The 60,948-nt window shown below is 47.4% G+C and overlaps 5 annotated features.

Moving 5' to 3' along the window:
* Positions 1,088-1,966: an enhancer, noted in NCBI's record as "H3K4me1 hESC enhancer chr20:49944615-49945493 (GRCh37/hg19 assembly coordinates)". NCBI's record gives its function as "activates a minimal SCP1, AML or CMV promoter by ChIP-STARR-seq in naive H9 embryonic stem cells {active_cell/tissue: H9 hESC(naive)}" and the evidence as "EXISTENCE:reporter gene assay evidence [ECO:0000049][PMID:30033119]".
* Positions 7,905-8,406: an enhancer, noted in NCBI's record as "H3K4me1 hESC enhancer chr20:49938175-49938676 (GRCh37/hg19 assembly coordinates)". NCBI's record gives its function as "activates a minimal SCP1, AML or CMV promoter by ChIP-STARR-seq in naive H9 embryonic stem cells {active_cell/tissue: H9 hESC(naive)}" and the evidence as "EXISTENCE:reporter gene assay evidence [ECO:0000049][PMID:30033119]".
* Positions 17,142-18,130: an enhancer, noted in NCBI's record as "OCT4-NANOG-H3K27ac hESC enhancer chr20:49928451-49929439 (GRCh37/hg19 assembly coordinates)". NCBI's record gives its function as "activates a minimal SCP1, AML or CMV promoter by ChIP-STARR-seq in naive and primed H9 embryonic stem cells {active_cell/tissue: H9 hESC(naive and primed)}" and the evidence as "EXISTENCE:reporter gene assay evidence [ECO:0000049][PMID:30033119]".
* Positions 18,131-19,120: an enhancer, noted in NCBI's record as "OCT4-NANOG-H3K27ac hESC enhancer chr20:49927461-49928450 (GRCh37/hg19 assembly coordinates)". NCBI's record gives its function as "activates a minimal SCP1, AML or CMV promoter by ChIP-STARR-seq in naive and primed H9 embryonic stem cells {active_cell/tissue: H9 hESC(naive and primed)}" and the evidence as "EXISTENCE:reporter gene assay evidence [ECO:0000049][PMID:30033119]".
* Positions 22,844-23,804: an enhancer, noted in NCBI's record as "NANOG-H3K27ac-H3K4me1 hESC enhancer chr20:49922777-49923737 (GRCh37/hg19 assembly coordinates)". NCBI's record gives its function as "activates a minimal SCP1, AML or CMV promoter by ChIP-STARR-seq in primed H9 embryonic stem cells {active_cell/tissue: H9 hESC(primed)}" and the evidence as "EXISTENCE:reporter gene assay evidence [ECO:0000049][PMID:30033119]".

Here is a 60,948-nt window from a genome sequence, read left to right as displayed (position 1 = left end):
ACCTATCATCTATCTACCTATCATCTGTCTATCATCTATTTATCATCTGTCTATTATCTATCTACCATCTGTCTATCATCTGTCTACCCATCTGTCATTTATTTATCTATCTATCTATCCATCCATCATCTACCTATCATTTATCTATCTACTTATCATCTGTCTATCATCTATCTATTCATCTGTCTATATATCCATCCACCCACCGACCCACCCATCCAGCCATCCAGCTATCCATATTGGGTGACACAAGTCATCCCTATTCAGTATGGTTGTGAGTACCAGGAGGCAGGGATCCCTGGGGCTCTCTTGGAAGCTCACTCCCACAGCCAACCAGAATATAAGTTTCATGGGAATAGGGCTATGTCTGTTTTGTTCACTGCTATATCCTCAGCTTCTAGAACAATGCTGAGTACCTAATAGATTCTTAATCTAGTTTGTTGAATGAATGAACCAGACAAGGTGAAACTTAACCAGTGAAAGCAGCACATGCAGGTCTCTCTGAAGACAGACAGAGCACAACCTCTTCAACAGTGGTTCTATGAAGAACTCCAAGCATTTGCTACAACATCAGGGGAAATGAAAGAAGAGGGAGCAGCTTCTGTACACAAAGCCACTTCTTCATAGTAGTCCCAGAATGTTCTGGTATGCGGGAGAGATGTGGCAGTTTGTGTTGGAAAGGACAATGGATTTGAAGGTGGGCACAGAGCACGCGGCTGCAGTGCACCCACGTGGACACCCTTCTGCGGGCTCACCTGGTTGGTGTGGGCATGAGAAGATCAGGCACCTAACCCTGGCTTGGCACTTAAATCAATAAAGTTTAGTTTGTTATACTTAAGCAGGCGTGATCACACCCACTCTGCCTAGTACCCAGGAATATAGTAAATTCATTAATTCACATCACTCATTTACTCATAACTCTTGACTTCATGGAGTTCACAAGTTAGTGAAAGACTCAAATGGATTGATACATTCTGAAAATAGTGCCACACAATGTGTTGTGCTGTTGTTATGTGCCTTGATGAATTGCTGTTTCGTTTATTGAGCACCTACTGTGTGCGGCCACTGTGCTAAATCTTATATGTATCAGCTGTATGCAGTAGGTGCTCTTAATCCTCTTTTTACAAGTGAAGCTATGCAATCTCAGAGAGGTTAAGCAACTTGTCCTAGGCCACCCAGCTAGTAATTTGGATCTAGGTTTTGTGACCTCGGAGCCTTTCCTACTATGTGGTAACTTTTTGCTTAGGGACGTTTTAAATATCTACATTTAAACTGACAGTGGGAGTAATATTTCTAATAAAAGCCCTAGTCAATTCACTTACTGCCATTTGCCTTTTAATGTAATAATTGTGGTGGATTTGGATCATGTCAACTCAGCTAAGTTGGAATTCTCAGAATTCCCTTCCCTGCATTGTTTCTGGTTAGCATAGACCAAAAGACATTTTGAGTGAGACCCGGGAGGGGGAAGCGAAGTGGCAGGTAGACTGCTGCCATGCTTGGAAGGTGGGCATGGAGCACGCGGCTGCAGTGCACCCACGTGGACACCCTTCTGTGGGCTCGCCTGGTTGGTGTGGGCAGCAGCTAAGCCTGCAGCTTCCAGTCCCTGTGGATCCTCCTTAGTGTCTCTGAATCCTGGCAGAGGCCTGTTTAGTTCCGGGATGAAGAATGCCACCTTTTCCTGCAGATCACCTGAGTGAGTAATCACAGATGGCTGCTTGGAGGTGGCAAGAGATGGACGGGGGGTTTCCAGTCTGTCATCCCGGGTTCCAGCTTGTCCTGGTGGCTCCAGTTTGTCGTCACTCCCTCCCACTTCCCATCCATCCTTCCTTCTTGGTGGCTGCCCTGCTGACTTGAGGATCCAGCGTCAAATTCAAAGAAGCAGCCCCATGTAGACTGGTGAACCAGCTCCCCAAGTTGCATAAGGTAAATCTCTACGATAAATCCCTCCAGTTGATTCTGCTGTGGTCAAACCCTGATACAACAATTTAAGCCTGAATCTCATTTCGTGTACTTTAATATATAATAACTCAAGCCTGTCTTCATTCCTCCATTGTTTTCAAATATTTAAAGCAAATACCTATGAGTATGTGAGGGATACCTATGTCTGCCACACATCATGGTTAAAACTCTGTTTGAAGATTTTAAAAAGCACCTTGGCAATGCCTGGCAGGTCTGTCTGGAAAGGAGCAGAGAGGCCAGGGTGGGAGGGAATCCCCCTGCCTTCGACCCAGACGCCTTGGTTCTCCCAAATCACTTGATAGATTTTCCCCAGACCTGTCCCTGAGGCCCTGGACTTGGCTGTGGCTTTGAGGGCGGGAACGCCTCCGAGCTGGCCGCTGGGGAACGCGGACTGTCTAGTGGAAAATCCTGATGCCAACTAGAGCTCTGTGTCGTAGGCACACGGCTAGACTGGAGGGACGCGCCCACACGATAGGAAGTGATGTGTCTTGCTGGACAATGCCAGCAGATACTATTTGATATTTATAAACTTTTCCAGACTCTCAGAGCAGAAGATGAGCAGCTTCATTTTTACAACCACAAATAGTACATTCCTAAGCTTGTACGTGTGTGTATACATATATGCATTAGAATGACTGAGTGTAACTCACAAAAGAAGAAAAAACAATGAAGCAAATCCATGACTGAGTTTCCATTGGCCTAAAGGAGAATACAATAATTCATAAATACCTCTCCATTTATACAAAGGAAGAAATGCGGTCAGGCACGGTGGCTCAGGCCCCTAATCTCAGCACTTTGGGAGTGCCGAGGTGGGAGGATCACTTGAGCCTGGGAGTTCATGACCAGCCTGGGCAACACAGCAAGACCCTATCTCTACAAAACTTTTAAAAATCAGCCAGGCATGGTGGTGTGCGCCTGTAGTCTCACCTATTTGGGAGGCTGAGGTGGGAGGATCGCTGGAGCCTGGGAGGTCAAGGTTGCAGTGAGCCATGATCAAGCCTCTGCACACCAGCCTGGGTGACAGAGTGAGATCTTGTCTCAAAATAAAATAATAAAATAAAATAAAATAAAGAAACAGCAATGAACAAATGGAGGTCTGTGAACTTCCATTTATCCAAAGGAAGAAAGAACATTTCACAGAACCAGAAACATTCACAAAATCTTCTCTTTTACAAAGGTGGAAAGACTAGCCTCAACTGTTTACCCCAGGAGGTCAGAAAACTATGACCCACAACTGGCTGTTTTGGTAAATAAAGCTGTATTGGAACACAACCATGGTCACTCTCTTACTTATTGTCTATACTGCTTTCATGCTACAACAGCCAAGTTCATTAGCTGAGACAGGGATGTATGGCCCACAAAGCCTCACATATTTATTATGCAGCCCTTTAGTAAAAGTTTATGGACTTCTGGTTTATTCCATAACCTTTGGGACCACTGAAGCATCCTCCCTATTGCTTTCACATTTTCTTGAATAAATTGAGCCCCTTACACCTTCAGCAGCAGGAAGTCTAATACTTCCTCTTGAGCACCTCACTTTCTCACCACTCCCATTATCCAAGAATCCTGGGATTTACATGGTCCAAAGAGGATCAGTCCTATTTCCAAACAACAGAAACCTACACTAAAGCCATCAGGTCTCATGGCCACCAGGGGTCACTGTTAAGCACAGGCTGTCCTCTGAGCTCAAGATCCACTGCTCCCCAACACAACGCTGGGACTGCTGGGGCCTGACAAGATTCCAGCTCAGCCAGTAGCCCTGTTAGAAGCAGTCCCCTGTGAACCTCATTAAGGCGCTCAAGCTTTGGCCAGGTGCTCCCACCCTCTTGATGATTTCTTGTTCTGGATCCGTCCCCAGCCACGTGGGTTTCCTGTCTTTCTCCAGTAGATGTTAGGTGAGAGCCCCAGAGTCCACTCTGATGGCTTTTCCCAACTTCAGGTCATGGGGAGCAATGATGGATATCTCAGTTCCTTCCTTCCCTAGAGAACCTGGCTCCACATGCAAACGGATGCAGCTCCCCCAACCCCATCCCCAGCAGCTAGGTCTTTCTGGTGAGAGACGTGCTTTGGTCAGGTTACAGGAGTTCTTTTACAACCACCCTCAAGAAATGTCCCCTGTTCGCATTAACTAAGAAAGACCATTTCATTCCTAAACAAAGAAGATTTATTGCAAGGAGAGGCGTGGACAGGTGCAGATACCTAAAGAAGATAACCTGGATCCAATGTCGCTGGGTCTTTGTTCACACCTCATAGCTTCTTCCCTGGTGGTTCAGGCAGCTTCTGAGATGGTCTCTGTGATCTTCACTTTCTTATATTCATGCCCTCAGGTAATCCCTTCTCCTTGGGTAATTTCCATCAAACCAACAGCATACCTCAATATTGGGGGAATGCCACATCTGTGATTAGATTACAGAATAGTTGGGCTTCCATCTTGCTAGCAGACCCTCTCCCTCGCCAGCTGTGAGGAAGCAGCCTGCCAGGTTGGAAGGCTCACATGGTCAATAGTCAGCTCATGCTGAAATCTGCCCTGTGGCGAGCGGGGAGCCGGTGTGGCAATGAACTGACGGAGTTCTCCATCCAACAGCCAGTGAGGAGCTGAGGCCCTGAATCGAAGAGCCCACACATGACAGAATCCTCCCAACAACCACATGTGTGAACTTGGAAATGGAGCCGACACCAGTTGAGCCTTCAGATGAGATCCTAGCCCTGGTTAAGACCTTGATCGCAGCCTTGGAAGAGACACTGAAGGAGAGGACCCAGCTAAGCTGTGCCTGGATTCCTGCCCCACAGATACTGTGAGATAGTTTTAACTGTTTGTTATTCTAAGCTATGAGGTTTGTGGATGATTTGTTATGCCACAGTAACTAATATACCTGTCCACAGACCATTTCAGCACTAAACACACGGGAAACTGTCAGGCTTTACAAATGTATTGACCTTTAAAATGCCTACATTTTGCAGCAGAGAGTAGTAGATAAATAGAAGTACTTCTCAGAAAGATAAAATGTCTAACCTAAACAGGTGAACATTTGGGATTACCTGACAAAGGTCAAGGAGAGTAACAAATAGCTGACCCTTCCTCCCAGGTCCAGAGACTGGCCGGCTTTTGATGTGAGGGGTGGAGCATGCATCCAGCTCTCTGAGGCTATGGAGGGTGCCTGTCCACCTCTCCCCACCTACTCCACCTACTCCCACTTCCTGGACCACTCTCTGCAAATCAGTGAGCCCCATCTTCTATTCTGCCTGGCCTGGATTCACAACCTACCGAGCTGCTCTGAAAGGGAAATCTGGGGAATGACATTTATCAATGTAATTGACCAAGAGGAGCTGGCATTTCCACGACTACCTCTGCTGCTCAGAAAGGGCATCTAGGAGTCAGCTGGAAGCTCCTTCTCATATCATAGCTCACTTAATCCTCACAGACTCTTGTTTTGATGGAAGCACTAATATCCCCAATTTCCAGATGGGGAAATGGAGGCAATTAGAGAGTAAGAACCCTGACCCAGGTCATAAGCTAGTGAAGGGACAATCTGACCCAGGCAATGGCCCCAGAGTCTATGCTTTTAACAGGGGCCCCATATCACTATTCACCCACCTAGGATTCCCCATCTCCCCTCTATGTTGAATGGCCCCTCGGCTCTCCTAGAGGACCATTGCTCCCCAGTTCTCAGCTCAAATAGTGATGGTGGGAAGGATTGTCCCATTGTTTTTCTGTGTGTGCACACTCACACACACACACTCACACACCCTCTTATAGTCACGTGTGCACTTGCACACACTCACCTGCACAAGCGCTCTGAAGCTCCAGGTCAGAGCCTGTAACACGGGCCTGACGCATCACCACGCTCCACAGCTCTGCCTGCGCCAAGGGTTCCCTGCCCGCACCCAAGCCAAGCTGGGCCAAATCAACCCTAGGAGGTTTGAGAAAAGGGATGCTCTTTTTCCAGGGCCTCACTGAGCTGTAGGATGCAAGCCTGAAACTACTGGTGATGAAAAGAAAAGCAGAAAGAGAAAGCGCGATCCCTGAACACGTTCTTTAAGCCCCAAGATTCAGCCAGGCACAAAGGTTCATCAAGGTCTGTTTAGGTTCATGAGTCAGGATGGCCCCTGAATCGCTGGAGTCAGTCTGAGGTTGGTTTCTGTCACTTGAGACCAAGAAAAACTGAGCATTTCAGCAGAGAAAGGGGTATCTGCAGGGCTGCTAAGAGATTGCTGCTCCCAAGGCTTTAGACCTGCCCAAGGCAGCTCGCACCTGGGCACGTCATGCCTGAGTTCTCTGCTGCGCTGCCAACCGGCATCCACCTTCCAACCTCTCCTTCCGCCAGACACAAGGCCCAAGTCCATGGGGTCCCTATTCCTCTATCCTAAAGTCACACCACACACACATTGACTCTGAGCCTTGCCTTCCTAACACCCAACTGGATTTGTCTTTCTTGTTTTCAACGAAAGCTAACAAGGTTTCCCAGGAGCTAAATCGAGAAGGTATAAGGGAGAAAGACTAGATTAAAGAAAAACTCCAGCTGACTTCCAACCCACAACGTAAGGACCCAGGCAGTGATAGAATGTGAAAGCTGGGAAGAACTGAATTTGAGTTCCTCATTTTACACATGAAGCAACCCGGGGCCAGAGAGGTGAAGTGACTTGCCCCAGGTGTACACCAAGTTACCTATGCGTGGGTACCTCACACAACAAAAGTTTTTAAAAGCTAAAATGTATTGCAGGCATAGTGTGTGCCAGTCACGGGCTCAATGTTTTCGCGGTATTATCTAATTAGATCCACCCCCAGTCTTCTGTAAGTGGTTACCATTATTAGCTAATTTTCAGATGTTAAAACAGACTCAGAGAGGATGTGTGACTTCCCCAGGCTCACACAGCCAGTAAGGAAGGAGCAAGGCGGGCCGTCAACCCAGGCAGCTAGATTCTAGGGCTCTCCCTCTTCACACTTCTCCCCTGCTTTGGACAAGTTTCACAAAATGTTACCTCCCTTGGAAGGCAACACAATTGATTCAGGCTCTTCAAGAAGTCTTCCCTGAATGAATTCTCCAACCCAAAGTGAGCAGGCCTTTGTCTGCACCCAGCCTTCTGCTCTAATCTGGATCCCACCATCCGGCCCAGAGTGAATGACGACGTTGATTTCTCCCGTAATTGTGTGTTGTGTGTTCAACACTCATCCACACATTTGCCCTCTCTTAACTGAGCATCTGCAGTGCCAGGCCCTGTTCTAGGCATGAGGATACAATACTGAATGAGGCAGACAAAAGTCCCTAGCCTCACAGAACTGATGTTTTAGTGTGGGAGACAAGTAATAGGTAAATAACCAAACATACAGCATCAGGCCAGGTAGTTACAAATGCTATGGGGGGAGAAACAGGGTAGGAAGGATAGAATAAAATAATGGGGATAGTATTAATATTTTGGACAGAGTGATCCTGGAGGGCTTCCCTGAGGAGGTGACAGATGGGCAGAGACTTGAGAAGAGCATTCCCGGCAGAGGACACAGCAGGAGCAAACGTGTAGGGGTTGGATGGTGGAAGAAGCCTGGGATATCTGAGAAGCTCCAGGAGGGATTTGGAGGCTGAAGCGGCAAGGAAGGGAGCGGGGGAAGGTAGGCAGGGCTCACATGACATAAGGCCTCATGGGAATCTGGGTTTTCATGATTGCTTTTTGGGGGATGGCGGGGTCCTAATACCCTCCTCACACCTGGCCAGAGGAAGGATCTGGGCCCCTTAAAGTGGGCGCAGGAGCTGCTTCTCTGCAGTGGGAAGATGCTGCCTTCACTCAGAACAATAGCAGCTTGAGAGAGCTGACTTGGGGAGGGGTCGCAGAGGTGGAAAAAGTGACTCATTGCCAGCCCTGGCAGGGGACCCTGCAATGGCCATATCTGCTTTCTGCGTGAGTGTGGAAACCTGCACTGCACATGGCGCCCCACGGGGCTCAAGTCCAAACTGCAGACAGTGCTGGGGACCCAGGCTGATCCAGTCACGTGCTGTTCATCTTTCCCTTTCCTCCCTGTCCATGTGTGTCTCCGTGTGTGCCCGCGTACGTGCATGTGTGTCCGTGTACATGTATCCGTGTATCTCTGTGTGTGCATGTATGATGCACGTGTGTCCATGTGTGTATCCATGTATCTCTCTGTGTGTGTCTCCATGTGCATGCTATACATGTGTGTCTGTGTGTATGTATGCATGTATGATGTGTGTGTGTGCATGTGTGTGTATCCGTGTGTGTGTGTGTGTGTGTGTGCATGTGTGTGTATCCGTGTGTGTGTGTGTGTGTGTAGCATTAGGCCTTGGCAAATGCAAAACCTAAGTTGTCCCAGGTCGCTGCCATGCAGGTCTTGCTCCTGCCCCTCCTGGGGCCACCACTAGCATTTAGGCTCCCTGTGCTTCTAGCTCTAGAAATGTTTATTTTACATCTGCCAGTTCACAAGGCAATCATTGGCAACCAAATCCCTAGCCCAAGAAATCTGACTTCATCAGGACATCGAACACCAGGACAGGGAGACACTTCTGGGCCCCAGTCTGACCACAGACACCACGGAGGGAGTTCCATGCTGTGGCATTGGGTGACATCACTTCAGCTTGTGTCCCAGATCTGAGGGCAATCCCTGAGGATGTCAGAGCCCGGGTATCTTTTGGAGGTTCCCCTCTGTCTGCCCACCATGGCCTGGGTGCCTCTACTTCTGGCACCCAGTGAAAAGGATGTGGTGGCTGTGGGGAGGGATTAGCTGTTGACAGACTCGCCACAAATGGAGGTTAATTTCCAATTTTATGGATTTCTGAGTGGAGGGAGTTTAAAGTTAAAGATTCATAAATGAGTAAAATATAACTGCTAAAATGATCTAGCAGAACATTCTCTAGCATCCTAGAGTACGTAGTCAAGGAAACGCCAGAAAAATCTCCAGACTCCTCTGAGCAAACAGTATTTCACCTCTGTTCTACATACACACACACAGCACAGCCAGTCCTTTGAAACCTTTATAAAGTAATACAGCTTTCAACATAGGCACAAAAGCTAAGACACAGAGATAAGACCCTGAAACCTTAAAGTCTATTTCCTAAGATACAAAATGAATTAGCAAGGATTTCAATGTCCTAATTGGCCCAAAAGTGTGGTGACAGTGACTCAAGGTGGTTTAGAACTGCAGGCATTATTGTACAGTAGGTCGGCAGCTGGTCATAGAGTCAGAGACCTGAGTTCGAATCCTGCTTCCACTCCATCTTATTTGGGTAATGCTGAGCCAGTTTCTTAATCGGCCTTCATTTTATTTCCATCTGGAAAATGGAGATAACAACAGTCTATCTTTCACCTGGGTTTCTGGGAGGACTGAATGATGTGATATGTGTAAGTGGGTTCAGTAAAGTATAGCAGTTATGAGTATTGTACATCAGCTGATCTCAAAGCGTCTTCAAACTGCTTCTGCCTCATCTAATGCCCGGGTGCTCAGGCACCTTGTCATTCTCCCAACATCCAGGCACCGGAGACTCTGGGCCTGAGAGATGGTGTCTGCAGAGATGGCTTTGACCTCAAGTCTCGGGCCTGAGTTCAAGTTTCTCAGTGGCGGGATCTGCAGCAACAGGCTCCCCTCTCTGAGCCCCTGTTTCCTCATCTGTCATGTAGACAGGGATGATGCTCACCCCAGCCAGTGACTGCTGCGAGTATGAATTAAGGCAAAACCTGAGAAACCCTTTGGTGATGACATGGTTTGGCTCTTTGTCCCCACCCAAATCTCATCTCCAGTTGTAATCTCCATGTGTCAGGGAGGGACCTGGTGGGAGGTGACTGGATCATGGAGGTGGGTTCCCCCATGCTGTTCTCATGATAGTGAAGGATTTCTCACAAGATCTGACGGTTTATATATAAGTAGCAGTTTCCTCTGCACTTGCTTCTCTCTCTTGCTGCCTTGTGAAGAAAGTACTTGCTTCTCCTTTGTCTTCCACCATGATTCTAAGTTTCCTGTGGCCTCTCCAGCCATGCAGAACTGTGAGTCAATTAAACCTCTTTCCTTCATAAGTTACCCAGTCTCGGGTATGTCTTTATAGCAGTGTGAAAATGGACTAATATAAGCAACTACAAAGTATCAGGGCAAAGTGAGGAGATTGTATCTTTTCCCCATTCAAAACCCTAGGTCTTCGTCCCATTGGCTCCTCAAGTTACTTCCTCCCTTGCCTGTGCTTGCCAATATGCTGTTTCTAACTAAAGTGTTACTGACTGCCATGAGCATTTGTCATTCTTGTCTGGCCTACATTCGTTATCTATTTTTCTGGTTACAGTACCCCCATTTCCCACTGAGGCCACCCTCTTTCTCTCTCTCAGATCATGTGGCCCTGTGGTGTGGGCTCCCCCCCGGCTCCCAGGAAGAGCAAGTGACCCAGAGTTGGCCAATCACAGGATCACGTTGCCCTGACCACAGGAGGGGAAGGGACATGAGTATATCAGAGCCAACAAGATCCTTGGGGCTTTCCAGAGCTGTCAGCAGAAAGCCATGCCTTCCGTTCCCCTGGATCTGACCCTGGAAGTGCCAATACATCCAGCCCAGGTCTGCAGAAAGACCCGCCTGAGAGTGGTCTGTGGGGCTGTAGGCAAAGCCAAACCTCAAGCACTGGGGCTTGAGGAAGCGGGTGCAAACCACAGACTCGGACTTTCCACATATGTCAGCCAAAACAAACAAACAAACAACAACAACAACAACAAAAACTCCTCAAGCAACCCTTTTTACAGTCACCAACCTTGAGTTCATTTTCCTGTATCCAAAAGACCCCTAACAAATACAGAGAATAACAGCATCAGGCCTCAACACTCCCAGGTGAGATGACAGCATTTCAGGAGAATTTACTTGCAAACACCACCTTCACTCTAAGGAATGTGTCCCCTATTCCATGTTTCAAACCAGGTCACTTCCTTCTTTGTCCATGGCCCTGACCTGCCACTGGCCACATGCTCTCAGCAGCATCATTCAGCTGTCGTGTGTGCCCTCCCCCACCCGCCTCTGCCGTCATTCCTCCACTCTGCAGCCTGCAGAAAAAAAAAAAGCAATTCAGTCGCTTGAACCTGGGAGTCGGAGGTTGCAGTGAGCCAAGATCGCGCCACTGCACTCCAGCCTGGCGACAGAGCAAGACTCTGTCTCAAAAAAAAAAAAAAAAAGCAGTTCAGATCATACCCCTTTCCTTCTTCCTTATACCTTAGGCAGATGGGAAATTGCAACTCATCCCTCAGCCCCCAGCACCCACCCCTGTCCTGAGCTTCAGTCACTGGGGCCTGCCTGCTCATCCTTAAATGCACTGAGTTTGTTCCTGCCCCAGGGCCTTTGTTTGTGCGGTTTTCTCTGCCTGGAACGTTCTCTCCTCCCATGCTCTTTGCCTGGCTGATGCCAAGTCATTTTTGAAGGCGCAGCTGAAGTGCCACTCCCTCATAGAGGCTGTGCTTGTGACCGTGGCTGTGTAACACATTACCCCAAATACCAGCAGCGTGAAACAAGGGTTTCTTCTGCTTAGCGACCCAGTGGGCCGGGACTTTGGGCAGGATTCAGTGGGCATAGCTTGTCTCTGCTCCGGGATGTCGCGGGCCTCAGCTGAAGGACGTGAGGCCTGGGCTGGAGCTGACTGAAGGTGCGTGCATTCAGAGGGGCCTGGCTGTTGATGCTGGCTCTTGGCTGGGGCCGCTGTTCTCCTCCAGGGGGCGCTGTTGTGGGTTTCCTCACAGCACGGTGGCTGGGATCCAAGGGTGATTGTCCCCAGAGAGGCAACAAAGCAGGCGGAAGCTATGGCACCTGCCTTGGTAGTCACACAGCCTCACTTCTGCCACGTACTAGGCATTAGAAGTGAGTCAATAAGACTGGGCGTTATTCTAGGATAAGGGACACAGAACCCACTTCTCAGCAGGAAGCGCACGTACATCACACGGGAAGAGTGCGTGGGAGGGACGCCACCCCTGAGGCCGTCCTCGGAAATGACATCTACCAGCAAAGCCGCCTTTCATTCCCTGACTAGGACAGACCCCGTTACAGGTGGAGAGAGAGACAGGAAGGGAGAAAGAAAGACAGAGGGGCCTAGCAAGAGAATTAAAAACAAAGCCGCCGTCTGCGAATCTGCTTCCTTCCTAACACTTGACGCGTTGTAATTACATGTTCGTTTAGGTGTGGGGTTATTTGCTATCTGTCCCCAGCTAGGCTGCAAGCTCTGCACACACACCTGGGCAGGCCTGAGTTTCTTCGTTTCTTTTCCCCTCCGTTCCCTTCCCTTCCTTTTGCCAATCTGCATAGTGTCTGGCACATGTGTGACCCGCAGAAGATGCTCAATGACTATTTGTGGAGGAAAGGAAGGAATTTTTCTACTTTATACAAGAAAGAAATTATGTCCTGCCCCCAACACCCATTGGCAGGCCCTGGAGTTGCAGAGATGGCCGCTTTTCTCCGGTGTCCATTCTCTCCTCTCCTCTCCTCTCCTCTCCTGGAAATACAACCCCTGACTCTGAGCCAGGCCCCTGGTGGCTCAGCTAAAGACTGTAACTGCCCAGCTCCCGGGCAAGAGGAGACACTGACCAAGCTCAGGCCGATGCAAGGTGAACAGAAGTGCTGCTTGCCATTTCTGTGTCTTGGGCTAAAAGCGAGGGGTACCCCCTTTCTGATTTCTCCCCATCCCCATGGGCTGGAAGGTGCATGTGACTGAGACATTTTGCCTCAGGTGGACAAGGACATTACTCAAGGGGTGGTAGAGTGTGGAAGGCAGTTTTGGAAACTGTCCTCAGTGATTTCCCCCTCCTTGTATTCACATGGTATGTAACTCCCAGCCCCGGAGTGTGGCTGGACCTAGGGACCTGCTTCTAATGAGTAGAATGTGGCAAATGGAATGGAACGTCACTCACAAGATTATTCAAGAGACTGGCTTCTGTCGTGGTTGCATTCTCTTGCTAGGTCGGTCTCTCTCCCTCTCTCTCTTTCTCTCTGTCGCCTTCTTGGCTTGCATGCTTTGACGAAGTAAGCCACCATGCTGGAAAGGCCCAGGTTGAAAGGAACTAAGGGCTGCCAACAGCCCCCAGTCAATGCCCTACAAGAAACTGCATTCTGCCTGGGAGAGCCTGGAAGCAGAGCTCTCCCCAATCAAGCCTTGAGACAAGATGGCAACCAAGGCCAACACCTCAACTGCAGCCTATGGGAGACCGTGAAGCTGAGGACCCAGCCTCATCACACTGGATTCCCAACCCACAGAAATTGTGAGATGATAAATGTGGCTGCTGCGCTAACCCACCAAGTGCAGTAATTTGTGAAGCAGTGATGGATAACTAACATGCAGAACAAGGAAGAAGGAGGCAGAGCCCTTAAGACCTCACACAGCAGAGCTGCTACACCAGTGGGGGAATGTCCATAAGAGAAAAGAACTTTCCTGCCTTGTCCACACCCTTCTGCTTTGAGGATTCGCCCTTATGGCAGCCAAACCGTGTTCTAACACACACACACCCAGTTAGGGCCAAATCCCTTAGTGCAGCTCATGCAGTCCTCAACAGCATGGCCCATCTTATGCACAGATTTGCTTCCTGCTGTCCCCTCAGCTCCCTCCTTCCTCTGCCATGCCCAATGCTTGTCTGAACTTGTCATTGACTTCCTAGCCCTGTGACCTTTGCCTGCCCACCTCCCTGTCTTGGAAAGTCCCTTCCTTTCTTTTCTACCTAGCAAGCCCCTCCCCATCCTTCCATACCCAGCTGATATAGTCCCTTGCAGACAATGTCCACCTCAGGAGAGTGAGCACTTCCTACTTGTGCCTCACTCTCCATACCCAATCCTGCAATTCTAATGCTTATTACATGTGTTTATCTGCATATCTGTCTCCCTCAGAAGACTGTCAACCTCTGAGAGATCCTTATTTATGTATTTATTTATTGAGATGGAGTCTCGCTCTGTCACCCAGGCTGGGGTGCAGTGGCGTGATCTTGGCTCACTGGAACCTCTGCCTCCCAGGTTCAAACCATTCTCCTGCCTCAGCCTCTGAGTAGCTAGGATTACAGGTGCCTGCCACCATGCCTGGCTAATTTTTTTTTTTTTGTATTTTTAGTAAAGACAGGGTTTTACCATGTTGGCCAGGCTGGTTTTGAACTCCTGACCTCAAGTGATCCACCTGCCTCGGCCTCCCAAAGTGCTAGGATTACAGGTGTGAGCCACCATGCCTGGCCCCTCTGAGGGATCCTTATGCAATCATGAACGGTCTAGAATGAGTGCTTTATTTACATTCTCATTTAGTGCTCACAATTATTAGTGTCCATATTTCACAGATAAGAAGACTGAGGCACAGCAAAGTTAGGTAACTCATCCACATACAGAGCAGAGCTGGCTGCAGAATCCCAGCCTTTCTGATTTTAAACTCTATGCTCTGAACCACTAAAATGCAGCCTTCTCATTTACCTCTTCATCCTCAGTAGGCCTAGGCTCATGGACAAACCTGTCTCACTTGCCTATTTATCCCCTCCCTGGCCATGGCAGACATCACTAATCAATCACAGCATTTTTTCCAATCAGCCAAATGCAGCCTCACAATTTATCTTGGTAAAAGCATCTGGGTAAGCTGCCAACATCAACAGGAGTTGGCATGCCTGATGAAACCTGTAGGCTGTGCTAGTAGTGGGTGCCCATAAATAATGCACTGAATTGAGACTATTGTGACTGATTTGAGAAGGTAAAACATGGCCACCATCTACTGATGTTATTCATTACCCTCTACTGAGACATTGCTATGGTCACTGCTTAATTCCTGTGGGAACAGTAGCCACTCCAGACCCATCACTCTCCATCCTACTGACTTCCATGCTGATAGTCATGTGCGGAGACAGAGCCATCTCCACTCAGGAAAGACCACTCCCAAAGCCCTTCCTACACATGTGTGAAGCATAAATGGCAGCCGGGGTCATGCCAATAGGTCATATACGCCAGTCGCAGAGATGGGAAGGTGTCACCACCCAAGGGGAAGCTTGCACTTGTTGGACATGAGCCCTTTTGGACAAGAAGCTGCAACAGAGTCAACACAGAAATCCTGGGCCAAATGCCCAGAGGGCTGCTGTATTGGAGAGTTATAGGAAGGTGGTTCTAGAACTATGGCCTCGAAGGCAGAGCCCAAGAAAAGCAGGGAACAGAGTCCTAGAACCTGGCTCCAGGCAGATGACATCCCTCCAGCTGGGCCCAAAAGCACCCCTGTCATCTGCTGCAGTGGCAAGTAAGCTGTTGCTGAAGTAAGCCATGGTGTTGATGGGGCTGTTGGCACAGATCTGACTATTCTTTAGGACTTTGAAGCCACTGCAATAGGCAGGATTCTAAAAATGGTGCCAAAAGATGTTCTCCCTTAACCCCAGAAGCTGCATCTGTGAGTCGGATGCAACAGTCCCACGATCGTGCTATGCGGCACAGCTGACCTTAAGACAGGGAGGGAAATTTTCTGGATGACCCTGATCTATCACACAGCCGTGAAAAGCAGAAAACTGTCTCTGGCTAATGGCGGAAGAGGAAGCCAGAGAGATCCAAAGCATGGATGGACTCGGTGCATATTTGCCGGCTGTGCAGCTACGCGAGGCCCCTGGGAGCAGAGTGTGGCCCCCGGCAGCCAACCAGCAAAGACACAGGGACCTCAGTCCTAAAACCACCAAGAACCGGACTCTGCCAACAACCCGTATGAACTTGGAAGTGAATTCTTCCCCTGAGTTTCCAGATGTGAGTGCAGCCCGGCCAATACATTCACATCAGCCTGGTGAGACCCTGCACAGAGAACCCAGCCAAGCCCACCTGGGAATGGGGACAGCCTGTGGGGCTGTACACATGATAATGTTAAATGAACCTGAAGGGTAAGCTATGGCTCCAGCGCGGGCCAAACTCACATTTGCAAAATTAGTAATCAAATGGGTGAGGACGCCAAGGCTGGAGCGTGCCCACATATGCCCCTGTTAGGGTCCTGGATTGCCCTTGAACACCAGCTCCTGAGCTCTTGGTGACCAATTCAGGCTGAAAGAGCCATCTCTTGCCCCCAGGCTCCCACATATGGCAGGCCACTCATAAGAGTGGATTGGGCAGGTGTTCTCTGCAGACAGAGCTCCGGAGAAGCTGCCCTTTAGAAGATACTTCTAATCCCTGATGGGCCGTTTGCATGTCCTGGATGGGATGTCAGCTCCTCCAAGAGGTTTCTCTCCCCTAGGTCCCCTCTAAAGGGCCTCCACCTTGGCGCTATTGACATTTTGGACCAGATAATTTTTTGCTAGAGGGCCTGTCCGGTGCATTGTAGATTGTTCAGCTGCATCCCTGGGCTCTACCCACTAGATGCCAGTAGCATCTCCTGAATTCTAACCATCAAACATATCTCCAGAGTTTGCCAAATGACTGCTGGGGGAAAAAAATTACCCCTGGTTGAGAACCAGTACTCCAGCACTTGCTTGTAGGCCCTGTCACTTTTCCTCCTGACAAGCTCAGAGAACGAACCTCCACCCTCATGCTGATGAATCATCGTATTTCAATCAATGCATCGCATCCATCAAAACCAGCAGGATGCTGTTTGCATACGTGTGTGTATGTGTGAGTGTGTGTTCCACTATTCCAGCCCATGTCAATTCCATCAGCAGGAAGGAAGTGCTGGGGGAAGGAACATGCTTCCTGGTCAGGCCATCCTGCAAATCCCTGATGCTGCTGACTTAGCAGAAGCTTCCCACACACTGGCTTCTCCAACACCATCACATACGGTTGTTCTCAGGCCTCTGCTCCTTGCAAAGGGCTAGAGCTCCCTTTCCTGGAGGGCCTGTGAACAGCCATCATTGAGCCATGAGGCTGGCATTATCCTCCCCATTAGAAAGATGAAGAAACTGAGGCTCGGAAAGGTAACGTGAAGAGCTTAAGACAGCAGATCTATCTTATTCTGAAGCCTGTTTTTACTATAGATTTCCCATCATAAAGCAACTGTCTAGATATGCGGCCAGGTCACTGTGAACAATAAACCTTTAGTGGTCTCACTTTGCAGCCAGGCCACTGCCGAGCATTTGTAGATTCATTGGATTTCATTATTGAGTATTTTAAGCCTACAATAAAGAGCAGAGGATAATGCAGGGTGAGTATCCTTTATCCAACATGATTGGGACCAGAAGTGTTTCAGATTTCAGAGTTTTTCAGATTTGGGGATACTTGTATTACACTGAGCAGCTGAGCATCCCAAATCTGAACACTTGAAATGTTCACTGTAGCACTTCCTTCGAGTACAGCATCAACACTCACACCATTTTGAGTTTTGGAGCATTTTGCGTTTCAGATTTCAGATTCGGGATGCTCAACCTGTGTACCAGAAAGGCTGACATCTACTACCCAGCTTGGTTCAAATTTGTTTTATGACTGAAGTTATTTAATACATGTCATAGAGACAGGAGACAGCCAAGGGTCCCCCCACAAAACTCCGCCTTCAAGCCTAAAATGGCCTGAAGGCTGAAAAACCCGGACTGCAGGTCCTGGAGAATCTCTGACCTGCCTGAGCACTGGGAGGATGGGGTGGAGTCTCAAGAAGTTTGTGCCGTTTGCAAGGGAAAGGAACCTGGCCTCTCCTGTTCCTGGATAGTAAACTGGGATTCAAACTATGAGGTGGGAAGCCTTCTAGCAGGACTCTCTCCTGCTTTACTGAGATTTATTTTTCCTTTTCGCCTAATAAATTCCATTTCCCCTCACCCTTCAAAGTGTCTGCAGGCCTAATCTTTCCTGGTCATGTGACAAGAACCCTTTTTTTTTTTTCCCCCTACAACACATGTATTAGGGCATTCTTGCATTGCTCTACAGAAATACCTGAGACTAGGTAATTTATAAGAAGAGAGAGAGGGAGAGGAGGTGCCACACACTTTTAAATGACCAGATCACGCATGTAAAGCAAAAATAAAATTCTAAGCCGCACAACCTGCTGATAAACCCTCCCCTTGGCCAAGAGCATTCTAAAATTAACTGGAAAGACGAGTTCGGGTTATCATGGGAAGTGAAAGTCAGACATGCCTCCTTATACCCTCCTCCCCCTCCCTTTGGAATTCAAGCACAGTTGACCAACATTAACATTAAAACAGAGATCTTAAGACAGATAGAACAGACTTGAAGTCTGATAAACATTTACAATCTATTCTCTGTGAAGCCTGCTTTGGGAGGCTTCATCTGCATGATAAAACCTGGGTCTCTACAACCTATTATCTTAACCATTCCGTCTGTGATTCCAGGTCTTTAAATAATAACTCTTTAAGCCAATTGCCAGTCAGAAAGTCTTCGACTCCGCCTATGACCTGGAACCCCGCCTCCTCCAGTTATCCAATTGTCCCGCCTTGCCAGACGAAACCAACATGTATCTTACATGCATTGATTGACATGTCTCCCAAAAATGTATAAAATCATTTTGTATCCTGACTACCTCGGGCACATATTCTCAGGATTTCCTGGGGCTGTGTCATAGGGCCACTGGTCCTTCATACTTGGCTCAGGATAAACTCTTCGGATATTTCGCAGAGTTTGACACTCTTCATTGACACTCACTATTGCAAAGACAGCACCAAGCTATTAGGAATCCACCTCCATGACCCAAATACTTCCCACCAGGCCCCACCTCCAGCATTAGGGATTACAATTTGACATGAGATTGGAGCAGGGACAAATATCCAAATTATATCAATAGATTTGTATTGAAAAGTCAGGCCACATGCAGTGGCTCATGCCTGTAACCCCAAAACTTTGGGAGACTGAGGCAAGATGATTGCTTGAGGCCAGAAGTTCAACACCAGCCTGGGCAACATAGTGAAAGCCTGTATCTACAGACAGTTTTTTTTTTTTAATAGCCAGGCATGGTGATGTGGGCCTGTAGTTCCAGCTACTCAGGAGGCTGAGGAGGGAGGATCACCTGAGCCCAGGAGTTGGAGGCTGCTGTGAGCTATGAGCATACCACTGCACTCCAGCCTGGGTGACAGAGCAAGAATCTGTCTCAAAAAAAGAAAAAAGAAAAATTACACATGTGCAGAGAACTATACGTATCATAAATGATTGGCTCAATGAATTTTCCCAAATTGGAACCAGCCTCCAGATTAAGAAATCATCTGTTACCCTAGGGAGCCCCTCATGTGCCCATGGTTGATTTTTTTAGGAAACAAAGCATGGCAGATAAAATTGGTCCCTGTGAATAACCTGCCCACTCCATTCTTCTCTCTCTCATCCCAGAGGTTTCATAATCCTAAATACAATGCTTGTTATTCCCATATTTGCCTTTACATTTATAGAACATATGCACATATATCCCTGTGCAACAGACACTTTTGCTTTCATGCTTAAAACTTTATATAAGTAAGATACTATGCTTTTCTCATTCTAAAATGATGTTCTGAGGTTTGTCCATTGTCGTGGGTTGCGACTCTCTGGGGTTGGTGTCATATAGGTGGTGAAAAGAATGTACCAAGATAGCTGTAGGTAAAGAAAGGCAGATTTACTCGAGAAAGCGCTGCAAGGAAGCAATGGGCAGGTCAGCAAGAGGGGAGCTGACTGCAAAGGGACAAAGCTTGCTGGAGATTTTATACGCTGGTTCTTGGGCTGGAGAGGGCTACGTGCTGTACTGATAACACCAAGGTTGCAGGGAGCTAACTTGCATTTTTCTATCAGCCAAGAGTCTGGTAATAGCTGGGCACAGGAAGACTGTGAGTTATATTGTGCAAGAGGTCCATGGTCCTGCATTGTGTCCTGGAAAGGCAGACTTACAGCTTATCTGCTTTCTCTTTTTGCTTTCCCTTTGTCCCACCAGCCTGACTCCTCCTCCCTAATGAGAACTCCACATCCATGTACATCAATGAAGCTGTAGTTGTTTTTGCTGCAAATATGTCACAAGGCATTTCTCCACTCTCCCATTGATGGACACTTTAATGGTTCCTAATATTTCTCTGTTACACACAGATGCTGTTATGAGTCTCCTTGAGTATGGCTCCAGCATGCTGGAATGGGAGATTGTCTGGAGTAAAGATACGTAGGGGTGGAACTGGTGTATCATATGATGTGGGTATGTACAGTTTTGCTCTCCACAGGGGTTGTATCAGACTCATAGGAATTTTAAACTGGGGACAGTATCAATGACTACTGTACAAAAGCCACAAACCATAAGCCCATGGAGCTAAAAAAGCTTGAATAATATTTGAATCACCAATGCTAACATTTACAAATAGGAAGAATTCATACAAAATCCATATTTGTAGCTTTTTGTGAAACGCTGGGCAATTCTGGGCCCAGGCAGCTGCAGAGGTGCTTCTTGAGGCAGAAAGAGAGGGGGAGAAACACCCCAGCCTCTCTCCTGCCCTCCGAATTCTGCCTCCCATGGCCAAACCCAGCTGGCTCAGAGGCCTGCAGGGGTCAGCCCTCCTGGGGTTGACCTCATCCCTTTTCTGTGCCACTTAAACATGGCACAGTGTTCTCACCGACTTGATCTCAAGCTTCTTGAGGGCAGGCAGAAGTTCCTGGGCATCAATCTGTCTCCAGAGCCAGGCTGATAGCCTGGTCCTAGCAGGAGCTAGATCGGCTTTATGTTACTGGAAGAAATGCAGACAGTGACCCTTAACCAGTCTCTCTAACTAGTCTCTCACAGATTCCAGGCAGTTCATTAAAATGTTGAATTATAAATGGACAGAGAGTCAATATTTTAAGTCTATGGACCATATGGTCTCTGTCACAACTATTCAGCTCTGGAGTTGTATAGCGTCAGGGGCCATATACAATGAGTGAGTGAATGGGTGTGGCTGTGTTGCAATAAAACTTTATTTGCAAAAACAGGCAGTGGGCCATATTTGGCGGTGGGTTGCAATTTGTGGCCCCCTGCTATGGACCATGATGTAATTGGTACAACCTGGGTTTACATTTGCACAGCTGTTAGCAGTAACCCTGGGAGTCAGGCCACCAAAAGAGTGCTGAACTGCTCTTTGCTAGAAGTAAAGAGGAATTTTGAAGAGGGAACACTGCAAAGAGAGGATGGGAGAGGAGAGGGGATGAGGAGGGGAGGAAAGAAAGATGAGCTGGACAATAGGACAAGGGGCTGGAGCCAGATGGTGAACATAGCCGGGAGGCTTTTGAAGATGAGGGAGATGCAGCTTTCAATTGTAAGATGTCTTTGGTTACTGATCCAAACCTTCAGTAAAGTCTGCTCTGTCCCCACATGCCTTTGTGAGTGGTTTGTGTGTGTGTATGAGAGTTAACAGAACGTTCTGTCTTCCCAAGCACCAGGCAGCTCCCCAGCACTCAGCCCCGCTCAGTGCAGGCAGAATGAACCTCACTGATTGCTACAGCTACCTAGAAAGGTAGCGAAGAATCTGAAGGTCAGAGAGGTTAACCCAAAGTCACACAGCCAAAGAGAGAAACAGAAACCAAATCCAAAGCCCTGATTATTTCCTTGATTGCCCAAACAGCTGGAAACTTGAAATCAGTTTTTCTGTTTCCTGGAATGAGCTTTGGTGTATCCCTTTGAATGTGGGTTGGATTCCTGGGGATTTAGCCTCAAACCAAACTCTGAGGCCAGAGTAAGGTGAATTAAACCTGGGGAGGTGCAAGGGAGGTTATCTTATGCTCCTTCTTCCCTCCCCTGGACCTGGCCCCTGCCTTGGGTACTTCCCCACTACCCTGAGGCACCTGCTTCTGGTGGGGGTTGGGGCGGGGTGGCGAGGGAAGGGGTGACCTGGGCTCTGTCTGCTTCTCTGGGAATTAGAAAGGGGGTGGGGTGTTTTGTCATCTCTGAAGCCAACACCTGGGTTGACATCATCCAGCTACCTGGCACCTTTTATGGCAGAAGGATAATTTGGCCCGGGCCATTTATTCACAGAATCCTCCAGTTTAGACTTTTGACATTATCTATAAACAAACTTAGATGTATCATCATTGAATCTTATGCAAAAAGCATTACTTTGTTAAACATAAACACTTATATTTTACCACAATTCTGACATCCCTTTTTGCCTTAAACTTTTTTAAAAATATGGGATGGCTTTGGCTTTCCTCAGCCTCTGAGAGACTCTCATTAGGTGTCAAACCCAAGAGCTAAACAAAAGCTGATTTATGCAAAATGTAAGCTCGTCACAAGTCAATTAGGGCTCAGACAGGCTTTTGTGACAAGCACTTTCTAATCAATTCCATCCGGCTCTCTCTGAGAGTCTATGAGAGAATAAACACAATAATGACATTAAAATGGGCAGTGGGGCTCTTCACCTTCTTGGGGTTCCCATACCTTTGCCCTCTGACAGCTGCTCTAGGCCTTTACCCAAGGAAATGTACAGACATGAATGCAGCATTTTGTTTCCAATTTCAGGGATGTCTAAACTACATCCACGGACTCCTTAAGTCCCCACATGAAGAAATTTTGGGGCTGGGCATGGTGGCTCACACCTGTAATCCCAGCACTTTGGGAGGCCAAGGCAGGCAGATCACGAGGTCAAGAGATCGAGACCAGCCTGGCCAACATGGTGAAACCCCGTCTCTACTAAAAATGCAAAAATTAGCTGGGCGTGGTGGCGAGTGCTGGTAGTCCCAGCTACTCAGGAGACCGAGGCAGGAGAATTGCTTGGGCCCGGGAGGCGGAGGTTGCAGTGAGCCGAGATCGTGTCACTGCAGTGCAGCCTGGGCAACAGAGCAAGACTCTGTCTCAAAAAAAAAAAAAAAAAAAAAGAAAGAAAGAAAGAAAAAAGAAATTTTGGTGGAGCCTTTTTAAATACACAAATTAAAAACAGTAAAGAAATATAATTCCTGATCGATGCAATTGTCCCCCAGGCGTAGTCTTTAAGCACACATTCTACAGCTCCCAAATTCAGGAGCTGGAAGCACAGCCTTGCTATGAGGTGGACTTAGCTTCAATCTCTGCCCGGATGATATTGGGCAAATGGCCCAATCATTAAAACGGACACATGAATGGGACCAACCTGGCCGAGTTAAGAGGATTGAATTAATATTTGCGAAGTGCACAGAAGGGCGCCTGGTATACCAGAGGTGCCCAATCAAGGTTAGCTCTCACCAGCATCGCTGGTTCTCTTCCCCTTCGAGGCCTGCGCAGGGCTGGGGAGGAGGGATCACCCCTGCCTGCTTGAGACCGGCTGCCACATCGCTGGGAGGACGCCGGGCTGCCCTAGAGTGGCCACAAGAGGGAGCAGTTGCCTTTCCTAACGCCGAGGCCCACCTGCGCCCAGCCTTCCACTCAGGCAGGGGCAGACGACGTGGGCTCCCTAGACCTTGGAGCCTAACCCAGAACCTTCTCTCCCCACCACAGCTGGAGGTGGGGTGGGGTAGGGTGAGACGGGCCCTGCTCGCAGCTGTTCTCTGTGCACTTGGGACAGGGCTCTAATTTATGCCTGAGCACCGTGGCCTGAGGTTTCTTCTCTGCCAGCCTCAAGGGCTGGTCCTCACTTTGTCTTGCCCTTAGCGCCCCAATTCCTTGCAGCAGGTCCACATGCCCCGCTGTGAGATATGTTAGGACTGGCAAGGCCATGTCCCTTGCTGGGTGCTTGATCCCTTGGCCTCCCCACAGCTGGGTGTCCGCACGGCCAGTGGCGTGGATGCGGGAGCTCTCTGGGGTTTCCGGAAAAGGCTGTAATTTCTTGTCTGTTCTGTGGGTGCAGCACATGTGCCTCCAGCCCCATGCTCCTGCTTCAAATGCAGCAGCTGTGGTGGCCATCCTGAGACTGGAAGGTGACAAATATAAACCGAAAACAAAATTCTAAGCCCCCAGCTAACTGAATGGTCCCCTCCTCTTGGCCAAGGGTATCCTAAAGTTAACCTGAAACACGAGTTCAGGCCATGATGGGAATGCGGGTCAAACAGGCCTCATTATACCTCCGCCCTTTGGAATTCAGGCACGGCTGACCAGCATGAACATTAAAACAGAGACCTTAACACTGACAAAGCCGACTCTACCAATAAGATGCCAACGTGACAGATAGCAGGCTCTGAACGAAATTGAAGTATTTTACCCCAAAATATGTTTCTTTGACATATTTTGAAATGGCCTTGCAAAGCTGTCACTTGTGGGTAAAAATCTACATTCTGTAGAGAATCCTCTTCCCTTTCCAGGCCTTTTTTCCTGATCCAGGAGAGAATTAACTAAGTCTGGCACCTTTCTAAGCCTGATAAGACACATTTACAATCTATTCTCTCTACCTGGAGGCTTCATCTGCATAATAATAAGAACCTTGGTCTCCACAACTCCTTAACCCAGACACTCCCTTGTATTGATTCCAGGTCTTTAGATAAACTCTTTCAACCAGTCACCAATCAGGAATTCAGGAACTCTTTGAATTCACCTATGACCTGGAAGCTCCCCTCCCTGCTGTTCCTGCCCCCAACCCCCACCTTTGTGTTATCTCTGCCTTTCCAGAGGGGACATTTTCCTCTAGCACATGTAAGATGTATAATATATGTCAACCTCGGGACCCCAAAATAACTAAGACAAAGGGAAAAGTCAAGCTGGGAACTGCTTAGGGCACACCTGCCTCCCGTTCTATTCTATGGCTACTAGGGTAAAAAAGCTACATACCTCCCTCACAATTTGTCCACGAGGAAATTCCTTGCAGACAAAGGACAGACAGAACTCAAAGTCATCTCTCTGTGCTCACTGAGATAAATGCATATCTGATGGCTTTCTTTGGAAAGGCTAATCAGAAACTCAAAAGAATGCAACTGTTTGTCTCTTATCTACTTATGACCTGGAAGCCCCTCTCTGCTTTGAGTTGTCCCACGTTTCCAGACTGAATCAACGTACATCTTACACACACTGATCGATGTCTCATGTCTCCCTAAAATGTATAAAACTAAATTGCCCCGAGCACCTTGGCCACACGTCAGGACCCCCTGAGGCTATGTCACAGGCACATCCTCAGTCTTGGCAAAATTAACTTTCTAAGTTGATTGAGACCTGTCTCATATATTTGGAGTTCAGACATGTATTGACTGATGTCTTATGTCTCCCTAAAATGTATAAAATGAAGCTGTAACCCGGCACATATTCTCAGGATCTCCTGGTGCTGTGTGACAGGCTATGGTCACTCATATTTGGCTCAGAATAAACCTCCTCAAATATTTTACAGAGTTCGACTCTTTTTGTCAACACAAGCCAAAGGCACAGAAAGACAAGCTGGGGAGCAGAAAGACAGCCTGACCCACCCAGGCCTCCTGTCCCTCCTGGGGATACCCTAACATGCACGGGCTGCTTTGCCCCTCCAAAGGCTGTCTGTGGCTCTCAGGAGAAAATCCAGATGGTGGCCTCAAGGCCTGCCCCTGCCTGGTCTCCCAAATCTCCTGCTTGCTAACTTCCTCCTGCTGCCGCAGCCTTCTCTTCTGCTGCTGCACCATGCAAAGTCCTGCCTCAGAGCACTTGTACTTGCTATTCCCTGCTATTCCCTCTGTCTGGAAAGTCTTCACCCAAATTTTCAAACAGGGTGGCTCCATCATTCACACAGCTCAGCTGTTACCTCCCCAGAGGCGCTTCCCTTGACCTCCTCCTGTTTCATGCCTCCTCTGTTGTGCATTACTGTGTTTCGAACTCTTCACAGCACCTTGTGCTATCTGTGACAGTGGCAGGAGGCAGACAGGGGTGGGTCCCTGGTGAAACACCACCTTCAAGCCAAAACAGCCTGAAGGCTGAAAGACCGGACTGCTGGTTCCAGATGAAACCCATGACTCAGGACAGAAGAGTGAGAATTTCTGTTCCTGTTTGCCCATCCTTTCCTGATTCTTTCTGAATGCTTTTTAACCAATCAAACGTGGCCTTTTTCAATAGTATCTATGGCCCGCCCCTCCCCCATCCTGTGCCTATAAAAACCCCAGACTCAACCACACTGAGAGAGATGACCTGACTTAGGGTGAGAGACTACTTGCCCATCCCCTCTCCACTGAGAGTTGTTTTATCACTCAATAAAATTCTCTGCCCTCATCACCTTTCAATTGTCAGCATGACCTCATTCTTCTTGGATGTGGGACAAGAACTTGGGACCCACCAAATGTGGGTACTCAGAGGGCTGTAACACTGTGGCTCTCAGCCCTCTGCTGGCAGAGGGCAGCCACCCCATGTGACAGGAAGCAGTAATGGGACCAGAGCTTCCCCCGGAGCTGTGGGCTGGAGCGGGGCAAGGGGCTGACCAAGCTGTTAACACACCGCTGTCCGTTGGACTGTGGACGGGAGTACTGAACGAGTTAATTAGCACATTTAAAACCCCTTCTGGGGCTTTGGGGTTGTGGGCACCCCTGGCTGGGTGCCACCACATTCCCCCTTGGGGTGACATGCCTGGTCCAGCCACAAGCCCAGCAGGGAGCCTACCCCTGTGCCAGCTTTTGGAACAGCTGGCTGGACCCCACACTTGCTTGCTCACACACCCCTTCCCACCAGGGGCTAAGCATGCAGTTGTGGTGGCCATGGGATCCACGGAGTGCAAGCCAGACACAGCCTGGTGGGCCAAGTAGATGGAGCACCTCCTGCTGCAAGCCAAGCAAAGGGGCCCGAGAAAAACCCTGTCATCTGCAATTACCTTGTTTATTCCCAGTAAATTTTCAGAGGGCACAGTGTGTGGCCCAGAGTACATAGGTAAGTATGTTTACTAAATGAATGAACATATTTTCTTCTTTGCATAAGGTAACATATTTTCCTCTTTTGAGTAGGTTCTTTGCAACCATGAAACTCCTGAGCAAGGTAATGGGACAGAGAAATTAACTAAAGCCAAGCCCCACAATGAACCGATTCTGCTATGGCTGCTGCAGGGTGAGCTCTCGTCTCTCCTTCCCAGCTGTTCCCCTCTTGGCAACAGCACACCGTCCCCCCTTGCCCCAGAAGTCACCCATTCACCTTACGTTTGGACATCATTCCTGGCATTAAGACTTCTCTCCTGGGGAGGGGTCTTCTACCGAGGTAAGCGGTTGGCATCAGCATCCCTCACCTATCGACAAAATGGATGCGGGTGATGGCCACCCACTGTGTGCTCTCAGATGAACCTGAATCGCCCCCCAGATGGCTTCTGGGAGAGGGTATTAACTGCAAACGTTTGCAGAGCCATGTGCTGAAATGTGGCAAAGTGTGTGCTTTTAAAGGAGAAGGCTCGCAGAGGAAATGTGGATCGTTGCCCCATCCTGCAGTTTTGTGAATTTGGAACGTGTTCACTAGGGTCTCTGGAAGTTCACGGTAGCCAGCATGTCCACAAATAAGGCCAAGCAGCCAGTTACAATGTCCCCACCCTGCACTGTGGCTGAGAGGCCAAGCCCTGCAGCCGCACAGACCTGGGTGTGAGAACAGCTACGCTGACCGTGTATGAGCTGCATGACACTGGGCCGCTCAAACGCTCTGTGTTTCACTTTCCTCATCTGTAAGTGCACATTACAACTGGAACGACCTGATGCACTCCTACAGAAGAAATTAAAATTACGTATGGAATGCAGGCACATCTTGAATGCAATAAATGTTCACTTTTATTGAGGTCAGGAGGAGCATTGACCACCAGAGGAGGAACCCAAGTGGCTGTGTGGAAATGCTCCCAGCTGTCACACCCAGGAACCTGAGCTCTGATGGATACCACCTTTGCCCTCCTCTTCCAAGCCCCACAGTCCACTGGGTTGCTCTTCGTGCTCACAGACTCTGCACATGCATGCTGTCACCAAGTGTTTTTTTATTTTATTTTATTTATTTTTTGTTTTTTTATTTTATTTTATTATTATTATACTTTAAGTTTTAGGGTACATGTGCACAATGTGCAGGTTTGCTACATACGTATACATGTGCCATGTTGGTGTGCCGCACCCATTAACTCGTCATTTAGTATTAGGTATGTCTCCTAATGCTATCCCTCCCCGCTCCCCCCACCCCACAACAGTCCCTGGTGTGGGATGTTCCCCTTCCTGTGTCCATGTGTTCTCATTGTTCAATTCCCACCTATGAGTGAGAACATGCAGTGTTTGGTTTTTTGTCCTTGCGATAGTTTGCTGAGAATGATGGTTTCCAGTTTCATCCATGTCCCTACAAACCAAGTGTTTACTTGGTGTTTACTGAGCACCCTCTGGGGGCTAGACACTAGGCCTCAGTAGGTGGGTGGCTTAGTAAACACTAGTGCATGTGTTTACTGAACACCTCTGGGGACTCGACACTATGTCAAGTGCAGCAGAGTCTAGGAGTTAATAGCAGAGTCTGGAGAAATCCAGCCTAGATTTGAATGCTAGCTCATAACTCACTAGCTATGGTACCTTAGGAAGATACTGAGCCTCTCTGTGTCTCTGTTCCCTCTTTTTTCAAATGGGGATAGTACTTACCTCTTGGGGTGGTTTTGAGGATTAAATGAATTGCTCTATATACAGGAGATGGGCCAGTGCTCAGGACATGGTGAATCCCATCCAATTATTAGTAATTAACATCTACTTTAAAAGTATGCTTGACCTTCTTGAGGACTACATGTTAAGGCATTGAGGATAACTTAATTCCTTCAGAATTGAAACAGCACTAGTTAATATGGATTGAGCCCTTTTTCTATGCCCACGTGCTTTATATCAGGGTTAATACACTTTTTCTTAAAGGGCCAGGTAGTAAAGAATCAAGGCTTTCCAGGCCAGAGGCAAAAATGAGGCTATTATGTAGGTACTTATATAACCATTTAAAATGTAACCATTTCAAAATGAGAAGGAAGAAAACATTCTTAGCTCATGGGCTTTAAGAAAAACTAGTAGCTGGATAGATTTGGTCTGCAAGCTGGAGTCTACCTATCTCTGCTTTATATCATTCAATCCTTACAAAAACACAAGTAGCATTATTATCTCCACTTTAAGACCCGGAAGCTTTGTCTCAGAGAGGTTGAGTGACTTATATTGTCGTCAGTCTCTCCCTTCTGTTCCGTTAATATCTGCTTTATATATTTAGGTGCCTTGATGTTGGTTCTGGCAGATGTCCACTCCTTAATGGATTTTTCTTGGATGCCTGAATGATAGAATTGGGACATGAGGCATCTAGGTGTCTGACTTCCTAAACAGCATTTCGATGAGAAAGAAGAGTTCCATGATTTGGGGGCTTGATACATAGAGATATAGAGTAGGATATAGAGTAGGAGTTCTCTTGAGAATAAGGGGGAGCTCTTCAGACTACAAGACAAGCAAGGCTCCTCCATGGCCCCTGCTGAGCTCCCTGTGAGGCCAAGATAATAATTCAATGACCATAATGAATGAGCTAACTGTTGAGTGCTTTAAAATAGCTCGAAAACACAGCCGTTTCACATAGCCACTTCCTGCTTTATATCCCCTATTCCATTAGCTTGTGTTCCAGAAGAGGCCTGTGACAGAGCAGGAGCATTACCATCTTGGACAAGTCCCTCATTCTAAAGATCACCTTAATAAAAAAAATCGCCTAAATCCAAAGGGCATCAGCCTGATGGCTAAGGTCAGCATGACCGTAAACCACAAATAACATCTCCAACCAGAAACATTCCAAACTCTTCCCCGACCAGAGACATGCTAGCCCCAAGATAAGCCCCCTCCAACTGGGAAGATCCCAGCCTTGAGATATCCCCCTCTGGCTGGAAAGATATCTGCCCCAAGATAACCTCTCCTCCTCCCAGAGACATTCCAACCCCACCATAAAACTTCTCTCACACAAAAACATTCCAAGCTTGTAATAAGCCCCTCACCCTAAAACCAATATATACTCTTAGCCTGTAAGAGAAAGTGCTCCTGACTGAAATCGGCCAGAAGCCCCTCTCAGGTTTTATCTAAAGTAAACCTGTCTTTAACTGCCAAGCTATGTTTCATGTTTCTTTCCTCTTTAACTCTTACAGCCTGTAGCATCACTTCTGTCCTAGAGGGATCTTCTCATCTTAATTGGCTGGCAAGCCACACACAACTGACCTCACAAGGGGCCCGGAGAGCCACACAGAATAAGCACTTGTGTGATGCCCATTGGCTCACCTGACACACACAGCCTTAAGGCCTTTGCACTTGTGGTTTGCTTTATGTAGAGTAGAAGTCAGCAGACTTTTCCTACAAAGGACCAGAGAGCATATACTTTAGGCTTTGTTGGCCTTATGGTCTGTTGAAACTACTTAATTCTGCTCTCGTAATAGGAAAGCAGCCATAGATAAGATAATGCATAATGGCAGGGTGTGGTGGTTCACGCCTGTAATCCAAGCACTTTGGGAGGCCAAGATGGGCAGATCACCTGAGGTCAGGAGTTTGAGACCAACCTGGACAACATGGTGAAACCCCATCTCTACTAAAAATACAAAAATTAGCCAGGTGTGGTGGCTGGCGCCTGTAATCCCAGCTACTCTGGAGGCTGAGGCAGGAGAATCACTTGTACCTGGGAGGCAGAGGTTGCAGTGAGAAGAGATTGCGCCACTGCACTTCAGCCTAGGCAGTAAAGCAAGACTCTGTCACCCCTCAAAAAAAAAAAAAAAAAAAAAAAAAAGATAATGATGCATAATGAAAGTGCATGACTGTGGTTGTGTTCCAATAAAACTTTATTTATAAAAACAGGTGGTAGGGCAGATTTGGCCTGTGGCCCTTAGTTTGTCAACTCATGACCTAGAATATTCTCCCCCCAGGAAGCTGAAAGGCTCCCTCTTTCACTGCTTCCAGCCATCTGTGTAGCTACCACCCTATCTCAACAGCCACACCCCTGCCACCCTGTTCCTCAACCTTCCTTTACTTCCCCACAAAGTCCTTACTATTATGTGAAATTACATTATATATTAATTTATCGGTTTATCATCTGGTACCCTCCTTTGGGAATGTAAAATCAATGAGAGGTACCCAGAGCTTGTAGAAACGTTTGGTATATAGTAGACACACAATAAATATTTGTGGAATGAATAAATCTCAAAGAACAATAACCATAAATACAAATAATAGCAAATACTTTCTGCACATGTATTAATATATTCCTGGCACTCTGATACACATATGCAAAATACTGAATTCTTTCAATAGCCCTATAATGCAGGATCTTTTATTAAGCCCGTTTTACAGAAGAAGCTGGGGCTTGGAGAGGTAAATTACTTGCCCAAATGGTGATGTTTGCCATCACAGGAAAACATCACAGAACATTAGAGCTGGCTAGGACCTTCAAGATCAATCTTATTCCAACCCTGGCATTATACAAATGCAGAAACTGCAATTTGGCAAGAGGAAGCCACATGCCAAAGGTCACATAGCAAGAAAGGGACAAGGTAGAATAAAGACCAGTGTCCTTGCCTTCCTGGCTGTAGGATGCACAACCTCCAGCGCACTCTGAGTAGTGTCAGTTCCCTGCGTGATCTGTCACTGGGGGGACTGTGACCTGCTTGTGGCCTGTGAGCAGTGGAACCAGAGCTTTCTCTCTCGTCCCATCGGTTACTTCAGGGACGAACTGCATGCCAGGCTTCCTCCCTGACTCATCCAATGCAGGTGAAGCCAGGTTATCTCAGCACCTGCATCCCCCAAGAGGCTGCAGATGCAAAGCCTCTATAAAGAAGGCAATAAAGACTGCCAGGCAGCCATCCTAGGAATACTAACCAAGATCTCTCTCCGCCCTGGTGCTGGGCGCTATCCCCACACATAACAGTTTGCTCTAGGGGAGGGAGAGGCTGTCTGTGTTTTATAAGTGCTCTTAGTCACGTGTTTTTTTGTTTTTTTTTTTTTTTATGGAAAAAAAATCACTAGAACCAGTTTCCTCTTTCCTAAATTAATCCCAGTGTTTCTGTTTTCAAAGAGCATTTAAGGACCAAAGGCCAGAGCCCTCAAAACCGGCACACACCTCCAGCTTGTGCGGGGCTGGGCATAGTTCCAGAGGGCCTGGCTGTGCCCACGACAGAGGTTTCCTGTCCAGACAGAAGGGGACATATTAGTCGGCTAGGGATGTCACAACAAAGTACCACAGAATATGTGGCTTAAACAAAAAGAACTTATTATCTTACAGTTCTAGAAGCTAGAAGTTCAAGAGCAAGGAGTCGGCAGGGCTGCTTTTTTCTTTTTTAATTGTTATTTATTTATTTATTTATTTATTTGAGATGGAGTCTCTCTCTGTCACCCAGGCTGGAGGACAGTGATGCAATCTCTGCTCACTGCAACCTCCGCCTCCCGGTTCAAGCAATTCTCCTGCCACAGCCTCCCAAGTAGGCGGGATTACAAGTGTGCGCCACCGTGCCTGGCTAATTTATTTATTATTATTTTTTTTTTCAGTAGAGATGGGGTTTTACCATGTTGGCCAGGCTGGTCTTGAACTCCTGACCTCAGGTGATCCACCCCCCGCGCCCCCCGGCCTCCCAAAGTGCTGAGATTACAGGTGTGAGCCACCGCACCCTCCCAGGGTTGCTTTTCTGAGGCCTCTCTTCTTGGCTTGCAGGTGGCCACCTTCTGCCTGTCCTCACATGGTCTTGCCTCTGTGCATATCTGAGTCCTAATCTCTTCTGCTAAGCAGACCAATCATTGGATTTGGGTCTACCCCAATGACCTCATTTAACCTTAATTACCTCTTTAAAAGCCATATCTCCAAATACAGTCACCTTCTAAGGTACTGGGACTTAGGACTTCAACATATAAATTTGGGGGCAAGGAAATAATTCAGCCCCTAACAGTGGGCTTATTTGCAAATGCTCCTTGGCTTGGTGATGTTCAGCCCCTAGCAAACCCCCACCTAGCCACAGAATGCCTGACATTGGGGCCAGGGCAGTTCTTTTTTGGGCAACGCTGTCCAACACACTGTGGGGCATTTAGCATCCAGGCACCCCCTACCCCAACAACATCACCAGGGCTCTGGAGTCAGGACCCAAATCCAGCGCTACCCATTACTAGCTGTGTGTGTGGCCTTGGGCCAGGCATGCCCTCCCTGCCCTCAGCTTAGTGTGCAATGTAGGGTTGTCACAGTGACTGTTTATTACATAATAAAGTGTTTTCCAAAGGGTAGCTTGTGTGCTCCCGAAAGGAGATGATTTCGGGGAGAACAACAACCAATGCCTTCTATTTCATTTGTGTGTATAATAATGTATTAGAAAATATAAAAGGAGATGATTTCGGGGAGAACAACAACGAATGCCTTCTATTTCATTTGTGTGTATAATAATGTATTAGAAAATATAATTAGCCCAAGTGAAGGATTTCTCTATAAGTGTTTCTTCTAAAAGTAAATTGATTTAAAACGCATAATTAGCAAACAGAAGGCATGATGGCAAACACAATGAAAGCGGCACAAGAATGACCGGCATGGAGAAACAGGAAATTGACACGGGGTGCCATCTGCACAGCCCTGGGCTCGTTGGCCATGCTTGGCACAGAGAGGCCACACGGGTCACAGTCCCTGCAGGAAGTCAAGAGTACCCTCAACCTGAGTGATCTGAAGAGCATTTCATAAGAGAGGTCTCTGACATGATTGTTGTAGAATGAACCGACTGTGCCTCGCCCATCCCTGCTCCTCCTGAGGTGTCAGGCCCCTATGACCCGCCCCTGCAGAGTCCCCAGCTTCCTCCCTCACCACTTTCCAACCCAGAACCTATGCCTCAGCCATGTGAGCCTTTTTCATTCCTCCCATAAGCTGTGCCTTCTCTTGTCTCCCTGCCTTTGCATGTGGAATCCTAATTCACGTGGCTGATGTCAGGATCCCCCAGTTCTTAGACATGTCTGAGAATCCAGCTGCTCATCTGTTCGCTGGGGGACAGGGCCAGCTGCAGATGCACCACCTCCTTCAGGAAGGGCTCCGGCCCCCCAAATACATCACAGATGTGTACTGAGAGCTCGCCGTGTGTCGCACTCTGCATGAATGGATATATGCTCATTGCCTTATTTAATCTTCAGGATTACCCATTTTACAGATTTATTTGATCTTCATGCCCCCATTTTACAGACGAGGAAGCTGAGGCTGGGAGAAGTGAGATGCCCCTTAGAAACCCAGCAGATGGCCACCCGCACACAGGGCCGCTGACTCAAAACCACCTCGCACAAGACAGTTCCCCATACCCCTCCACCTCCCTTCTCCAGGACGAGGGCCCGGCAACTCGACCAGAATCTTTTCTCCCAAAGACTCAGGGGAGGGACCAGTTTGAGGATGCTCAACATAAACCCAACTGCAGCCCATCAGTCCTCAAGCTCATGAAATCCACTTCAGCAGCACATGGAGGGATAGCTGCAATGTCTCTTGTGGGCACCAACACCCGAGCCTGTTACCTTTTGGGAAATCATCTGGGCACTGCGGCCACCCAGGGAGCTATGAACAGGCTTCAGTGCTCTTCTTTCAGGAAGGTTTCTGCCAGTAGCAGGCAAAGGCCAGGCAACTCTGGTGGGGCAGTTTATGTGTGTGTGTGCGTGCGTGCGTGCGTGTGCGTGTGCGTGTGTGTGTCAAGGTCTAGCTTTGTCACCCAGGCGGGAGTGCAGTGGCGTGATCTCAGCTCACTGCAACCTCCCACCTCAGCCTTCCGAGTAGCTGGGATTAAAGGTGCATACCAGCATGCCCAGCTAATTTTTGTATTTTTCATAGAGATAGGGTCTCACTGTGTTGCCCAGCCTGATCTTGAACTCCTGGGCTCAAGCACTCCTCCCACTTTGACATCCCAAAGTTTAGGATTACAGGCGTCAGCCACTGCACCTGGCAATATTTTTTAAAGTAGTGATTTGTCTCACTTTTGGACAGCTGAGTTTTTTTTCTAGATTCAGGGCCTCCAAGAATAAACCACAGAGTAGAAAACAGGAAAAATGGGAAAGGAATCAATCTATGGCTTTTTTTTTAAGCAATTATCTATTTTACTTTGTTTTTATTGTGGTAAAACACATATAACATAAAATCTACCATTAGCGACATTTACGGCATTCACAGTGTTGTGCAGCCTTTATCACTATCTAGTTCCAAAACATTTTTATCTCCCCCAAAGGATGATACCACTAAATGTAACTCCTCATTCCCCCTCACCCCAGCCTCTGGCCACCACTAATCTACTTTCTGTCTCTCTAGATTTGCCTATTGTGGACATTGTATATAAACGGAACCATAGACTCAGTGTCCTTTGGGACTGATTTCTTTCACTTAACATAGTGACTTCAAGTTCATTCACGTTGTAGCGTGTATCAGTATTTCATTCCTTCTTGTGGATGAATAATATTCTGTTTTATGGAGAAACCGGACTTTGCAATCCATTCATCAGTTGAAGGATGATAGGCTATTCCTATCTTTTGCCTCTTATAAGGAATGCTGCTATGAATTATCACATACAAGATTCTGCTTGAACACTTGCTTTCAATTCTTTTGGGTATATACCCAGGAGGAGAATTTCTGGGTCTTATGATATCTCTGTGTTTAACGTATTAAAGACTCAATCACTGCCTTTTGAGTTTCAAATAGCCATCATTTTTGGAAAAAGGAAGGCCTTTCAGTTATAGTCACTGCATTTGGGAGCACGCTGATAAGTGAGGAAGGATGGGTCCCCTGCAGCCTAGGAGAGAAAGGATTCCTTGGGCCAGGGTTGGAAGAAAGAGGAAGGGAGAGATGAGTTGAGTGAGGCAGGTGAGTGGGGCCCCAAGCCCAGGGCTGGAGCAGGAGGAACCAGCCAGGCTCCTGCTCCACCTGCAAATCAGAGAAAAATTTCCATCAGCTCAGAAGAAAAATGAAACAAGTCTACAAATGGGCAATTAGAGAAGAAACTCACATAGCTAAAAATATGTAAAAAGTCAAGGCACACTCATCATTCAAAAATGCAAATTCTGACATTGAGTTACCAGTCTCCAAGAAAATCTAACAAATTGGCTAAAACGTCAAAGATGGAGCATATTCCATGTTTGTTTTGGAACTGTGAAATGACAACCCAGATACTCCACTGGTGGAAGTACAAAATGGTACAGCCATTTTTGAGAGTGATTTGACAGAATCCATTTAAATGAAGACAACTTTATCCCCCAAATTTCACTATTAGGAAATCTATAGAAATAAAGGCCCAAGTAAGTGAAGATTTATGTTCAAGGATGTTCATGTAACATCATGTGCAATATGTGTTACACGCACACACACATTTACACACAGAAACAACCTAACATCCATCAATAGGGGGTTGGGTTAAATAAGTTATGATACCTAAAGGAATCAGAAAAGTATAAAGTCATGAAATGAACAATGTCACTCTCTTTGCAAGACTCAAGTGAGAGATGCAAGTTTTAGGAGAATTTAGGATAATGTGATGACATAATTTGTGTGTGTGTGTGTTTTGTAAACTCTGTGTGACATGTTTATAAATAGCTGTTGTTTAGGCCTATGCTATCCAGGCTCCATGTCCTTGATCCTAAGCGGCAGAGGTGGTGATGTCCCTGCACAGAACAGGCACACACCACCCACTTGGACAGACAGATATTTGGGTCTACTGGTCTCCTCCAGCACTTGCTGCTGATTGGAGGTGGGGTGGGTGGGTGGGTGGAGGGGAATTGTGCTCCGTCGATGATGCTCTTCAAACAATATTCTAACAATATTCTGTTGTTTCTTTGCCACAGATCCACAAAACAGAATCCAAGCTTACTGAGTCCATGAGGGAGATGGGGATTTCGGAGCTGCTTCCCCTTCGGGGGCTCCATGGGCTGGCACAGGACTTGGCTTCTAGAGTCTTTGGAGCCCTCAGGGCTACACCCTGGACCCTCTTCCTGGTGTCACTTTTCCTCCTCAGTGGTTTGAATGCTTTCCCTCTGCCCTTCCCCTGGGTTTCAACCCCCCTTTTTCTGGCTCGCATTGTGGGTTGCTGTTGGATCTCTGCTTTCTGTTCTAGCCTAGCCTAGGGGATGGAATGGGGGAGCCTTGAATTTTGAAGGTGGAGAAGAGAAAAGAAGGAAAAGCCCATGATGATCAGGATTGAGGATGGAGGAATCTAAGAAGAGCTGATATCTCACTGCTAAGGCTTGGCTCTGTGGCCCCACCCAAATCTCATCTAGAAATGTCATCCCCATAATCCCCACATGTTGAGAGCAGGACCTGGTAGGAGGTGACTGGATCATGGGGGCAGTTTCCTCCATCTTGTTCTCATGGTAGTGAGTGAGTCCCCATGAGATCTGATGGTTTTATAAGTGTCTGTCATTTCCCTTGCTTGCACTTCTCCCTCCTGCCGCCATGTGAAGAAGGTCCTTGCTTCCCCTTCACCTTCCGCCATGATTGTGTTTCCTGAGGCCTCCCCAGCCTTGTGGAACTTTGTGTCACTTAAACCTCTTTCCTTTATAAATTACCCAGTCTCTGGCAGTTCTTTACAGCAGTGTGAGAATGGACTAATATACTTACAGAGGGTGACAGGTTGATCAGTTGTGAGCAAGGGAGATAGCACCTTACTATGCCAACAGAAGTCTTTCCTCCATCTCCTTCCAGCTTTGAGCTCTATTACTTTTGTCCTGGGAAACTCCAGACCCCAGGGAAAAGGAAAGGCTAATGGAAAGGAGGAAAAGATGAATCCCACAGCATAGGCTGATGTTAGGAAGGAATATGCTGTGCAGTGGATACCTCGAGGGGGGACCAGATTTGAGCAGGAGGGCAATGGGTTGAGGTAGTGGGTGATGAGGATGTCTCTGCAATGTCTCATCACTCCAGTTTTGGAGACTTCATGTTCTAAACCAAGATCCTGATTTGGTCCTTGTAACTTCTGTTTCCTATTGATGGGTTTTGTTTTAGGGGACAGGGTCTCACTCTGTTGCCCAGGCTGGAGTGCAGTGGCTTGATCAAAGCTCACTGCAGCCTCGGCCTCCTGGGCTCAAACAGTCTTCCTGACTCAGCCTCCCCAGTAGCTGAGACTACAGGCAGGTACTGGCTATTTTATAGAAAACTCATCTGTAGAGACAGGGGTCTCCCTGTGTTGCCCAGGATGGTCTTGAACTCCTGGGCTCAAGTGATCCTCCTGCTTTGGCCTCCCAAAGTACTGGGATTACAGGTGTGAGCCACTGCATGCAGCCTGTTTTTGGTTTATAATTGCTAAAGGTGTCAAAGAAAAGAGTGTAATGAAATGAATCCTGCTGGGGCCAGAAGGTAGTTGCGATTCTGAGCTTGAGGCCTGGTTATCAGACTCCCCAACATGAGAGGGAACCGAGTCATCCACAGGACCTTTCACCAGTGTAGACCAAGGGCTGGCAAACTTTTCCTGCAAAGGGCCAGACAGTGAATATTTCAGGCTCTGTGAGCCAAGAGGCAAAATTGAAAATATTATACAAGTAGTTACAAGATAAAAACCAAATTTCCACACATTTTTTTATTGATGAAATTCAAAATATAATAGTAATAACTAAGTGTGGTCTTTGAAAAAGTAATATAGGTTTACTAATTAGAGGAATGGAATTTAGGGGGAGGATAATACTTGCTTAATTGGGGGTCAGAGTTAGTGTTCTCTATCACTGAAATCAATCGCAATTGTCTGATTATTTTTTTTCAACCACATAAAAATGTGAAAACCATTCTTAGCTTTCGGAGAGTACAAAAGCAAATGGGAGGCTGGATTTGGCACTTGGGGTGTAGTCTGCAGAGCCCTGGAGTAGAGCCCCCTGGGGCCCTCATGGACATCCAAGGAAACCTGTACACTTTTCTGACCACCCAGGTGGACCTTCTGGAAGGTTCCCAACACTGTAGAAGTGTATGGAGGAAAGCAACTACTCCAAGGACTTTCTGTTGGCAGAAAATGAAATTCAAAGTGAATAGAGTTCGTGGCTGTGGTTTGAAGAAAGTGCCCCAAATTGGAGGCCTGCTGCCTTTGAAAGGGGGACTGTTATCCGGTCTGTAAAGTGCAGGCCATCCTCACCTGCTCGGTGTCTCTGGGTGAGTCCCTGAACCTCTCTGGGTTCTTGGTTTCTTCACCCGAAAAAGTGAGAGTAATCAATGTCTGATGCCACAAGTTCCCACGTGCTGAGAAGATAATTGATCATGGGTATCCTATTTTTTAAAATACCAAATGTTATAAACCAAGCTTGTCCAACCCACAGCCTGCAGGCCACATGTGGTTGATGATGGCTTTGAATGTGGCCCGACACAAATTCGTAAACTTTCTTAAAACATTATGGCCGGGCGCGGTGGCTCATGTCTATAATCCCAGCACTTTGGGAGGCCAAGGCGGGCGAATCATGAGGTCAGGAGTTTGGGACCAGCCTGGCCAATATGGTGAAACCCCATCTCTACTAAAGATACAAAAATTAGCTGGGCGTGGTGGTACATGCCTGTAATCCCAGCTACTTGGGAGGCTGAGGCAAGAGAATCACTTGAACCAGGGAATTGGAGGTTGCAGTGAGCTGAGATCACACCACTGCACTCCAGCCTGGTGACAGAGCGAGACTCCATCTCAAAAAACAAACAGAAACAACAACAACAAAAAATGGAATTTTTTTCTGATTTTTTTTCTTTTTTAGCTCATCATGTATCATTAGTGTTGGTGTATTTTATGTGTGGTCCAAGAAAATTCTTCTTCTTCCAGTGTGGCCCAGGGAAGCCAAAAGATTGGACAACCATGTTACAAACACTCTTTTGTCATTAAAATTGTTTTATGATGGTTAAACCCAAAAATCCTCAGTGGTCAATGAGAGAAATAAATGTTTATTTACATGCTCATTCAGGATGAATATGATTAGACCAAAAAAAAAAAAGTGACATTTCAAGAAATATCTAATGACTTGGAAAAGTGCTCACAGAAATTTATGCAGCTAAAACAAGATAGAAATTTACTTCCCAATTTTGTTTCTATGTATGTGTGCCTGTGTGTGCATGTGTCAAACTGAGAGAAAACATTGAAAAGTAGCTCCGGCTGCCTTGGGGTGGTGTTATTTGTGATTGTTATTTTCTTTATAAAAGTGCATGGCCTGCATTTACTATAATATTCATGTATTACTTTTATTATCTACAAAAAAAAGATAGCTATAATTCTAAGAGAGAGAGAACAGGTCAAGGTGCTTGGTCTATGAAGAGCTGAGTGAGGAACTAAAATAGTGATTCAAAAGAGAGAACAGGGTCCCTGGGCAAGGGCTGCGGTGAACAGTGCAACTATGAGGCTATGGGGAAGGAACACGGGGCTGTGCAAAGGCAGGCAGCTGCTCCTGTCACTGCTGCCTTGAACCTGGAGGGCTAATGATGCACCCCGGTGTGGGCATTGATGATGATGAGCCTCCATCTCCTCTCACCTGGGACTTCCATCCCACCCAGTCCTGCTGTGAGGTCCAGTGGGGTGGGAAAAGAGAGCAACAGACCTGAGTTCTAGGTGAGGCTTGGTCCCTTACCTCTCTGGGAGGACCTTAAGCTGGACGCTTCCCCTCTATGTCTGCCTTCCCCCCACATAAAGTGGGGGGCTGTATGAGGGAACATTGCCCTGAGCCCAGGGTGTGCCTGGAAAGAAAGGATGGTGTGTCTCACAGATAGGCATTGGAGTACACTTGATTCTGTTATGCATGGTAGTTACGTCCTATAAAGTCATTGTGAACACTGAATTAGCAAATATTGAACAACAGCTCCTAGGGGAAATACAGGGTTAGGTTCCTGAGAGCCTCTGGTCACATTTTCACCAACCAATCAACATGTAGCCTTATTTGATGAGTATTTCTGATCGAAGATGCCTTATTCAACATATATTATTGATTCCTTAACACTGAGCTCCCAACGAATGGCTCTACAACTCAGGCCTGAAGGAAGCTCATCTGAGACATGCAGATTCTCTGTACTAATTCCGACAAATGTATCTAACACCCATGTACTTATCTAACACATGCATTTTCTCTGACACTAAATAGACCATGAAAAGGACACTTGCTTATATTATGAGGCTGAAACAAGAAGGCAAAGCATCACCATGTTCCACCAGTTAGATACGTGCAAGTCAGGTGACTCAAAGTTTTCACTGCTCTGTGCATGTCTGCAAACAATCTGGAAAGTGTTGTGAGTACTAATTTAGGGCTTACAAATAAATTTTAAGTGAGTAAATAAATCCCCAAATTCTCAAATAATGAGACTCGACTGTACCTTGAATCACAGTGACAAAGGGATGCTCTTCAGCCTCTTTACATCTTCCTGATTATGTTAAGAGATGTGTTCATTGGTGCAAATAGGTTTTTAACACCCCTGCAACACTCCACACAACCTGGTTAACACAGAGCAAGGGGATTCAGGCTCAAGGCCTTGGCAGACATCGGGTCCACCCTCAAGTAGAAGCAAGGTTGCATTTTCACTGTGTATTGTTAGATTTATGGCAAGTCATGGATGTAATATAAATGAGGGCTAGAAACGTACTTAGATATTTTAAGTGAGTTAAAGAAAAATATCAAATAAATAAGTAATGGAACAAGGAGGACAATATAGCCAACAGTGGAACATTAAATTCTGAGAACCACTGACCTATATGAAAAATCGGGTCCTCCTGACTCAACTGCACTGAGAGACAATGTCCACGGTCATGGAAGTGACCTCCTGGCTGACTTTCCTTTCCCCATCTTGAAAACTGAAGTTCAGTTCCAGAAAGCAGCAGAAGGCAGGAGGCACCCCAAAGCCCTCCCCCCGCCCCCATCAACCCTGTCTGCCTCATCATCCCCAAGTTCAGCCAGCCCACCTACCAGCTACAGGAAGCCAGGGAGGGGCCATAGAGGCCCTTCAAGGGCTGAAACCGGGTCAGTGCTAGGACCACGGGCAGGGGATGACCCAGGCCACTGTGCAAAACAATCACCAGGGAGATGGTGAAATGCAGATTCTGGATCCATTCCCAAGAGTCTGACTCTAGGGTCAGTGAGAGGGCCCAGGAGTCTGAATTTTAACAAGTACCACCTTCCCCTATCTAAGCAATTCTGTGCTAGGTGGCCCAAGGCTCCTTCTCAGGGAAACACTAGATGGAGGGAAAGCGAGATGAGATGAGACAGGACAGGAAATGTCAGAGTCCTGCATAATTAACAGCAGCAGCTGTGATCATAGGCCACCACTGGGCACTGACTGCCTTCCTGGTACTGCCTGTCTTAGGGAATGTCCACTCCAGCAGCCCCGAGCCAGGATCTGTCACCCACACACATCAGCATGCAAAGATGAAGGGACTGGCCCGAAGTCACCAGCCAGCAAGTGGTGCAGCTGGCATGACAGCAAGACGGCCTCACTCCAGAGCCCACTCTCTTTACATCTAAAGCTTATTCTTAAGTGGTTTCTGGTGACAAGTGATTCACAGAGCCATTCTCAAAGCTTAACACTTTGGCAACACATAGCAAAAAAACCTCACAAAATCAAGGTATTGAGAAGCTACTATATCTCAAGCACTTTAGGCACAACATCTGGTCATTCTCACCGTAGCCCTGCAGGGCAGGGATGATCATACCCATTCATCACAGGAGGAGACTACAGAGGAAGCACAGAGGTTAAGCAGCCTGCCTAAGATGCAAACTATTAAGTACAAAATCCTATCAGGGTCAAACCACATTTGACCTGATCATATCTCAGGGTTCTTACTCCAGTTTCACTCATGCTCATTGCTACCACAGTTTTCCTGAATCTCACAAGCCTTCACCTTGTGTCTGTCAGCTTTTGCTATGTAAGAGACCATCCCAGAACTCAGTGGCATACAATAAGCATTTATACTCATTGATATGGTTTGGCTGTGTCCCCACCCAAATCTTACCTTGAATTGTACTAATCCCCATGTGCCAAGGGCAGGGCCAGGTGGAGATCATTGAATCGTGGGGGCAGTTTCCTCCATACCGTTCTCATGGTAGTGAATAAGTCTCACGAGATCTGATGGTCTTATAAATGGGAGTTCCCCTGCACAAACTCTCTCTTGCCTGCTGCCATGTAAGATGTGTCTTGCTTCCCCTTCACTTTCCGCCATGATTATGAGGTCTCCTCAACCATGTGGAACTGTGAGTCAATTAAACCTCCTTTCTTTATAAATTACTCAGTCCCAGGTATGTCTTCATTAGCAGCGTGAGAACAAACTAATACACTCATCCTCAAACTAATACACTATACCTCAAAGGTATACGGGAAAACAGCTTTTCTCCATGTGTTTTTCTGGGGTTCAGGATGAAAGGGCAGCAGCTACCCAGGAGTATGTTATTCTTATGGGTAAAGTCAGAAGTTATCAGAAGAACAAGTGGAAATCTGCAATCCTCTTAAGGCCTAGGCTCAGAATTGCACACTCTTGCTTTCTTCCACATTCCATTGACCAAAACGAATCACAAGGCCAAGCCCAGCATCAATGGGGCAGAGAATGTACTCCTTCAATAGGGGGTGGGGGAAGGAGGAAGAAAGTGAACATTTGCTAACAATAAACCAGTGTTTCCCTCCTTTTTTTTGCTATAATAGAACTGCTGTTTCCCTGAGGGTAGGCAACCACTCTCAGTCTATGGGGTTTGGGTGGTGCTTGCCCCACCCTGAGGTCCTAGGCCAATCAGAACTGAAGGTACCACCCCTAAAATCTGAGCTGCACCCTTTGCTCCTGAGTTTGTGGGGTGTACGTCTGGAATTGTAGACAGTCTCCTTGTCATTCTATGTGAAGAGCTTGCCTGAAATCTAAGCTAGCAGAGAGGAAGGCAGAGCCCAGATACAAATGATTTCTTGAGAAAATAATATAAACACCTGGATTCAATCATGCCTGAAGCCAAACGTACCCTTGACTTTTCATTGAACTATAAACTCCTTTCTTGTTAGGTCAGTTTGAGTTGATTGGTTGAGCTGATGGACGCCCCCCTCCCCTGTCTGGCTTTCAGAGGTAATGATATCAGAATGCAAAAAGCTTAGCCTCAATGCAAAGGAAGAAAGAGATATTACTCATGCAATAGCAAGTCAGGTAATAGAAATGAATAAAGTAGACAGGATGTCAAACAATAGGGAGTGGTGGGGACTGTGGCAAACTGGTGAGCACAGATGCTGGGCAGGTGGCAGCTGCTCCCCAGCCCCTGCAGACTGTTGGTGGAAGGGTAATCTCACCACCAACTGTTGCCATCCTCGCCATCTTGGTCCTGTCTCCCAAGCATCCTACTTGCCCTCATAGGAAAGGTGAGATTCTCAGGAGCAGTGTTCTAGAAGAAGCTGGCTGCAGTTCTTGCTGTTTTGCACACAGAGACTTTCTCAATACTGCTGGGTGTCTAACCCCAAATTCCTTATTATGTCTTGCTGGCTTCTTCCCCAGGAAATGGGAATGAGTTCTTTCCTCCCCCAGAAGCCTTTACTGTGGGGAGGGACTGAGATGCAAACCCATTCATTATCAGTGCACAAATAGGTCTGATCAAAGAGATTTGAATGATAACTAATGGGCCTGGCAGTTCAGCAAGATTGCTTTGAGGAGGAAGGGGAGGAGGCGTGAGTACAACGTAGCCAATGATGAAACAGGCTTGAGCAGAAGTAACTGACTAGAGAACTAGGGCTACAGAGGACCTAAGACCCAGCTGCCTTGGAGGCTTGTGCTAGCCTGGGGACATCAGGAAGGATCTCTGGCCAAAGTCGGGCTCTGTCCCAAGCCTGGCCCTCCACCACTGGAGCGAGGGTCCTTAAGATTAGCCACTGCCCACTTGCAGTAGAGTCTGTGCCGTTTGCATATTTAACACTCAGTCCTCTTTTTATAATTGAAACAGCACCTCAACATTTTGGGAGGTGCCATCCTTCCCAACTGTCCCTGCATATGATCCAGTGAGGAGTACCTCCGCAGCTCTGCTTGCCTTTCAGAGGGGAGGCGTCCTCTCCGCTGAGCTTGTTGGAAGAGGCTTCAGGGGTCACCTCTGCCACCTGAAGGGGCACCTGCTTGCGAATGCAGCCAGCACTGGGAATGCAGTCCCAGCACCAGGCCAGGCCCCCTATGACAGTCTGAGCAAAAGAAAAAATCAGCCAGAATAATCCTGTTTTCATTTGCAAACATAATATTTTGCCTCATGGATATTTGCCATGGATCCTTTTTGCATTAATTTTGATTTTTTAAAATAGTGCATTCAAATATAATTTATCTTGATGACTGGGCTTTTAGGCCCCCTTACATTTTGCAGGTGGGGCTGGTGCCTCACTTGCCTCCCCCTGGGGCTGGCCCTGGTAGTTGCCATTGGAAGGCTGGGCTCCAGTCCCGGCTCTGCTATGACAGATCTATGCAGCCTTGAGCAAACTGTGTGGCCTTTGCAAAGCCAGTTAATTCATCTGAACAATAGGGATGACAGTACCAGCTGGGCTGGGTTAGATGAGCTGATGTATGTAAAGCCTTGTAAGTAGTGCCTGCGTGAATACAACGCACTTTCGTGGCAGAACATGCAACTCCTCGTCCTCCCAACAGCAGAGATGAGAAGCTCCCTCAGGGTCGGGCACTGGGCTAAGGGGTGAACATGCATATTCTAATTGAATCCTCCCTACAGCACCCTGAGATTTTAACCCTGGGAAATAAAACCTATTGTTACAGGTATCCCAGGTTTACAGATGAGGAAATAGGCATAGACCTCTACGTCTCTTGGCAAGGGCCACTCAACAGTAGCTGCAAGATCTGGGCAGAAGGTACCTGATTCTAACTTAGGTGAAGAAGAAAGCAGCAAGCTGCAATTATCACCCATTACCAAGCACCCCACACGAGATCAAACTCCAGAGCTGAGCTCACTTTACCGACATCCCTGATCATGAGATTTTGAGGCTGTTGAATTTTCATTGCTTGTGCTGCTTTGGGCCAGCTTTTATACCTAATATAACTGTAAAATCACCATCACTGATGTGTGCTTAGTCATGTTGACATTCTATGCAAATGGGGCAATGAGACCTTGGGACCTCTCTGGCCAAACCCAGAGCAGAAGAAGCATGGAAACAAGGATGTTCTCAACACACATCTAGCCTAGTGTGTGTGTCACCAAGCAGAGTCTGTCAGCTGCAGGAAGGACAGCTGAAACCTCCTGGGACTAATCGTTTGTTGATGAATCACTAGGACTTTCTCACCTCTTTAAATTCTCTTCTGTAGAGAAATCACATTTTTTCCCCCACCCAGTGTTTATCCCTCCTTTTTTGCTAGAACAGAATTGCAGTTTCCCTGCAGGTAGGCAACCACTCTCAGTCTATGGGGTTTGGGTGGGGCTGACCCCACCCTTAGGTCCTGGTGAATGCAGAACTCAGGCCCAGCCCATCAGAACTGAAGGTACCACCTGAGCTGTACAACCTGAGCTGTGCCTATTGCTACTGAGCTTGTGGGATGTAGGTCTAGAATTGTGGACAGCGTCCTTGTCACTCGATGAGAAGAGCTTGCCTAAAAACCAAGCTAGCAGAAAGGAAGGCAGAGCCCAGAGATGAATCTTTATTTTTTTATTTTTTGAAATCGTATAAATACCTGGATCCAGCCATGCCTGAAGCCAAATGCACCCTGGTTTTTCATTTACATGAACCTATAAACGCCTTTCTTCTTAGGTCAGTTTGAGTAGAGTTTCTATCCCCTTGCACGGGAGACAGTCCTGATAAAACCACCTCCTTGACTGGAGGACTTGAAGGTGGTGAATGTTTCTTATACTTTTTTGAATCCCTTAGAAAGCCTAACACAGTGTTTGACTCCCAAGAGGTGATCAGAAATGTTTGCTGGTATGGCAGGCAAGGTTCATTGTCTGCCCTGTAATCATTCTCCCTCCGTCCTTGCTAACAGTACCCTCACTTTGTCAGGGAGACAATGTGCTTAGCCATCCCCCACCCCCAAAATAGGTTGTGATTAACTTAAGCCAGTTGTGACAATCATGCCCCCTAAATTTCTCAGAATCCTTTGCAGTTAGGGGTGGTCCCATGACTTACTTCTGACCAAGAAGACCAAGGGGAAGTCTGCTGTGGGGCCTTCTGGGAAAGGCTTTGCCCTTGTAATGGAAAATGTAGCTATGCTAAGGCTGCCTTTTCTTCTTTTCTCCTTCTTGCTTTGAGCATAGTTGTGAGGTCTGGAGCTACAGGAGCCATTTTGTGATCATGAGGCAAAAAGCTAAAATGCTAAAGAAGGCAAAGTAGAAAGACATAAAAAAGAAAATGCCTAGGTTCCTCACATCCTATTCGAGCAGCTGAATTAAAACCAGTATTGCCCACCTCTGGACATCTTATGTGAAACAACAAATCTGTCCCCAACTCCAACATACATCTATTTGTTTAAGCCACTATTAGTCAGGCTTCTGCTGTATGTAGCCAAACACAGTTTTTTTGTTTTGTTTTGTTTTGCACTGTGCATAATTCAGTGGCTTGAGCAAAGTTTTTGTTAGAGTAAGAGTTTCTGGTCATTAGTCAATGGAAATATATCTGTATATACATTCGTTCATTCATTCATTTTTGAGACAGGGTCTCACTCTGTTGCCTAGGCTGGAGTGCAGTGACATGATCATGACTCACCATAGCCTCAACCTCCCAGGCTCAAGTGATCCTCTTGCCTCAGCTTCCCATGTAGCTGGGACTACAGGTGCATGCCACTGTGCCTGGCTAATTTTTATTTATTTTTTGACCAGATGGGGTTGGGGTGTGTGAGGGGGTCCCACTATGTTGCCCAGGTTGGTCTCAAACTCCTGGTTAGAGTGATCCTCCTGTCTCAACCTCCCAAAATGCTGGGATTACCAGGGTGAGCCACCACGCCCTGTCTGCATACACATTGAATATGCATCAAATGTACAGACTAACTTTTGAAACTAATACCCTTATAGTCTGTCCAACAGACACTTCCATGAACATGTGCTAAGGTCATAGAAACTTAATATTAAAATAGAACACAGAAAACTTCCTGAAAGGAGGAGCAAATCTCATTTGTGTGTATCTGACTGGCCCAACCTCAATAACATCTTGAGGCCCAGCAGCAAGAGGCTCTGGGACATGTAGTTGGTCACTTTCTTGCCTCTACAGATGGGAAGACCGGCTAGGATGAAGGTGAAATGGATGGTGTATGCCAGCTCACCACACCTGCCATGCCACCTTATTGTACCAACCCCAGCAAAAGATGGACCTTGTTGTATTTCAAAACTCTTTTAAAATTTAATCCTGGGGGTCAGGTGCAGTGGGTGGCTCACGCCTATAATCCCAGCACTTGGGGAAGGCAGGTGTGGGAGGATCACTTGAGGCCCAGAGTTTGAGACCAGCCTGGTCAACATGGTGAAATCTCATCTCTACTAAAAATGCAAAAATTAGCTGGGTGTGGTGGCCCACACCTGTAATCCCAGCTACTTGGGAGGCTGAGGCATGAGAATTGTTAGAACCCAAGAGGCAGAGGTTGCAGTGAGCTGAGATCACATCACTGTACTTCAGCCTGGGCAACAGAGTGAGACTCTGTCTCAAAAAATTTTTTTTTAATCCAATGCTTATTTGTCAGCGTTCTCCAGAGAAACAAAACCAACAGGATATGTATAGATATATAAGAGGAGATTTCTTATGGGAATTGGCTCACATGATTATGGAGGCCAAGAAGTCCTGCCATCTGCTGTCTGCAAGCTGGAGCACGAGGAAAACAATTACTGGTGTAGTTCAGTGTGATTCCTAAGGCCTGAGGTCCAGGGGAGCCAGTGGCATAATTTCCAGTCTGATTCCTGAGGCCTGACAATGAGGAGGTCCAAAGTTCAAAGGCAGAAGACAGGTATTCCTGTCTTCAGGAAGCGAGAGCCAGTTTGCCCTTTCTCTGCCTTTTTGTTCTATCTGGGCCCTCAAGGAATCGAATGAGGCCCATTACATAGTGAGGGTGGGCCTGGCGTGGCGGCTCATGCCTGTAATCCCAGCACTTTGGAAGGCCGAGGCAGGCCAATTACTTGAGGTTAGGAGTTGGAGACCAGCCTGGCCAATACGGTGAAACTCTGTCTCTACTAAAAATACAAAAAATTAGTCGGGCGTGGTGGCACATGTCTGTAATCCCAGCCACTTGGGAGGCTGAAGCAGGAGAATCGCTTGAACCTGGGAGCCGGAGGTTGCAGTGAGCTGAGGTCACGCCAGTGCACTCCAGCCTGGGCAACACAGTGAGACTCTATCTCAACACCCAAACAAAAGCATAACGAGGGTGATTTTCTTTCCTGGGTCTACCTATTCAAATGCTAATCTCTTCCTGAGACACCTCGCAGACACACACGGAAATAATGTTTTCCCAGCTATATCTAGGCATCCCTTAGTCTAGTTAGGTTGATACATAAAATTAACCATCACAAGTACCTGCACAGAAAATAAAACAAAGAAATGAATAACAACAACAAAATCCTACCATAAAACAGAAATTTAAAACTCCACACTAAAAATCAGAGGCTCACATAGCTCTGACATATATTTGTAAACCTTATTCCAAACTTCAAACAATTGCCAAAAACTATAAATAGTGCCATAAATTCCCTAGTTGATCTTCAAGTTGAAGACAACAGCATAATAACCAACAAGGTGAATGGGCTCATATTGAGTGGAATGATCCATTCAGATACATGGCTATGGAGTAAGGAGCAAGCTTGGAGAGCTTGAATCAACAGAGGGTAGCACAGACACAATTCTGGGAGATTAGAAAAGAGTGGGATCTCATAACCCTGGTCTAATTATAAGAAAAACAGACAACATCAGATTGGGGAACATCCTCCAGATGCCTGGCAGGTACTCCTCAAAACTGCCAGGGTCGTGAGAAACAAGAAAAGACCAAGAAACTGCCACAGACCAGAGAGACAGGGGGACATGATGACCAAATGCAACGTGGCACCCTGCTTGTCCTAGAACAAACAGAGAACATTAATGGGAAAACTGGTGAAATCTAAAGAAAGTGTGCAGTTTTCGTTTTTAGTAATGTACTGTATTCATTCATTGTTGCTGCTGTAACAAACTGTCAAGGACTTAACGGCTTAAAACAACACAAATGTATTGTTATAGTTTTGGAGGCTTGATATGGTTTGGATTTCTGTCCCTGCCCAAATCTCATGTCGAATTGTAATCCGCATTGTTGGAGGAGAGGCCTCGTGGGAGGTGATTGGATCATGTGGGAGGACTTCCACCTTGCTCTTCTCATGAGCGTGAGTTCTCACGAGAGCTGATGGTCTAACAGTGTGTAGCACCTCCCTCTCTCTCCTGCTCTGCCATGTAAAGATGTGCCTGCTTCCCCTTTGCTTTCCACCATGATTGTAAGATTCCTATGGCTTCCCCAGCCATGCTTTCTGTACAGCCTGTGGAATAGTCAATTAAACCTCTTTTCTACATAAATTATCCAGTCTCAGTAGTTCTTTATACCAATACAAGTACAGACTAACACAAGGCTGAAATGGGTCTCACTGGCTAAAGTCAAGGTGTCAGCAGGGCCAGTTCCTTCTGGAGGCTCCAGAAGAGAGGCCATCTCCTTGCCTTTTTTATAATAGCTTGTGTAGACCACCTACATTCCTTGGCTTGTGGCTCCTTCCTCCATCTTCAAAGCCAGCAGCTGAACATCTCTCCTCTCTGACCTGTTTCATTTCCATCTTTACTTCTTCTCTTTCTGACCCTAAGTCTGTGGTCTCCCTCTTACAAGGACCCTGGTGATTATTCTGGGCCCACCCAGGTCATCCAGGATAATCTACTCATCTCAAGATCTTTAGCTTAATCATATCCTCAAAGTCCCTTTGCTACGTAGGGGGACGCATTTGTAGCTTCCAGGGATTAGGACATAGACATCTTTGGGGGGCCTAATTATTCAGCCGGCCTCATGTAGCAATGTTTGTTTCTTAGTTGTGACAAACGTACCACAGTGATATAAGATGTCAAAAGGGAAAACTGGGTGAAGGGTATGTGAGGACTTTTTGTACTATCTTTGCAACTTTTCCATACATCTAAAATTATTCCGAACGCTTATTTTTTTTTGAAAAAAGGCATTTACTGTATGATCTTGGGCACTTAAATTCTCAGCTGTTTTGTTCTTTTATCTCTAAAATAGGTGCCATAATATTCATTCGACTTACTACCTGGGGTTTCTGTGAAGACAAACTGGGATACTGCAAGGGAGAGCATTTGGTAAGATGTACAGGGGCACAGAAAGATAAATGTTTGCTATGATTCCAGGAGAACTTGGAGGATCAGTCCTGTAGCTAAGAGTTGGGATCAGTATTTGGGGAGGAAAAAAAGAGAAAATAAGACAACAGTTGATCAAGGCAAAACATGCCCAGATATGGCAGATTGGCTGAGAAAGATGAGGCTAATTTGGGGAGAGATGATGTCAGCATTTAGAGTTTCTGGTAAACAACCCATCATTCTATAAGACATATGTGATGTGTCTCAAATCATGGTCCTGGGAAGCCACGGACCGGAGCGGAGTGTGGTGCTTTGGTGTTTAGTCCACTCCCACATACCCCAGGCTCTGCCCCTTACTTCCAGACTGTCACCTCTGCCCGGTTTTGGACCTCACTACCATTTGTCCCGGTGCACCAACACATCTCCCCCTCGCTTCCCCTCCAATCTTCCTACAAAACAGTGTCTAGGTGGACTCCTAAAGCTCAAATCTAATCATGCTGCTCCCTTATTAGAAAATCCTCTAATGGGGCTGGGCTCGGTGGTTCACGCCTATAATCCCAGCACTTTGGGAGGCCGAGGTGGGCAGATCACAAGGTCAGGAGATCGAGACCATCCTGGCCAACACGGTGAAACCCCATCTCTACTAAAAATACAAAAAATTAGCCGGGCATGGTGGCGCATGCCTGTAGTCCCAGCTACTCAGGAGGCTGAGGCAGGAAAATCGCTTGAACCCAGGAGGTGGAGGCTGCAGTTAGCTGAGACTGCACCACTGCACTTCCAGCCTGGGTGACAGAGCGAGACTCTGTCTCAAAAAAAAAAAAATAATAATAATAATAATAAAAGGAAAAAAGAAAGGAAAAGAAAATACTCTAGTGGATCCCACTGCCCTCAGGATCCACCCCAAACTCTTCCCATCCTATTTCCCGGCCAGTCTCTCCAATCTCACCCTCTCATGCTCATTCCATCATATCCCACTGTCCAGTAACAACATCGGGCACAGTTCCTGTTCATGCCGTGGCTCTAAGTATTTATCCCTGCTATGCTGCTAAACATACACATTTCACTCTGCTAAGCATCTTCCCTCTCTGCGCCAACTCCTATTCAATCCTCAAGACTCAGCTCAGCAGTCACTTCCTCCAGGAAGCCTTCCCTGAATATCACTTTGTGGTCAGACACCTCTCCTTCTGGGCTCCTAGAGCTGCTTGGACTTGTGGCTTATGCTCACTTATCATCAACTATACAACATAAAAAATCTTCTGTGCATATAACTCTCCCCCTTTAAAACTCAAGCCACCTTCCCCTCAAAAAAACACACATACACAAGAGGACTGGGATTATTCCACCTCTGGAATAGTAATGCCGGTGAATGCTCATGGTTGCTTACTGTGTGCCAGACTCAGGGCTGAGCACTGAGTCCTCCTGACAATCCCTGGAAACAGACTATATTGTTATTCCCATTCTACAGATGAGGACTTGAAAGCTCCAAGAGGTTAGGGACTGTGCTCAACACCACACAGTTACTAAGGGGCAAAGATGGAGTACCCAGACCCAAGCCTGCCAACTCCCAGTGCCCAGCACAGTTCTCAGTAAACATTTGCTTAGTCAAAGTGCAATTCTGGGAGTGGATTAGCAGAGTGACAGTGCTTGTAAGAGCCCCCTGATATAAGCAACCTGGGAGGGCTGAGGCCCCTATGTTAAAGCAGGGGAGGGGGCCACTGGAGGCCTCTTCACTCCGTGGCTTCCAGAATCCAGCCCCTCCTCCCCAATTGCCAACTTTGTCCCAGCAGGTTGCTCTAAATTTTTTACTTTGAATATCCTTCTCAGGGATCCCCAGAGAGCAGATGAACCTCTGAGAGAGGGCCCCCACGGAGTCTGCATGGGTGGGAGGGAATGATGTCTGTCTTGATCACAGCCTTCCTTCTTGCTATGAGCTATACCTTTGCAGCAACAAGTGAGGGGGTTGAACTCAGCGACAAGATTGCTTTATGCAGCCAAGATCATGCCAATAGGCATTAGTCAATACCCTTGCCATCAAACCAAATTTATGAACTCATAGAATCATCAGGTCCAATCATCCAGCTTCAGGAATGGCTGATTCCAGGTGCTCAAGTGATACCATCAGAACCCATCTTTCCCTCACTCTCCTCTAAGTCTCAGCTCTGCTTTCCTCTGTGTCAGCCTCATTAAAAAGGAGGCTCTCCCCTAGGACACTGGCCACCAGTAGCTCCTGGTTTCCATCTTAATCATTCAACCACTTCCTGGTAGGACAAACTTTTCTCTCCTGGTAATTTTCATAAAAGTCTCCAAATCAAATCTTGCTGGCCTGGCTGGGGTTTCTTGTTCACATGTGAATTATCAAGGTGGTTCAGGGAAAGAATATGTTGACTGGCCAGACCTGGTTAATTTGCCCACTCCTAAAAATTGGAGGAAGGGGTGAATTTCCTCCCCGCCCAAAATGCATGAACCAAGGGTAGAGGCGGCAGCAACACCTCACGGGAATTGAGATTCTATTTTCAGAAGCAGCTGGACAGGAAAAATCAACAGACACTCACTACAAAACGTCCAGGTGAAACAGAAACTCTTCCGCATGAAATCTCTCAAGCTTGAGCTGATTTCAGAAACCTGTGTCCAATCCTAGAATTAGGGATTCCCTTGAACGGGCCCTCAAAGTTCCCATCATGCAGGACACATGAGATGCTTATGATGGCAATCTTCCACTTCCCCTTGCACGTGTCTGGCTCAGATGGCATCAGGATTCAAAGATGCCGGGGAGAGCAAGCTGTAAAAATAATCTGCTATTAAACCCTGTGTCGGTCCCGACTGTGATGGCATTTGGAAGATGAAAGCATCACGGTTCCTTTGGAGATAGCAGCCACTTTCCAATCGCACTGATAAAAAAAGGAAGGCATGGAGTAAAGTGACATTTACATGCTAGGAAAAGCATACCTTCTCTCCTGCTTCGAAACCATTTCAGGAGCTGGGGAAGTGGGGTACCTTAGCGTGTGCTCCCTCCTCTCCACCTTTTAGGCTGAGGGTGGGGGAACCTGGCCTTGGGGGCTCAGCCAGCTTCGGCAGGCAGGTGGGTCCAGCCTCCATCATTCGTGCTCTGAGGGGCCAAGGCTGCCCCACCCCCACCCCCCATCTGCTACTGGCAAGTTTAAATACCAGCCTGTTTCAGCTCAGAAATGTGGAAATTAAGAAAGGAAACGAACGGCAGTGGGAAGGAAAGAGAAGCTATGAATCACTTTTGGACCGCTGCCTCATTCGAACGCCGCGTGGGGTTTATTTTGGTCGTCACCATCGCTTGGTGAGAGGCAGTTCAGTGTGGGAGAAAGAGTTTGGGAGTTGCAAAGACCTGAGTTCAAATACGAGCTCCACTACAGGCTGGCAAGAGGCCTTGGGCCTCTCACGTCTCTGAGCCTTGGTTTCTTCATCTGTAAAACGGGGACTGTACCCCTCCATGGGTCATTCTGGAAGGGAAGGGCACATATACACCACGGTACATGGCAGCTGGTCCAGAGTTGGCACTGAAGGTCTTTAGTTCTCCTCCTTCTCCTCGGTGAGGATGGGCCCATATCCTCCCTGCCCATCATCCAGACCAGGAGGCAGCAATGATCAGTCCCACCCAGTGGCCCTGAAACTGACTGTCACCACTGTGCCACTGCTCAGCACTACTCCAGGCTCCAGCACCTTCCGCATCCCCAGGCTCCACCCATGTGGGCTGAGGCCAGTCTCTTGAGTGCCCAGGCACTTTCCTAGCTTGAGATCACCAGCTCACTGTCCCTCCCTCCCCCACGCAGGCTCTTCCAGGGCTGGCTCCTCCTCATCAGTCTCTACCCAAATGTCACCTCCTCGGAGAAGCCCTCCATGACCACCCTAGTGAATGCACTGACCATACGTGAGTCAGTGCTAGCTCATCTCTCTAAAATAGTCTCATTTATTTGTTTGTGTGCTTATTATCTAGCTCCCCCAGGAATATCAGCACTAAGAGGCAGGGAACGTTTCCATCTGGCTCATTTCTGTGTCCCTGGTGGTGAATGGTGTACCTGGCACAGAACAGGCACTCCGATATTTGGGGAGAGAGAGAAGAAAAAGAAAGGAGGAAGGGAGGGAAGGAGAAGAGAAGGATGGGAGAGGGAGGTGAGTCCCCTCCACCCCCCGCCCTCACCCCCAGGTTCTGGATCCTCTATTCCCTGCACCCCAGCCCCCTCCCACCCACAAGCCCTGCTGGTCTAACTGTGCAGCTAGCTTCCTTGTTTGTGACATTCCACATAAGCTTCTTCATATGTGACTTCCTACTTTTGTGTGTCTTGGGAGCCAGTCCACTTCACAGGTGACATTTGCACATCATGATTCTCAGAGGCACCAGGCATAACATCTGTCTGTTATTTCTGCCTGCCCATCACACCACTCCTGGTAACACAACCCTAATGCCGCCTCTGAAGAGCCACGCCTCCCCCATACGCAGTCCCGGCCGTTCAGATGGAGTTGCCCCCACCCCCAGTGAGAACACAGCATTTTCTTGGCCATAGGGACTGGTCAGCAATGGCCATGTGACTCCAGCTGGGGCCATGGACATTGAATCCCAGGACTTTTGTGGCAAGTTAATTAGCAGAGATGCTGTCTTTCTGTTAGCAACACCAAGTGAGGTAGATATAAGCCAGGAGGTGACAGCCATCTCCTCACAGCATGGGGACAGCCTGCCTGAGAATGAAGCCAGCACAGATGACAGCAGAACCCAGAGACAGAGAGAGACAGATCTCTAATGGTCTGGATCCAGCTTTACCTGAAGTACCCACTACCTCTGAGATGTTCAAAGACCCAAGCCAACAAGTTCCCTCTTGTGCCCTCTGACTTGTAGAGCAAGCATCAGTCAGTAGCTGATTAATGGAACCTGCAAAGAGGCAGCCAGTGGGGGAGAAGGGGTGGAGAGTGCCCTCTGTAGGGAGAGGGGTACCTTTCCCCAACTTTCCAACTCTGCTGAGGACAGAGTCTACCAGCCCCACCACCATCTTTTCCCACACTGTCCCATGGCAGATAAAAGCAACATTCTCCACCAGAAGGAGGAGAGCCCACAGAACTCCAGGGTAGACTAGACCAGAGAGCCAGCAGGGCTTTCTCTAGAAAAACCAGCGTGTTCCCAGATGGGGGGGTTCTCTCTGGAGGTACCCATCTGCTTTGAGAACCCTGCTTCCATTCACCCCAAGACTCAGGCAGCCTTAAAAATCTTTCAAGGCAAAAAATAAACCTAAGCTACTAGTCATATCTCTGGAGGAAAAAGAAGACTTCCTTAGCCTTCTCAAAGGTGCAAAACATTTCCAGCGTGCGGGATGCCTCCCACTTGCCATCCGTCCCCAGGCCTGCACCAGGCCCGCCTTCTGGATGCTGCAAACACCTAAGATGGTACCCAGGGGCCATATGGGGACTGCTCCTGTACTCTCCACTGTCAAGTGCTCACCTGAGCCCACAAAAAGAAACAGCATCAGAAAAATGGCCCTGTGGGGGTGCAGCCCAGCTCCCCAGGGCCACCTTCAGCGCAGAAACACAGCTGGGGATGCGAGGCACCAAAAAAGGCCTCATCCACATGACAGGTGTCAACTTCTCGGGAAGAGTGACAGCTCCAGCTCTCCTGGGATCTTTGACTTGAGACAGGCTCTCCCTGCTGCTGAGACCTGGGCTAGGGCCTGGCTGTTTGTAGGCTGAGTTGGAATTTGCTTGGCTCTCAACTCCCCTCTGGCTACAGCTCAAGAGATGCTCAAGAGATGGTCAAGAGATGGTCTCAAGAGGACATGAGGGCAAGCACCAGGCGAGAGCTGCCAGAATGTGGGTTTCCAAAAAACAGAGCCCAGCTCTGAATCTCGCCCAGGTGTTCAGCTCATCCTGGGGACATCTCTCTGCTGGCGAATCCTCAATCTCCACCTTCCTATGCACACCTGTCCCTCCAAACCCACAGCCCCACTTCCTCCTGCTGTACATCCCTGCAGAGACATCCTACAGACACCTCCAACTCAACACCTCCCTCACTAAACTCCCCGCTCCCCACACAAGCTCCTGCTCCTCCTCCTCCTGTGTTTCCTAGCTCAGTAACTGACATTTCTAATCACCCCCAAGTTTAGATAATTTCCCTGATTCCCCTCTCCTCACCTCTGAGTAGCAGTCATCAACTGCTGACTCTCCTTCCTAAATCTCTCATCCCACTGTGACTTCCAGCCCAGTCTTCTCTCGCCTGAATTGTTTCAGCAAGCTCCTCACGGGTTTCCCTGACTCCACGCATGCTTGCTCTCTGAAATTCTCCACTCAGTGGCCACACTGGATGTCCTGAAACACAGATCTCCTCCTGTCCCTGCTCTGTGCAAACCCCTGCAGCTGCAATCCTTTGCCAGCAGAACAAGTCTCACATCCTCACCATGGCTTGCAAGGCCTTTCCTGATCTGCTTTCTAGCCCGACAAAGAGAAGGTATTCAAACATTTCTTCTAAATCAGGCAAACTTTTTCTGTAAAGGCCCAGATCGTAAATATTTTAGGCTTTGTGGGCCATACGGTCTCTGTCGAAACTACTCAACTCTGCTGTTATAGTGAGAAAGCAGCTGTAGATGTTATGTAAGTGAATGGCTGTGGCTGTGTGCCAATAAAACTTTATTTATAGAAACAAGTAGTGGGCTGGATTTGACCCACAGGCTGTAGTTTGCCAACCCATGCTCTAAAGGAATGAGCCAATGACTCATCATCTCCACATCTCAGTTGCCTCGTCTAGAAAATGGGATAATGTTACCCCCATTGAAGGGTTGCTGGAGGATTAGAAAGAACACATCAAGTGCCTGGCAAGAGTCCAGCAAAGAGTCGGTGCTCACAGGGGATCACTATAATTAACACTATTATCATTGCTCTCCCTTCTGTATGTATAAAAATCCGTCAGCCCTGACTCCATAGAAAGGAGGATGGAAGGGTAGAGACCGTCTCTTCTCTGGAGTCTGATGGTTCACAACGTGTTTAAGGAGGATAACCAAACAGCTGAGCACCTCCTATATGCCAGGCACTGGGTTTCATGATGGAGAATGATCAAAATAAATCCTAAGGCAGTAGTAACCCCCGGAAGTCAAGTCTTAGAAGTCTAAGGAGTGGGAAAAAATTGCAAGAATTTGTTCAAACACCACTGCATGCCTGCTATGCGCCAGGCCTTGCGCAGGAACTAGGCTGCCCAGTGGAATACAAAGCAAGCTCTGTCTTTAAAGAGGTGTTGCCTAGAGAAACGATTTTCTCTTGCTTCCAAATTTCTGCCTGTCCCTGTCCCAGAAGCCACATTTTCGTCTCAGAGAGGAAACAGAGGCTCAGTGCCCCCTTGGGTTCCTCCAGAGCTCTCTAGGGAAGGCCTGAGTTACCCCCATCTTTTGTTTTTAACTTTTAAAAAAGTTTAAAAAGCAGTTGTGTTATATAGGTAAACTTATGTCATGGTTTATATAGGTAAACTTATATAGGTAATTTTATTTATAGGTTTATATATAGGTAAACTTTTATTTGTTACACATATTATTTCATTGCCCAGGTATTAAGCCTAGTAACCATTAGAAATTTTTCCTGATCCTCTCCCTCCCCCCACCCTTCAACCTCTGACCGGCCCCAGTGTCTGTTGTTCCCCTCTATGTGTCCATGTGTTCTCATCACTTAGCTCCCACTTATAAGTGAGAAAATGCAGTATTTTTCTGTTCCTGCATTAGTTTGCTAAGGATAATGGCCTCCAGCTCCATCCATGTTTCTGCAAAGGACATGACCACATTCTTTTTCATAGCTGCATAGTATTCCATGGTGTATCTGTCCTACATTTTCTTTATCTAGTCTACCACTTTAGGGCATTTAGGTTGAGTCTGTGTCTTTACTATTGCGAATAGTGCTGCAGTGAACATTTGTGTACATGTATCTTTATGGTAGAATGATTTATATTCCTCTGGGTATATACCCAGCAGTGGGATTGCTGGACCAAATAGTAGTTCTGTCTTTAGGTCTTTGGAGAATCACCACATTACTTTCCACAATGGTTGAACTAATTTACCCTCCCACCAACAGTGTATAAGCATGCTTTTTGTCCACAACCTCACCCCCCAATCTCCTTGATGGGAGGTAGGGTCCGACACTGAATGAAGCTAGCTCTCTCTGTTACCCAGGCAGGGCCTTTGCAGGGTCATGAAGCTGAGGAGCAAGAAGGGTGGGGATCCTGGGGTCCTGGGTCCCAGTGGCCCCTGACAGAAGGGCAGAGGCGATGTTGGCTTGTGAATGAGAACCTTCCCCATTGCTTTCCTCTAGCTGAGGGACACCACTCTCTGAGCCAATCCCAGCTCCCCTTTTGTCTGGGTTCTTTTCCCCCCATAAGGCAGTGCTCTAGCCCTGGGCACAGACTGCTAATTGTGCCCCTATATCCATTCTCTACTTGTCCCTCAACAGAGTCCCCAGTGTTTGCTGGAGCACACAGACACTCAAATCAAACTCACACCGGCCAGCCTCCTTGGCAGCCAGGCCTGGCCACGTGACTAAGTTCTGCCAGTGGGACGGCTTTGAGGGGAAATAATGCACCTCTTTACCATCTCCCTCTCCACTCTGGAGCACAGACGTGTGGGATGCCATCTTGAGCCATTCAGATGACAGAAGTACCCCAGGCAGCATGGAGCCACAACTGGGAAGGAGTCTGGGCCCCGACGCCATCAAGCCATTGTTCGAGCTCTGGACTGTCTCATCCAGACTCTCAGGTGACAGAGAAATAATCAACTGATTCAGCTACTGTTTTTCTGGTTTCTTTGTAACAACGACTGCATTTAAATCCTAACTAATGTTAAGTATCAAGAAGGGTAGCCTGTGTTCACCAGCCCAACAGAGGGTCCCATCCATTGCACTGTGCAATACTTTACGGTTTCATGAAACTATTGCTCACTGAGCACCTCCTACATGCTGGGCACTGAGTCAGATGGTCAGGAAGCTACTGATAAATCAAAGTCTTGCTTCCCAATTAGGAAGGACGGAAAGAAGAATAACAATGAAGATATACAGAGTATTTCACTATGCACACACACACACACGTGCACACACACACACACACACACACACACACACAGGCTTATGGGATATAGTCTATAAATATTCCCATTGGACAGATGTGAAAACTGAGGTCTAGAAAGGTTAAGGTGTCCAATAGCTAATAAGTGGTCGACTATAAATTCAAAACCAGACAGTCTGACTCCAATTGCTTCCCCGTCAATCCTCCAGTAACTATGTAAAGAAACACATTACAGGCTGATTTATCCTCCATACTATCACCATTGCCCCAAGGAAACATAATAGAGTTAACATGTGTTGAGCCCTCACTTGGAACCTGGTGCTATGCTCAGTGTTTTCCACGCATTGCATCTTTTCTCCCCATCTATAGCTCTGGGAGACCAGAGCCATTATAATCCTGATGTGAAAGATAACAAAACCAATGCAGAAATTACAAGAAGCTGGCCCAAGTTTACCAAGCAAGTTCGCGCCTGACTGTCATAAGGGCTGGAGGGATTTTTGTCTTCCTGCTTTTTATATCTGTAGACTAGGGGCTAGGGCACACCAGAGACCCAGCCCAGCTCTGTGCCTCATCCTTATTCCAGGCCAAACAGGAATAAAGCTCATACCTGTCCCCTGGGCTGAGCACTCCTTAAAGCCAGGCCCCGTCTATCGTGTGTCCTTGTGTTCCCAGCACAGGGCCTTCCCCAGCGTGTGCTGTGAGAATGGGGTAACCTATTTGCTTCCATTCTTCCCATCCATGGCCAAGTGCAGTGGACACCTCTGTGTGCTGTAGACAACTCTTGCTTTTGTCCCAGCAGCCCCTCACCTTTCTTCTGGTGACAGTGTCTTCAGTGTCTGAGTAAATCAACAATTGGGCTCAACCAAAGAGATAAAGCAGGCCAGCTGTGGTGGTTCACACCTGTAATTGCAGCACTTTGGGAGGCTGAGGTGGGTGGATCACCTGAGGTCAAGAGTTTGACACCAGCCTGGCCAACGTGGTGAAACCCTGTCTCTACTAAAAATACAAAAAATTAGCCAGGCGTGGTGGTGGGCACCTGCAATCCCAGCTATTCAGGAGGCTGAGGCAGGAGAATTGCTAGAACCTCAGAGGTGGAGGTTGTAGTGAGCCGAGATCGCACCACTGCACTCCAGCCTGGGC

This window comes from Homo sapiens, chromosome 20 (genome assembly GCF_000001405.40).
Source record: "Homo sapiens chromosome 20, GRCh38.p14 Primary Assembly".
NCBI lineage: Eukaryota > Metazoa > Chordata > Mammalia > Primates > Hominidae > Homo > Homo sapiens.
This window is presented reverse-complemented; position numbering and strand designations above follow the sequence as displayed.